The sequence below is a fragment of the Maylandia zebra genome, linkage group LG4, assembly GCF_041146795.1.
Source record: "Maylandia zebra isolate NMK-2024a linkage group LG4, Mzebra_GT3a, whole genome shotgun sequence".
Lineage (NCBI taxonomy): Eukaryota > Metazoa > Chordata > Actinopteri > Cichliformes > Cichlidae > Maylandia > Maylandia zebra.
The window spans coordinates 37,208,783-37,272,868 of NC_135170.1; the positions used below are offsets into that span (position 1 = coordinate 37,208,783).

At 44.4% G+C, this 64,086-nt stretch overlaps 1 protein-coding gene across 3 annotated transcripts; it reads right to left on the reverse strand.

The window, feature by feature from the left end:
• Window positions 1-433: 433 nt before the first annotated feature.
• Window positions 434-47,942, reverse strand: scn4ab (sodium channel, voltage-gated, type IV, alpha, b). Of its 3 annotated transcripts, XM_076883536.1 has the most exons (31): window positions 47,840-47,942; window positions 31,317-31,495; window positions 31,096-31,233; window positions 28,990-29,108; window positions 28,808-28,897; window positions 24,252-24,380; window positions 23,852-23,943; window positions 23,426-23,698; window positions 23,289-23,352; window positions 23,060-23,201; window positions 20,023-20,223; window positions 19,846-19,954; window positions 18,639-18,877; window positions 18,438-18,509; window positions 18,257-18,358; window positions 17,348-17,704; window positions 15,589-15,790; window positions 15,256-15,497; window positions 14,965-15,064; window positions 14,661-14,815; window positions 8,222-8,395; window positions 6,924-7,046; window positions 6,552-6,836; window positions 6,324-6,377; window positions 4,680-4,819; window positions 4,497-4,599; window positions 4,134-4,404; window positions 3,382-4,003; window positions 3,138-3,282; window positions 2,982-3,059; window positions 434-1,849 (listed from the first exon to the last, which is right to left on the reverse strand). In XM_076883536.1, exons 2-31 carry the CDS (start codon window positions 31,446-31,448, stop codon window positions 1,499-1,501), a joined length of 5,304 nt encoding a protein of 1,767 aa, XP_076739651.1. In that variant the 5' UTR covers window positions 31,449-31,495; window positions 47,840-47,942; the 3' UTR covers window positions 434-1,498. The 3 variants fall into 3 exon arrangements, with proteins under 3 accessions (XP_076739651.1, XP_076739652.1, XP_076739650.1); XM_076883537.1 differs by lacking the exons at window positions 31,096-31,233; window positions 31,317-31,495; window positions 47,840-47,942 and adding an exon at window positions 29,973-31,067; XM_076883535.1 differs by lacking the exons at window positions 31,096-31,233; window positions 31,317-31,495; window positions 47,840-47,942 and having other exon boundaries at window positions 28,990-31,067.
• Window positions 47,943-64,086: the final 16,144 nt, after the last annotated feature.

A 64,086-nucleotide genomic window follows, 5' to 3' on the forward strand; every position in this document is an offset into this window, starting at 1 on the left:
GAAGGGGCTGTAGCATAGTAAGTCCAGCAGGGGGCGACAGAGTAGAAACTTATTCTGTCAACAGTTTACTGCTCACATGATTAAAATAGATTTGAAGTCATTATCGGTAAGTGCAAACAGACTAACCTTAAATTAGTTTAATTAACAGTAAGTTGAAGACCCCGCCCCCAGGCAATGCTTTAAAGGTTCAGACTGGGTTCAAGTTCAGGGTCAAGGTCCTGGGAAGTCCTCACAAACACCAGAACACGTGTGTGTGTGTGTGTGTGTGTGTGTGTGTGTGTGTGTGTGTGTGTGTGTGTGATCCTTGGTCAGCTGTTGCTCTTCTTGTCTTTCTCTTTGAACTTTGGCCATTTAGACTCGACAGCAGCTGTCGCCTCTGAGCCAGACAGGAAGAGAAATCTGAAGGTGTGAATACTTAGCGTCCAGGTGGAAGTGCAGTTGCGAATCGGAAAACTTTATTGATATGTACAGACATAAACGTCATGACAACACTTACAGAAGCTTTGTTTTACTGCAGGTCACAACTATCCTCCATCCAACTGACCACTCAGATGGCTGAGACTCATCCACCACATGAAGCAAAAGTTTCTTAACAACAAGAAGACAGTTTGACAAAGTTCACCTGCAAGTGAAGTCTGTAAAAAAACAACATAAATGTATTTTGAGAAGAGACAAAGGTTTTAGGATCACTGAAACTCAGCAGAGTCCATAAAAAGAGAAAAAAGAAATTACTTCTCTTCTTCTTCAGTGAATAAACACTGTTTACATCACAAAAACAGCCTGTTCCTATTGGCTGTCCATTTTCAGTGTAACAGTTTTATTTCTTTTCATTTCCAGGTACATGGACATGTTTTATTAAAAAGGTGTGCAGCAGTCTTTGAGGGGTGTTTGCTTTTATGTCATTAGTGTGTCAGAAATGTTCACCAATCAGGAACAGTGTCAGCATACAGCAAACAAGCTGCCTCAGCCAGTAAAACAACACTTCCCGTTTTATCAACTCTGCAGAAGCTTTGATTTTGCGTAAAGAAAGCACCTGCAGCTGCATTCAACAAACTGGAAGTATTAAGAACTGGGAATACAAACAACTTGTAGGTTGAGTCTTTTGTTGATGAAATGTTAATTAAATAGGTAAACATGTGGTTATATTTGAACTACTTTAACCAGAACTTCTTCACCTGCTAACATGCTGTACTCTCATTGACTGTCAGCTCTTAGGTTCAGGTTAGTAGCACATGCCTGTTATGAATTAATGAGTACTGTCTCAGGCAGTTTCAGATACAATATCAAACACATCCATCATAACATTTGAGTCGATCGAGGTGACTCAGAAACAATCAATAATCAGGGTCACCTGCAAAGTTTGACGTCACACAGGGCATTAACAAAGGTGTTAACCTCTGAACACACCGGAAAAACAGAGTCTCTGCTGAGTTTGTAGAAAGAACGCCAGCTGCAGCTTCCACAGGTGAGAGGAGAAACTGGAGGAACAGGTGTGCTGTCACACGACAGATTCCCTCAGGTTCTCATCTTGAACAAACTCATGAGTGCTGCACGGCGGGGCGGCGCGGAGAACAAACTCGCTCTGAAGCTCTACCCGGGTGGGATGCACCTGACCTGAAGCCGTCTGCTCGTGGCTGCCGCTGTACGGCTGACTCAGTCCTTTAGAAAGAGTTGCTTCTGTCTCTGGTGGCTTGTCCTGTCGTCCGTCCAGCTTCTCTCCGTATTTGTAGGATACCCGTTTGACCTTGCCCCGCTGAAGGAGGTGCTTCCTGTACGCTCTCTGGATCACTGTCGCTGCTACCTCTTCCTGTTTCCTCCGCAGAGTACTGCTGATTGGTTCATATGACTCCTGTATGTCATAATGATCACAGCATCAGAGACAAATAATATTTCTGACAAGCTGTCAAAAATGTTTTTGACAGCTTGTCAGAAACTGAATATGAACAGATAAAAATGCTGCTCTGTTACAAAAACACTGAGCTTGATCTGCTGCATGTTCACCGACACATGAAGAGCCCACGAATCGCCTTCTAAAAATGTCTCTTCATTTCCCATCAGGACAGAAATGTGTTGTGGCCATTTTTGTTGAATTCTTGTGAATCATAATTTTTATCCATTATAACATACTTAAGCTATTTCGCTATTAAAGTCTGTAATTAAAAGTTTAATTTTGGAAAAGTTGTTTGGACCCTCGCATTAACTCAGAGCATGCTTGGTGGAAATGTTTTCCTTGTTGTCAGCTGGTAAGACGGGAGCGTTTTTAAAATGATTTTTTGACCACTCTGTGAACTTGTGGAATTAGATTAACTTTTGTTTATAAGATAACCTTTATTAGTCCCACACTTGGGAAATTTGTTTTGTTTTATAAGTTGTAAGAAATGATTTGGTTCATAATTTTGCAAGAAATAAACAGCATATATTTTTCAAAGAGTCACGTTGGAAGTGCGTTCTGAAACAAACCACCTGCTGCCACCTCAGGCCTTTTCTTGGATTATTCTGTTTGGAAGCTTAAAGGCCGTGACACAGAGGTTAACCATCTTAACCTCATTAGACACCAATCCTAACTCTAACTCTGGTTGCCAGAACATGTAAGTTTTGATTTTATGAGATTGTTTATCTGGGTCTTTGGTCTGACCAAAGAACATACTCATTCTGACTGACACATCAAACATACTTACGTTTTTTGCATTTTTTTTCTTTTCTCCAAAGATTTCTCCACAGATTCATTTGTCACTTGTCATTTACATATATATGAGAGCTTTGTGTGACCGTTAGACATCTCAACATGAAATAAAAATTTAGACAAGCTAAGCATGAAGCTAAGCTATAAACAGGTCTCAGATGTAATAACAGCTTCTACACAAATTCAAAGCAGTACTGAAAGGAAACCAATTACTGGTACTTAAATATGCCCATGTGCAAACTCTCCCAAGAACTGTACATGACACTGGTAAAGACTTTATGATAGAATAGAATAGAACCTTGGATGGGTTGTTGGCTGTGAACTTGTCTTCCATGTTGCCTTTTAGAGCATCCATGGCCCCGGAATCACCTAAAACCTATAAATGTAATATAATATAGTATAATATAATAAAGATCCAATAGAATAAGCTGTAAATGTGAGCAGGTGAGGTTACCTGTGCAGTGAGAGCAAGCAGTATGTCCAGACAGTGCAGCTTTTCTCCGGGTACCAAAGGCAGGTCCATTTGGATCAGGGTGGCAGCGTTGGGTTTGGGAATCCTCAGAGGATCCTGCAGAGCATCGCAGAAGTCTGACAGCTCACTGAGGAACACATTAGAATCCACAGAACTTAACTCTTACAGGTCTTTAGAGAACACCACATCTCAGATTAGAGCCAGACTAAAACACAGGTGGACTCACCTGTAATGTATGAACTGTGAGGCATCGGGGTCAAACTTTTCCCAGGTTTCATAAAACATCTCAAAGTCATCTTCACACAGTGGGTCGCTGCTCTCCTCTGTAGCTACATTGAAGTTCTCCAGGATGATGGCAATGTACATGTTAACCACCACCAAAAAGGACATGATGATGTACGTGGTGAAGAAAACGATGCCTAATGCTGGGCTGCCGCAGTTCCCTCTGACAGTCGTTCCTGGGTTTTCAAAGTCTGGGTCGCAGTCTGGGGGCGTGTTCATGATGGGATTTAGCAGTCCATCCCATCCTGCTGATGTGGTGATCATGAAGAGGCAGATCATGCTGTTTCCAAAGTTCTCAAAGTTAAATATGTCGTCAATCATCGCTTCCTTCTTCACGTAGGCAAAGTTAGACATACCAAAGATGGAGAAAATAAACATGATGAGGAAGAGAAGGAGACCAATGTTGAAGAGAGCAGGAAGGGACATCATCAAGGCAAAGAGCAGCGTCCGGATCCCTTTGGCTCCACGAATAAGACGAAGGATTCGGCCAATACGAGCCAATCGGATCACACGAAAGAGCGTAGGTGATACAAAGTACTTTTCTATGATGTCAGCAAGGAGAAGGCCTAAAGGAAGGAAGGAAGGAAAAAAGAAAGAAGGTGGAAAGGGAAAAGAAAGTATGAGATTCTTCTATTAACGTGTGAATTAAAAAACAAAAATATTAAATATTGTCAGTTTCCTCAAACATGGATTCACCTGCAATGGAAAGTATAACCACCACAAAATCAAAGATATTCCAGCCGACGGCAAAGTAGTGCTGCCGCAGAGCGATGATCTTTAGACCGCACTCTGTGGAGAAGATGATGATGAAAACAAGGTTGACCCAGTAAAGGATGATTTCTTTGTCCTTGCTCTGCTCATCTGTTTCCACCATCATAGTCACCATGTTGAGACAGATCAACACCATGATGAGAACGTCAAAAAAACGTTGGGTCACCAAGTCAAAGACCAGACCCTGAAACTTATTCTGGACACAAAAAATAAAGGAACCATTTAAATCTTGCTCCATCCCAAATGTTTAAATCCTGTTTTCTGCTCACAGGGAGTAATCAAACGGACCTCAGGCCGTGGGATAGGTTTCTGAGGTGTCTTAGAGCCCAGTTTCTTCATGGCGTTGTAATACTTCTTCTGCTCCTCTGTCATGAAAATATCACCTCCTCCCATGTAAAGAAAAAACAACACACAGTCAGCTGGCAAATAGAAATCCAGTAATAAATGATTGATGTCAGTGAGTAAAAACCTATCTTAGCTTTCTGCTGGTTGAAGTTGTCTATAATGACTCCGATGAAAAGGTTGAGGGTGAAGAATGAGCCAAAGATGATAAAGCAGACGAAGTACAGGTACATGTACAGGTTGTCCTCATACATTGGCTGGGATTCCACCTACACTCCCAAGAATGTAACCATGGTAACCAAGATAAAGGTTAGGGTGAGAATGAAAACTGTTGAGTGATGTCATTCTCTGGGGACACTATTTCAGGGGTTAGGGTGTTGCCATCAGTGTTGGGAAGGTTACTTTTTAAATGTATTCCACTATAGAATACATGCCCCAAGATGTATTTTGTAACGTATTCTGCTACTTTACTCAATGAGAATAACGTATTCTGAATACTTTGGATTACTTAATATATTATCATGCTTTTTACAACTACATGAATGTCCTATTGCTGTGTGATTTATTACTATTACTGAAGGTTACTCGTCACACCAACTAGATGTTTAAATCTTAATATAAATGAGTAACAGTAGGTGGACATTAGGTAAGGCTGCACTTTTTGCAGCGATCTCGTATAGAAAACTATTCCACGCGTATATAAAACAGGTCCGCGGCTCCGAACCGTAGTAAAGGGACCTCTGGCTAATACGTCGGGTTCGTGTCGGGCTCGTAGCTGAAAACTAGCTTTACTTTGTTGTCTAGGTCGACTTTGCTAGCAGAGACAGAGAGAGGCGTTGAAAGGCTGCTGCAGCAGAACTTATTGTTTCAGAGGAAAACACGAACACGGTGTACAGTCGAGTCTTAATAGCTTACTTACAGCTGGGCTCGTCAGGCTCTCTGTTTGGCTGCAGTGGTTATTATTATATTTACATGCTTCCAGCTCCCGTTTCTGCTTGATGACAGCTCGTACCTTTCCTTTTTCTCCCTCCTCGCGCTCACAGACACATAACGGGTATGGCAGTCCATTCTCCCTGCAGCACAGACTACACTGCCCATCAGGCTACATTCTTTAGGGCTATGACTGTAACACTCTGCTATTGCATTCATATTAAATCATTTTTTGAATAATACATTTTAAAATAATATTTCTTCACGTTATTATGCGGACCACAAGTAGAGGTGACATGGGCCGCGAGATAGAGACATAGACATTTGAGCCTCATAATGCGTGTTTTGTTTGGGTTTCCACCGGCGTGGAATTACCAAAAATAGAGAGAGCATAGCCAAACATATGAAACAGGAAAAGACCGCCATGTAATCCATTTATTTCAACAAAGTAACTGTATTCTGAATATCATCTTTTAAATGGTAACTGTAACAGAATACAGTTACTCATATTTTGTATTTTAAATACGTAACACCAGTACATGTAGTATTCCATTACTCCCCAACACTGGTTGCCATTAGATATCTGATTTCCTTTCCCGCCTAAAGGGCATTGTTTAGGAATCCAACAAAATGAAATAAGCTAAATTGTTGTGATGGCTTAAATGTTTTTCTTAGGTTTACCCGACTAACCACAATAACTCAGAAGCAACGAAACGTTCTGACATGAAAAATTCTCGTCCCTTTCCGTCAGACTTCATTTTTAAATACACAAATCTGCTCACAAGTAGGAGATCTGTGCATCGGTATCAGCACAGTCTCAGTAACCGTTTCAGTACAACTGACCTCTCTTGAGTCTACTGCTGCATACATGATATCCATCCAGCCTTTAAATGTGGCCTGAAAGACAAAAGTCCTGAACATCAGTTTCAGCTGTTCATCTACTGCAAGAATCAGCAGGTAAAGACCCACAAAACATCATGACAGCAATATCTGATCAGTGAGGTCAGTAGAATTATTCTGTATTGATCTATTGGGTTATTTCTCTGTGAAGTCACAGGTGTTCAGACTAACCACTTGCAGCAGAGACAGGTAGCCCATTCCAACATTGTCGTAGTTGATCTTCAGGTTCTTCCAGTGGACCTCAGTGAAGTTTTCCTGAATCAGAGCCAAACACTGGGTCTTGTTGTCAACCCTCTCAGGGAGAAACAACTCCTCCGATGTCTCATTGAAGCAGTAATAAAACTTTCCTGCAAACAGGTTCACGCCCATGATGCCGAAAATCAGCCAGAAGATCAGACACACAAGGAGGACGTTGAAGATTGATGGGACTGCTCCAACCAGAGCATTAACCACCACCTGCAGTGAGAAAGCAACCAGTCAAACACAAATTTACTAGCACCCTGAGACCCTCTTGACAGGGTTGTAGACATGTGCTAGCCCCACCTTCATCCCCTCAAAGCGGGAGAGGGCTCTCAGGGGCCTCAGAGCTCTTAGGGTCCGCAAGGACTTGATGGCTCCCAGCTCAGAGTATCCTAGGATATTTGCTGTTAGCGACACCAGAGACACCTGAAAGACAAATGACACTGGTGGTGAAGTCAGAGTACTAATGTCCTCCTAAAGTAGACTGTTACGCCACAGGGTGTGAGGACCCCAGAATAAACACTTTGTTCTGATTTAAAACAAGCTGTGCATGAACAGAAGTCTATATGAAATATTCAGATTTATTAGCAGTTTAGACATGAACCTGGAGGAATGGAAACCTGTCATTACTGTGGTGGAGTCTCCCTAATGAAGCTTATGCACAAGTTCAATAAGGAATATCTGTAGTCACATATCTGTCTGTTTTCCCGGCATTGCGGCTAATCTAGGCTTTCATTTACTCTCCCACACTGTGCAGCTGATTTTGACATCACTGCTCTAGTCCAGTCATCTTTTGTCCAACCTTCTTCAGGCCAATCAGCCTTTGCTGTGGGTACTATAAATCTCACTGTGTACCCACTCCATTGCAGACCCCTTGGTACAACCCTCCTCCTCCCCATCGACACCTCTCATGACTCAGCCTCCATTCAAGTCTCCATCTTCATTTCCACCACCAGCGTCAAGATTCCTAGGGGTCCAGCCCTAATCCCTATCACCAGTGGGATTCCGTTCTGCTGTGATGGGCCATTGTAGTCGAACCACCAAATACCTCAAACTGAATTCTGAACATCAATAAATTATGTTCAAATCCTTCTAATGATCTCTCCTTATTAAACTATATGCAAGTGTCTGGGGAGACACCAGGGAGCCATGGACATCCATGTTTGTGTCTGTAGAAACCCTCGTTTTGTTTAAAATATGTGGAGGTAAGGCAGAGGTCTTTAGCTCCACTCCAGTGGAGGGGTGGTGCCGCGGGCTCAAGGGGCAGTGCCAGGAAAGTTCCAGGTGGCGGAAATGAGCTTGATGAACTCTTTTCCTTTTTTTAGAGACATCGGGGACTGGCAGACAAGTGTGAAGTACATGAAGCATTGTGTGTTTAACTTAAGCTGCAAAAACACTAGGAACAGTGACTGAATGCTGTGTGGGTCAAACAGGCAGACTGTTGTTGATTCAGTGAAATTGAAGTAGAATTTTTAACCTCCCGTGTTCACATTCCTGTTTATAGAAATCTGGGATGTTTCATAATGTCTGTCAGTTGTATCATAGAAAAACAAAAGATAAACATCAACAGCATCTTTGGTAATCATCCATTCTGTTCTTACATCTACAATGAGGAAGTCAAGCCAGCACCAGGCGTTGGTGAAGTAGGTCTTGAATCCATAGGCGACCCACTTGAGAACCATCTCCACCACGAACACGTAGGTGAACACCTGATCCGCATACTCCAGGATCGTCTTTATGACCCGACGCTGCTCCATGTAGATATCTTCAAAAGCCTGTTTTCAAATCAGCTTTAGTCACCACATGGAAAGGAGTTCACTGTGTAGTGCATCTGCTTGTAGAGTGATATTTATTAAAATAAACCAAAACAGACATTTTCAACAAGATTAAAGTGCTTTCTACTAGAGATGGACCGATCCGATATTACGTATCGGTATCGGACCTAAATTACTGGATCGGATATCGGAGAAAAATAAAAAATGTAATCCGATCCATTAAATATCACGGAAGCACCTCACAAAACTTGCAACACGCCGTAACTCACCTCAGAACGTTAGCACGTCGGAGCAGTATGCATCACGTGATAGAGCGGCTGTGGCATGCGGGACCTGTCGGTGGTCTGGATAGCATTTGGAGCTTCGCTAGCAACCCGGCATTTCATCTCCGACAAAGTTATCCCCGAGAGAAGTAAAGCAAGTGTGTAAGTCCATCTCTGAATGTTTGTAAAGCATTCCTGCGTGAAGCTTAACGAGCGACTGCCTCTCGCTCTCCGGCTGCTACTTCAATCATGAAACTGCTTAATGATCAGCTGATCGGCTTTTCTGTCGCGAGTCCGTCTCTCTTGTTTGCTTTTGGCCCACTTTGCACCAGAAAGAGGAAACCAGCGACTGAACAACAGCAGCACGTTTAAGCTTGATCAGCTGTTGTTAGAATTTATTTATTATTACTTTCTACACCAGGATCTTTTTCTACATAGCTGACGGCTGGTAACTGTGCAGGGGCGGATCTAGCAAAGTTTAGCCAGGGGGGCCGATAGGGCATGAACAGGGAAAAGGGGGCACAAAGACATACTTTTCTTTCTTATTCTCATTTAAAATGTCTAGCTTTTAATAAATAATTATCTGACACCCAAAGTTTTAATCTGATGTAAAATGTATAGAAGTCCATTATTGTATATAGTAACTATTAAGTCTAATATATATACCCTAGTAAGCTATAGTACTTTTTCCTTTGGGAAGGTACCATCTGTGCAGTCTGCAATTTTGTTGAAGAAAGATGTTGAATCTATTTAATATTTCTTGAAAAATAATTGATTTCTGTGCATTTTTTTTCACACTGCATCAAATTAAGGTTGATTACATCGATTAAGCATCATGAGGTGGAGCGTGAGGGGTGGTTCCCTATTTTTTATTTATTTATTTTTGTTGTTGCTGGGAGTTGGAACCCTATTAGTTAGGTTGCTTAATATTTACGCTAAGTACTCTTTAAAATACCAGAATAGGGAGGATGGTGTAGGTTTAAGTTTATTAGATTGATCAGTATTGCTGAACTATGAAATTTTTTTTTTTGCATACAGGTATAACAGAATAGCTTTAGTGTAGTTGTTGTTTTAAACTTGAGTATGAACTTATACAAAATGCAGCAAGATATTTAAAAAACAGTTTTGTTGATTAAAAAACACTATATCTGTCAGGGTCCTGGGACTGGGCGACCCAGGATCCCTGAGCAGTTATGAATTATATTATTATTATTATATGTATTTTGGTGTTGCTGCTGCTCTTCTCCATGCTTGTAGATGTGAGTGTGTGTGTGTGTGTGTGTGTCTGCGGGTATGCTTGGAGGATGGAGCTCAGCCACCTGCAGGCCTGAGGGGTGTGGCCCTGCGGAAGGACTGGCCACACCCGAAGTCACACACCTGCTGCTGATCAGGCCTCGTCGGGGGAGCTACTTAGGAGAGAGTTGGAGCTCCCACCGACGCGGGATCATTTCCTTGAGACTGCACGTTAGTCGTCCCATTGAATTGAGTTAATGTGTGTAAGTGTATGCCCGCGGTTATTTGTGTCCTAACGGCTGCGTCTATTGTTTCCCGCAGGAGGAGCGTGGAAGGCACGAAGAGCAGCGAGCACCGGGGGGTGCTGACACGGGAGCGGAGAGCACAGAGACACGAACTATTCACGCAGAGACACGACACGGGAGTCTGGGAGAACACGGGGATTTATTGTTGTTTGTGTTCCACTCTGTAAATAAACACACTGTTTATACATAGAGCACTGCGCCTGGGTCCTCCTTTCCCCACATCCCCACGGTCTGCCAGCCAGACCGTGACAGAATGATCCCGCCACGCATGGACCCAGCGGTCTCTGAGGAGAGGCTCAGGCGGGAGGTTATGGACAGGGTTTACAGACTCTGTGAGTTATGGTGGGAGAAGCCCGCGGAAGGTTTGCGTCGCGCTGTGGAGAGGCGGCTGCAGGAGACGCTTCTTAGATTTCCCTGGCTGGTTGACGACCTTAATCCTGTCGTCTTGGACTTCTTACTTTCCACCCTCCACCTCCACTCTCCTCCTCAGGCTGCTCACCGGCCCGGACAGCTGGTGGATTCACAGCCTGAGACGCCGGCCCCGACGTCTACACGGAAACGATGTTCGCGCCGCCAGCGTTCCTCACCGCAGCCACATCCACGGTCATCTCAAGAGCCGGCTGTGGTGAGTAGTACGGACAATTTTCCATTTCCCTCACCATCTGTGTTTGTGTCTGCAGTGGACGAGCTGACAGCGCAGGTAACATCACCTCGGTCAGAGGTCTTCACACCACTCGCTGCTTCACCATCTGCGGTTGTGGCGCTGTCGTCATCTCATCCGCATGCAGTCATCCCTCAGCCATCTTCTCCACCAGCGGCAGCCTCCATTCCACTACCCACTCCAGCAGCCCTGTCCGGAGGGGGCGACCTCACACGCGTCCAACGCCTGATGGACTGGGTAACTCACACCACCAACACAAGGGCAAGAGTGGTGGGGTTAAACGCCATCGAGGCACTCCTGGAGGGAAACCCCTACCTCGGCCAGCTCAAGGGAGTTTCCGCCTGCCTTTGCACCCTGCGTAAAGCCCGGGGGGTAGTGCAAGCTCGGGAAACCTCAGACTTCGTCCAGCTGCAGCAGGAGCTCAGCATGCCCGAGCAGGAGCTCAGCGAGCCGGAGGAGCCCTCACCGTCAGCTGAGGCGCTCAGCGAGCCGGAGGAGCTCAGCATGCCCGAGCAGGAGCTCAGCGAGCCGGAGGAGCCCGCACCGCCAGCTGAGGAGCTCAGCGAGCCGGAGGAGCTCAGCATGCCCGAGCAGGAGCTCAGTGAGCCGGAGGAGCCCGCATCGCCAGCTGTGGAGCTCAGCATGCCCGAGCAGGAGCTCAGCGAGCCGGAGGAGCCCACACCGCCAGCTGAGGAGCTCAGCGAGCCGGAGGAGGAGCTCTCGCTGCCGGCCGAGGAGGAGCTCTCGCTGCCGGCCGAGGAGGTCAGCGGACCGGAGGGACCTCCACGTCTAGCGCGGCCTCCTCGCCGTCCACGTCCGGTGCGTCCACGTCAGCGATCGGCGCGTCATGGACCTGTTGCCACGCCTCGCTGTTGCTCACCGGAGCAGCGACGTTGCCATCGGACCCGTGGCAGGCCGCCAGAGGGGCAGCGCCGCCGCCACCGGACCCGTGGCAGGCCACCGGAACCGTTCCACCGCCACCGGACCCGTGGCAGGCCGCCGGAGGAACAGCGCCGCCGCCACCGGACCCGTGGCAGGCCACCAGAACCGTTCCGCCGCCACCGGACCCGTGGCAGGCCACCAGAACCGTTCTGCCGCCACCGGACCCGTGGCTGGCCGCCGGAGGAGCAGCGCCGCCGCCACCGGACCCGTGGCAGGCCCCCTGAACTGTTTTGCTGCTGCCGCCGGACCCGGGGCCGTCCGCCGGAGCTGCTACGTCGCCGCCGTTGGGCTCGAGGTAGGCCCCCTGAACTCTCTTGTTGTGTTGATGGGCCGCCTGTGACTGTTTGTGGCGTCTTTTCGTTTTCTTTTTGCACCGCTGCGGGATGCGCGGTCTGACTCTGAGACTGTGGACTGGGTCGGTTTGTTGTTTTGTTGTTTTTGCTTGTTTTGGTTCTGGCCCTCCGTCCTGGTTCCCCCAGCCGCCCGCCCTGGGTTGGTTGTGCTGTTTTTTGTTTTGGTTTTGGGGTCGTCGGGAGCCGACCCTTAGAGGGGGGGTACTGTCAGGGTCCTGGGACTGGGCGACCCAGGATCCCTGAGCAGTTATGAATTATATTATTATTATTATATGTATTTTGGTGTTGCTGCTGCTCTTCTCCATGCATGTAGATGTGAGTGTGTGTGTGTGTGTGTGTGTGTGTCTGCGGGTATGCTTGGAGGATGGAGCTCAGCCACCTGCAGGCCTGAGGGGTGTGGCCCTGCGGAAGGACTGGCCACACCCGAAGTCACACACCTGCTGCTGATCAGGCCTCGTCGGGGGAGCTACTTAGGAGAGAGTTGGAGCTCCCACCGACGCGGGATCATTTCCTTGAGACTCCACGTTAGTCGTCCCATTGAATTGAGTTAATGTGTGTAAGTGTATGCCCGCGGTTATTTGTGTCCTGACGGCTGCGTCTATTGTTTCCCGCAGGAGGAGCGTGGAAGGCACGAAGAGCAGCGAGCACCGGGGGGTGCTGACACGGGAGCGGAGAGCACAGAGACACGAACTATTCACGCAGAGACATGACACGGGAGTCTGGGAGAACACGGGGATTTATTGTTGTTTTTGTTCCACTCTGTAAATAAACACACTGTTTATACATAGAGCACCGCGCCTGGGTCCTCCTTTCCCCACATCCCCACGGTCTGCCAGCCAGACCGTGACAATATTGGATTCATATCGGTATCGGCAGATATCCAAATTTATGATATCGGTATCGGTATCGGACATAAAAAAGTCGTATCGTGCCATCTCTACTTTCTACACTTGATAGACACAAACAGTTTTATACTGCTTTAGTTTATTCCTCTGATAATTTTACCAAACTCATTTGCTAAAATACAAAAAAATGGCTCAACAGTAAAGGACTTGGTTCTTTTTGTCTTAAACGGTGAGTTATTTTTAAAAAAAGGCCTCCATTCTGATCACACCAAAGAGCTCACAGGTCACTTTGGATTGTATCTTGCAGGTATTTTAAGGTAGTTCCAGGTATTCCAGGCAAAGGTATTTTCAAGATTAAGATGGTATTTCTCTTCAGTTTCAGACATCAGCAAACTGATGGTGATGGCACCATCAGAACACTTGTTACAAACACTAAGAGTTTATCATGTCACTCACTCAGGCATTCAAACCTGACCTCTCGGTTAACCTGTCATTTAAATTCTGAGTTTATTTAAAGCCTAATCATCTCAAATGAAAAGGAGAATGGAAGTGCAGAATAATCCGTTTCTGAACAAGAAGTTCCAGTTGCACATTTTACATAGTGAAAAAGTAAAGTTTGAACCTTACCCATTTTTGTACACTGCTCATAAAAGTTAGAGGACCACTGTGAAAACACATTAGTCCTCAATTGGAAAAAAACCACACTGGATATCTGTACCGATAAGAGCTGGGTAATGTGTTAGAAGTGAAAGGATGCCACAATGTTTGATAGAAATTAAAATTATCAACCTACATCAAGCGTGTCGAACTCCAGGCCTCGAGGGCCGGTGTCCTGCAGGTTTTAGATCTCACCTTGGGTCAACACACCTGAATCACATGATTAGTTCATTACCAGGCCTCTGGAGAACTTCACGACATGCTGAGGAGGTCATTTAGCCATTTAAATCAGCAGTGTTCGATCAAGGACGCATCTACAACCTGCCATCCCAGACCTACCTACAGACAACATCCTGAAAATCTAACTAAAAAAAAGGATGCAGCAGGCTGGTCTATTTTGCTGAAATTTTATTGCAGCAACCAACAAATGGCACTCTGTAGTTTGTGTTGTATGCATGGGTGACAATGTCAGAGCCTCTTTCTGATAAGATGATGCTAATGGACAGTCTGAGGTGCCACCTGGTGGCGTTGGATGGATTGAAACATAACGTCCCGGTTGTGTTCTATCACATTTGGGTTAGGCAAGCGTGTGGGCCAGTCAATTGTTGATCCTCTAGTGTTCCAGGAACAGTAATTTCAATAATACGAAAGCAGCTTGAAACTGAGCTTCATAAAAGTTTAATTGACTTGATGCTGAATGCTGATTAAAAGGTGTTTCTTTGAGTTGTCGTGTGTTCATGTAGGGGTATTTGTTATATCTCACCTGTAAAACCTGAAGCAGACATATTAGTAGCCAACATGTGCTTGCCCACACTGTCTCCACAGGTTAGTAATCACTGTACAAATACGAACCAGTCATTTCTGACCTGCTCAGTCACATGATCAAAACAAACCAATCAGCACTGAGAAAACTGAGCAGCAATCAGAATTATGAGGATTAAAAAAACAAAAATATTACAAGCAGAACAAAACATAAAAAACTCAGAAGAAGAAATGAAGGTTTTACCAGAGCACCGCTGCTCAGCAGGATCATGAATATGATGAATGTCTCAAAGTAGTTGTTCTCTACAATAGTGAAACAAGTTCTCCTGAAATTAAACCAGACTTTCCCACGGCCCTGGGAAGTGTCTATGTCCAGGAGTGGACAGCCACTGTAAAACTCTGAAATATCAATTAACAAACAAATGCAGTGTTTGAATTGGCCAATGAAATCACAGCACACATTTAACTTTGCAGTCGGTCCACAAGGAACGCTTCACCTTATAATCACAAACGCTAATGTGTGTCTATGAACGCATGCATGTGCCTACTGTCGCTGCAGCAGTCCACAGGCGTGTTTGTTTCTTCATCTTCCTCCTTTGGGACTTCAGGACGAAAATCTGCAGTACTGCAGACTGATGACATATTGCCCTGAACAAAAAGAGAGCAGTTAAACTTTGATAAAGACAACACTAATACATAATTACTAAAACTAATCCAACACTAATGACATTAATACAGGAGCAGAGCCTAAATTACCTGTGTTTACCTATACTAGCTACTGCATCATGCTGCTGTGAAAAAAGGTCCATAGAATAGAAAGGAACAATAACAGGGATTACTTGTGAGTACTTCTCTTCTCCATCCAGGTCATCTTCCTCTTCCTCTTCATTTTCACATATGTCAAAGTAGGACTCAGCCTCGGCTATTGGGACCCGCAGGGATGCAATGGTATGGTAGTTACTGGTCAGGATGCCATGGTTAAAGCTAGAGGCTTTGTCATGGGGCTCTGGTTCATCTGAGGTCACAAAGGTCAAAGGTAATACCTCCTTCATCATTGTGTCGTCTTCCTCACAACTGACTGCTAAAGTAAATGGACATTAAATCCAATTTAAAGCTTTTTTTCTTTACACATAACACTAATAAACAATAAACATCTGAAACATGGCTTGTACCACTGGACTGGTCTTGGTTGACTTGTTTCTTATTTCTCACTAAAGCCCAGATGTGTTCCAGGATCCAGAACTTGGTCCAGGCCACAGCCTGGTTAATCCGGTTTATGGCGATTTGTAAATTGTTTTCTCCTTCATCTTCTGGAGCTGCTAGATTATCACCACTGAAAGAACTCAGCAACAAGGCCAGGAACAGATTCAGGACCTGCAACAAAAGGGAAAAGCTTTAGAAACAGATTCATGGCCTAAAATAAGAAGAAACTAATTTAGGAACACATTCAGAATGAAAAAATAACAGTTTTATCAGTGAATGCAAGACAGGCACTGCTTGCTCAGTAAAACCTATAAATCAATATCAATTAAACCAAAACATGAAAGCTGTCTCTCGCCTCACATCTCAGTGTTCTGTCACAAAGCTTCTCTCATTGCCTGTTTACGTCATCCTTTGATTTACTGGCATCTTGTGGGTGCATTTAGCTATCATCTCTGGAAGCAGATTTAAATCTACTTGGCCTGGGCTTGGCAAGCCTGTGGAGCTCCAAAGTCAGCTCAAATGAAGTTGGACTCTGGCAGTGTCTGATGCAAAAAACTTGAGTGTGGTGAGAGCATGGAACAGCACTTTTGGACAGCCTCAAAGCAATTGTGGCAAGCTAATGTACAACTCATAATTCCTATTTATGTGTTTTTGTGGATTTGGAGAAGGCATTTGACCACATCCCTTGAGTATCCTGTGATGGTGACCAGGAGAAAAATGGCATTGTTCCTCCTGAACCCAAAATTCAACAAATGAACAGACTCACTCTCCAGTATCCCGACATAGATACTGGAGAGTGAGTCCCAGGGGGTTGAGGAGTGTGATCCCCCTGTAGTTGGAGCACACCCTCTTTTCCCCCTTTTCACAAAGGGAAATGAGAGGCACTGTCCCAGGACTCTACTCAACATTGCAAAGGCGTGTCAACCAAGAGAGCCTCACAACATCCAGAGTCTTAAGGAACTTAGGGCAAATCTTGTCCACCCCAGGGGCATAGCCACGGACCAGTTGTGTGAGTCATCAGACGGTTTATCAGAGTCGCCATGAGGCCGTCAAAAAGTGCTGTTCCATGGTCTCACCAAACTCGTCCCACGCCCAAGTTTTTGCATCAGCCACTGTCAGAGCCCAATTCGTTTAGCCTGCCAGCACTTGTCAGCTGCCTCTGGAGTCCCACAGGCTAACCAAGCCCAATAAGACACCTCCTTTAGCCTGACAGCTCCCTTGATCTTCCGTGTTTCCCTTGCAGCCGTAGCCCCTTGCAGTAACCACAGCAATGGTGTGGAGGTGTGGAACATGATCTAATGGAACTCAATGTCACCAACCTCCATTAGAATGCCTTAAAAACTCCGCCAGAGGTGGGAGTTGAAGAGCTTTTGGATTTGGGCCTCTGTCAGACGTTCCTAGTGCACCCTCATGTTTGGGTACACCAGGTTTGTTTAGCATCTCACCACCAGTGCACCAATGTGCACCAATGTGCATGACAAATATCCTTGGGCAAGATACTAACCTCAGGTTAATTTCTGATGCATCAATGCATGTGAATGTTAGATAGAAAGAGCATGGAAAAAAAATCTGCTGTGAATGGTTGATGAGGCTTGTGTTAAAACAAAAACGCTGGGTTTATCGTCTTTGCTTGCCTTTCTGTAAATGTCACCATATACCTTTGACTTTCAAAACCTGAAACAATAAGAAACTGATTTGGGAAAAAGCACTTTCTAGTCAGATACTCACCACCAGGTTTCCAATAACCAGGACCATCATGAAGACAATCAGACACATGGTCTGATCCGACACCTCCATACAGTCCCACATGGTCTCGATCCACTCACCGCACAGCACCCTGAAGATGATGAGGAAGGAGTGGAAGAAGTCATGCATATGCCAGCGAGGAAGCTCACAGTCCTCTGCAATGCGACAGACGCAGTCTTTATAGTTCTTCCCAAACAGCTGCATGCCGACGACAGCAAAGATGAAGACAATGATGGCAAGAACCAGAGTCAGGTTCCCAAGAGCCCCCACCGAGTTCCCGATGATCTTTATCAGCATGTTCAGGGTTGGCCAGGACTTGGCCAGCTTAAATACTCGCATCTGTAAAGGTGAAGAGGCATGTGAGATAAGGGTGAGAAGACAGACTAGCACTAATATCTGGTCCATTAGTGCTCTGGTCCATTCGCACCAGAACCTCTCGCCATAAGAACAGTTTCTTCCCCTCTGCTGTTGGACACATGAACAATAACCATATGACTGTTCCCACCACTAACACATGACCCTACGCTGTGTTCACTGCATCATTCCATGTTTGGCACTGATCACCACCTGCACTCATGTATATATCTTTCAACGTAGCACTCTTAATTCTTATTCTCATGTATATATCTCATGTATATCTCATGCACATATCTTTCCACGTAGCACTTTTAATTCTTATCCCTACTTTTATTTTTTTCCATGTCTATTTAAGTGCTATTTATGACACTATGTTTGCACTGAAGCACCGCAGCAATTTCCTAATGTTGTAAACCTGCTCAACATTTGGCAATAAACCCCATTCTGATTCTGATTCTGATTCTAATATCATTTTTCATTCACTTTCTGAGTAAGTGATGATGGTAATGACAATGATGATGATGATGCACTGACCAGTCGGAATGAGCGTAACACTGATAGGCCCTGAACGTTAGCTAATCCCAGTTCAACCAGACTCATGGTGACAATGATGCTGTCAAAGATGTTCCAGCCCACCTACAGCCATGACAAAAAGTACAAAAATGTTACTATAGGAACAGTTGTGAATCATCAGTAAACAAACGCAAAGTCTGACCTGGAAGTAGTAATACGGGTCCATGGCCAGAAGCTTAAGGACCATTTCAGCTGTAAAGATACCTGTGAAGACCTGGGGGTTTAGAGGTGAGGGGTCAGACATCCAAATATGTTAAGATCTTTACTGTGTTTAACAGAGTGTAACATTCATGTGAGCTGAATGCATCTAATCAGGATCACATTGTATGACTCTATCACTGACCAGATTCCCAACACTCAGCAGCTCCTCAAACTCCTCTGTCATTGGATAATGCTCCATAGCCATGAAGACAGTGTTGAGGACGATGCAGATGGTGATGGTGAGGTCCACAAATGGATCCATAACAATGATGAAGAGCCACTGCTTGAGCCATCGCCAACAGCCACAACAGTTCCACTTCAGGAAGATGTCAGCGAACACATACCAACATGGAGGACACGGCCTCTGGTCATCCTCAAATTCTGAAAGTCACAGCTGATTGGTGAAGCATGAGCTTTATTGAGATTTTCTCTAAAGGTCCAGATGTGCACATATCACATACAAATGTCACAGACCAATTAAATGGGATTTATGCAGTGTTCATTGTAAGACAAAGAGCTTCACAGAGGTTATAAGTACAGTGAAGGCTTTCTGTTTGTGTTATGCTTTTTCCCTGCATACTGTCACAAGCCAGAGATCAGAAGTCAAGCGAGATTGTTTAAAAATTTAGACTGAATTTCTATCTCCAGCTGAAGAAGGTTAATTTTCATCTCCCTTGTTCTTGCTGTAGCTATTACTCATTACCACTATGGTTTAAATCTCTCCTCTGGAGTCTTTGTTTATTTCACCTTCTGCTGCATATCAGTAGCTCAAAGTTAAATTCAACCTTTGGTTTAACATGTCTCTGCTGTTTGTGGGAAATACATGAAAGCTGTAATTGATTTGAGCTCATTAATGTGCCTATAAACATTTTAGACCAAATGTATTTGAAAGCAGCTGAACAATTACTATAGACATTTATGAACATTGGAGATGATGCTATTTGGACACTGTAGGTTGGTATTTTCAGCTGCAGCAGCTGTGATTTAAGACAGATGGATGATTGAACCCTCATGTTTATCTGGGTTTATGCTAACTTGGGACTCACTGAGGATGAATTTCGTGCCTCCTTTCACTTTCAAGCCAAAGATCTTTCACGTATAAGGCCAGGTGTTAACCACTACACCACAGAGCCACTGAACACTGTTAGTATAGCACAGAGATTTTACCAGAGACTTCAAAATGCTTTTAAAGAGACTTTACATAGGGACCATTCAAATGAAAACGACCAGCTTCGTTTTTCCCGCAAGGTGCTCAACGTCTACCTCTGAACAGTTTGGCCTGGTTGGTCATAATGACAGGACATCCCACAGGCTCTGTGTTAGAGGTAACATGACACAGGTGTATGTACCTTCCATTGCATTGTGCTCTAGCTTGTGGCTGTTTAAATCTGTAGATGAATTTTTCTTCTGCAGTGTTGGGTCTGCATCCTCTAACAGCTCTGCCGTCCTGGTTGCCTGCTGTAATGAAACAAAGATTCAGCTGTGTTTAAATGATCCTGTGCAAGTTTTCATGCCAGTGATCAGACCTCCTCTTCTCTCCTCTTCAGCGCCTCCAGGATCTGAGCGTACTCCTCCTCCTTCTGTTTGGCTTCAGCGATGGTGGCTTGATTCTGCTCGGCGTACGCCATGGCGACCACAGCCAGGATGAGGTTAATGAGGTAAAATGACCCGAGGAAGATGACGACCACAAAGAAGATCATGTAGGTTTTACCGGCGGCTCGCAAAGTCTGCATAGAAACAAAAGAAGGACAGGTGGGCGGAACTGCTGTATGTGCTTTGGCTCTTGGTTTGTCTCATAATATATAAGATGTATGACTAGGGCTGCTCAATTAATCGAATTTTAATCACGATTACGATCTGGGCTTTCAACGATCATTAAAAATGACTGAGCCGATTATTAGCCCCTCCCTAATTTATCCGCGACACCTTAAAGGCCGGTCCGTGAAAATATTGTCGGGCATAAACCGGTCCGTGGCGCAAAAAAGGTTGGAGACCGCTGATTAAGAGGACCCGAGGGAAGCTCGGAAAGCTAAGCAGAAGTTATTTGGAGAGTGACTGCCGTTGGTTGAAAAGAGAGTTTAAAAAAAAAAACTTCAGTGGTGTTGCACACTATTTTATATTATTTTTTTAAAGTCATTGTTAACCCTTTAAAGCCGGTCAGAGCAGCACGCTCCGTTTTGCGTAACTATTTTTAAATCCCTGTAGAACCTGAACCGTGTAAGCTAGCGCAATAATTTGTTTTGCATATGAAACCGGAGGAGTTGTACTTACATCTGATGCCATCAGCTTGTCCTCGGTCACGGTTTCGTTCCACATATAGCTTTGCAAAAATTGCATAAAAAGCGCTTGCAGGAACAAAAACATAATATTCCAGAAACACGCTTTGCCGTTCCTATCAGCTGTTCGTAACACTTCCCACAGTGAAATGATGCACATGCTGTTTTCTTTGCAAATTTGCATCATAGGATTGTTTTTTGTTTTTCCTGCAATATATAAAAATTGCTGTATCTCCAAAATAAAACTATGAAGACACTCAAAATAAATTTCCTGTTGTTGTAAACTATTTTTTGCAACTTTATTGTATTTAAAGTTTTGAGGGATAAACCTCTTAAATTTCTCCAAGTAGAAATATATGTAAACAAAACAAAAGCGATTTTCAATTTTTTTTGTAGTTTATTGCACTTTTTTGCAATCTATGCAATTACTATGGACTTAATGCATACATATTATTAAAATATGGGCTATAACAGTTGTATTGATGTATAGCAACTTGAAATGCTCCCACAAATGGCACTACAGCATGTAAAAAAAATAATATAAGCTCTGGTGGACTTGGTTCTATAGTAGGTCTTAAAGGGTTAAATAAATATCGTCAAATAATCGTGATCTCAATTTCAGTGAAAATAATCGTGATTATCATTTTTGCCATAATCGAGCAGCCCTATGTATGACACTGTTGCCCTGTTTATGTTCTCATTTAATTCTGCACTCATTTATTTTGTGTTTATTTGGTAAAATGGTAAATGGCCCTTCTCTGTGCTGACGTCACACAGGTGTATTTGTTCTCTTTATGATGTTTATATCTACAGTTATGCTGTTTCAAGCTGTCAAATATTTCAAACGTCACACAAATATTTTTCATCCTAAATTCTGAGAAAGTTAGAAACCGAATGAAACGTAACATGGCAGTGCATCATGGGAAGTCAGGAAACAGACTGTATCTCAAAAATGGATGTAATGTCCAAATGCCATCCCTCAGTTCTCCATATGTTTCTTCCAAGGAGCCAGATTGTCTTGTAATTTAAAAAATTCTCTTGACCAATAGTTTTTCACGTTTTTTCAAGCTTTTTCAAAGTTCTTCTTTTTACATTGGATGTTTTTTCATCCATTTTCAATCCAGTCCTTGTCCCTGACCATTTTCAAATGAAATTTTTTTCTTGTGTGTATTGAGCCTCTGAACTCTGACCTATAAATCATTAACTCATACAAAGCTCTTTACTCAAGGGACAAACCAATGTTGTGGGAAACAGAGTGAAAAGCCTGAAGTATGCCAAATTACACAAGAACTGAAGTGAAAATCAGTCACGACAGGTCTGATGGAGCTACGTAATATTTTAAATCATCATCAGTAGAGTAGTCATCGGCCAGAAGTTTCCATCCACTCATCATGAGCATGAATCTCATAGTATTTTAGGGCTTTTGATGGTATGGGTGAACTGCAGTGAAGGATTGTATGTCACACATCATGAATCACTTTAAAAAACAAGAATTGGATGCAGAGGTTTGTGTACATACAGGCTGACACACACACACACACACACACACACACACACACACACACACAGACATTTAAATTTGATTGTATTCGATGGTTTGGGCCCCAGGAAGACATGAAACCACTGTTGTGGAGGCTAATGGGGTTCCTTACAAATGAATAAACCTACAATAAACACACACACACACACACACAGACACATTATATTGATAAAGAGAGCTGATTTCCCCCATACTGGCTTCTCTTCATTAGCTCCCTGTTTACCCTCTCAAGGCAGGCGTTGCCGATTTGCAACAGTTAAAAACTAACAACCTGATTACCCCACATACATATTTTATGAGTTTGTTTTACTCAGAAGTACCACTGCAGGACTTGGTTGTGCATTAGCAACAAAAAGTTTAATTTGAGCCTGAGAGGGTTACATTTATTATGAATTTAAAATCATGCTCCTCACATACAAGGTCTTAAACAATCAGGTCCCATCTTATCTTAAATGCCATAACAGCATCCTAATAGAGCATTTTGCTGCAGAGTGCTCTCTAATATTGTAGGGTGTCAATTTTCAAGTGACTTGAGATAATTGGTGTGAACTGCTTCTATCCAAACATCAGTTTTCATTAGGAAAGAGTTTAGTGAACTCAAAAGCCAGTTAAGTAGTCGGTTTACTTTCTCGCAGAGACCAAATGGCTCCTGATTGATTGGAAAGTATGCAGCTTTTTCTACATGGAGGATGTGTCCATTTTTACAGTTTGTGGAAACAGCCTATAGTGGACCAGCGAGTTACTGACCAGCTGGAACAGATTTTCCCAGAAGTCCTGAGTCATGAGTCTGAAAAGAGCCAGGAACGCCCAACCGAAAGTGTCGTAGCTGGTGTAGCCGTAGTTTGGGTTTCTCCCTGCCTTCATACAGACGTAACCATCCGGACAGACCCTGGACACATTGTTGTCATCATCTGTGCTCATGTTAACATTACTATTATTGCCATTTACTATTATTTGTATCATTATGTTGACATACCCAGCATCAGAGCTGTTTCCACACAGCAGAGCATCAGCATGACCAGGATAGTAGTAATGGTTCTCTGTGACAGACAGACTGGGGTTACAGCTATGTTCTTCAGAGAAGCTTAATCCTAACCCTTAAAGTATTCCTACCTGGGTTGTTGATGTACTCGTAGAAGTCAAAGTTACTGCTTCCCGTGTTGTTGCTGTAAGTGTCATTGCCATAGAAACTGGTGTTAAGATTACTGTCTGACGTGTGGTTGCTAAGAAATGGTGGTGGCATCAGGACACATTTTTGCCTCAGGTTTCCCATGAAGAGCTGAAGACCAATCAGAGCGAAGACACTGAGGCAGAAAACTGTCAGAATCATGACATCAGCAAGCTTCTTCACTGATTGGATGAGAGCTCCAACAATTGTTTTCAGACCTGCGGATTGGATGGGTGTTAAAGTCTAATCACAAACATCAAAGTCATCACTACAGGGAGACGAAAATCGCTGGTTTTTTGGTGGTTAAACACGTTTTTTGTTTTTTAGGTGCACTTAACATCCAAAATCCAGTCATGTACACACACACTGACCAGGGATGACGGTAATCGTTTTAAGAGCTCGAAGAACTCGGAATGTCCTCAATGCCGACACATTTCCCAAATCCACAAATTCCGTCAAATATCTGGAATAGACACATCATCAACACCTTCATCTCTTATCATCGTCACTATTTTCATAATTTTTTTCACCTTTGTAATCATTCTAATCATCGTCACTTGCATCATCTTCCTTTAATTACTAAATGTTGTTTGAAATTTAACTATGAAGATGGAATATAAATAGCTTCCATCTAAAATAAAATATTTTGCTTTTACAGTTAAAGCTGCTTCTGAGGCTTCTTTTTTTCATTTTGCCAAATAAAATGAAATAAAATTACATCTGAACCGTATGCTGTCTGATTAATACATCAAATGTATGATTGATTATTACGCCATGCTGATGACCATGAAGTCCAGCCAATTCCACGGGTCTCTGAGGAAGGTGAAGTCTCCGATGCAGAATCCTCGAGACAAAACTTTGATAGATGCTTCAAATGTGTAGATGCCTGTGAACACATATCTGTTCAACAAGGAAACAGAGAAAATAAAAAACATAAAACTCATATCAGCAGGGTATTATAGCAGCACAGCAAAATCCCCAACTGGACTTAACACTGGATTTCTGACCATTACATATGTCTGTGTAGGTATCGGTCATCCAGGTCATGGTGGAGTTTGGAAAGAAAGTGACAGTTTTGTGAGGACATTTCACCTCTCATCACCTGACCATCTCACTCAGCTGATCAGGTTGGCTTGTATAGCAGGTACTAGTGATATTGTGTACATGATGGATGCATCACGTCACCCACTTGTTTTCTTACTCTCATGTCTCCATCACTCTGGAACAAGGTAAACCTGTACTCATCAGACCAAGTGACCTTCAGCACCCAGTCCTTGTGCTTTGTAGCAAACTAAGAGTTGCCTTCACATATACGCATGCTCTTACTTTCACGATTAAACAGGATTTCCTCTGCTGAAGTTTTACAATATGATCAGGATTTTTTTCTTATCACATTTCATGGAGGGAAATGAGAGTTTACATATATTCTTCCAGCAGAAATCAGGTTGCAGAGTGAAACGAGGAAAGTAAAGGAGAGCTGTAACACTTAATTATGATTTAAATCAAAGAAACTTTGATTCAGTTAGTTTAATGTTTGATTATTGTTTTTATGTGTCATGTGACTTCAACATGGTACTGTAACCACGTGCCTGGGGCGAACTAAACAACCAAATGACCAAAGCTGCTGAGACTAAGAATCGCTGCTGGAATACAAGAAGTCAAAAGAGGGAACGTGGGTAGTCCAAGGGTTTTTTCCAAAACATTTCCCTCAGAGTGTCATGGTCGCTGTGTGGCAGGCAGGATGAGGACCCAAAATGCAAACTCACGGACTCAGGGGATAAACTCAAAATGCAGCTTTATTGCCGACAAAAGATAAAAGGAAAACTAAACTGGGAAAAACTAACATAAAGTTCACCAGGAAACACAGGGGGAATCACACACAGCATGAGGGAGAACGCGACGCCGAACAGAGGGAGAAGCAGACAGAAATACACAGAGGGTTAACGAGGAAAGTGGGAACACACGGGGAACACAGCTGACACAGATAACCATAACGAGACAGGGCGGGGTGAACATAACACTGACGGGAGACGGGCAGAGTCAAACAGGAAGTACAGAGGTTCAGACAGGAGGAGAGAGAGCACGGGGAAAACACAGACATAACGGGCTGGGGAAACATGGAACAACCACAAAGGGAGACGAGGGCTCATAAATACACAGAGGGCACACAGGGGGAGAGAGAGCACGGGGAGAACTTAGACATAACGGGCAGGGGAAACATGGAATAAAACATAAGGAGAGGCGAGGGCTCACAGATACACAGTCTCCAGACTCTGCTATTGAGCTAGCAGGCTATACCACACAGCGACATGACCGAACAGTGGACTCCGGTAAGCGCAAAGGAGGGGGGCTCTGTATGTATGTGAACAACAGCTGGTGTACCAACACAGTGATAATAGACCGTCACTGTTCACCGGACATTGAATATCTGACTGTTAAATGCAGGCCCATCTACCTACCTAGGGAGTTCACCGTTGTCATAATAACAGCTGTTTACATACCACCAGATGCTAATGCTAACTCTGCGATCGCACTCCTGCATACAAACATCAATAATAAACAGAGCACTTACCCTGACGCTGTACATATCGTAGCAGGGGACTTCAATCACGCAGACTTAAAAAGAGCAATCCCCAAATTCCACCAGCACGTCAAGTGTGCCACTAGGGGTGACAAGATTCTGGACAAAGTTTATTCCAACATCAAAATGGGCTACAGGGCCAGACCTTTGCCACATCTGGGTCAGTCTGACCACTTGTCACTGTTTCTAATCCCTGCATATGCCCCCCTCAAGAAAACTGCTCTTACCATCACAAAGAATATTACCATATGGCCAGAGGGTGCCTCTCAGCAACTGCAGGACTGTTTTGACAGGACTAACTGGGATATCTTTGAACATCAGGACTTGGAAATGTTCACAGACGGTGTCCTCTGCTATATAAAACACTGCATAGACACTGTTACAGCAGTCAAACGGATCCGGGCTTATCCCAACCAAAAGCCCTGGATGACCCGGGAGGTCAGGCAGCTGCTGAAGGAGAGGAACATTGCGTTCAGGTCTGGCAACAGGGATTACTACACCACAGCCCGATCCAACCTGAAGAGAGGCATCAGAGAGGCAAAGGGGGACTATAGGAGGAGGATCGAGGACCATTTGAAGAGTAATACCAGCCGGCAGGTGTGGCAAGGCATCCAGCACCTAACCAACTATAAGATCAATCTCGGAGCTGCGGACGGTGACCTGGAGCTGGCAGAGGAGCTGAATATCTTCTTTGCCCGCTTTGAGACCACGAGGTGAGGCGCATGCTGCAGGCTGTTAACCCGAGGAAGGCGGCGGGTCCTGATGGTGTGCCAGGTCGAATATTGAGGGATTGTGCAGAACAGCTGGCTGGGATCTTCACCAGGATTTTCAACAAATCCCTCGCACAGGCGACTGTCCCACTCTGCCTGAAGTCCTCCACCATAGTCCCCTTGCCTAAGAAGCCCCACATCACCGGCCTGAATGACTACAGACCGGTGGCACTCACCCCAGTGGTAATGAAATGCTTTGAGAAGCTGGTCCGCAGACACATCACAGCAGCCCTGCCCCGCAGCCTGGATCCACACCAGTTTGCCTACAGAGCAAACCGATCCACGGAAGACGCTGTAGCCACAGCACTCCATGCTGCATTAACTCACCTGGAAGAGCATGGTAGCTATGTGCGGATGCTCTTCGTGGATTACTGCTCAGCTTTTAACACCATCCTTCCACACAAACTGGTGGCCAAGCTACAAGACCTGGGGCTTCCATACAGCACCTGCATGTGGATCAATAGCTTCCTCTCGGGCCGTAGACAGAGAGTCAGAGTTGGCCATCACACATCCTCAGCCCTGAGTCTCAGCACTGGCTCACCCCAGGGCTGTGTGCTCAGTCCACTGCTCTACTCTCTCTACACACACGACTGCACTCCTCGCCACCACAGCAACATCTTTGTGAAATTTGCAGATGACACCACAGTGGTGGGGCTCATTTCCAAGGGAGACGAGTCTACGTACAGAGACGAGGTGGAGCAGCTGACGTCATGGTGTAAGGCCAATAACCTCCTCCTCAACACTTCAAAAACCAAACAACTCATAATAGATTTCAGAAGGAAAAAGGCAGAGATCCAACCACTATTCATAAATGGGGACTGTGTAGAAAGGGTGGCAAGCTTCCGCTTCCTGGGAGTCAATATAGAGGAGAACCTTTCCTGGAGTGTGAACACCTCCGAGCTGCTGAAAAAGGCCCAACAGAGACTGTACTTCCTGAGAATTCTCAGGAGGAATAACATCACACAGAGACTGCTGGTGTCCTTCTACAGAGCCACCATTGAGAGTGTTCTAACTTACTGCATATGCATCTGGTACACTAGCTGCACAGGGGCTCAGAGGAAAGCACCCCAAGGGATCATTAACACCGCCCAAAAGATCACTGGCTGCCCTCTCCCCACACTGGAAGTTCTACACAACGCCCACTGTTTTAAAAAGGCCCAAAACATCATAAAAGACACCTCACATCCTGGCCACTCCCTGTTCGAACTGTTGCCCTCAGGCAGACGGTACAGGGCAATCAGAGCAAGGACTAATAGACTCAAACACAGCTGTTATCCAACTGCAATAACACATCTGAATACTAAAAAAAAATGTCCATCACGCCACTCTTGTGTTAATCTATGCACGGTCTGAAGCATGTGTGTGGGAATGTATGTGAATGTTTTACTGTTATATCTTATTAGTATTTTAAGTATTCTATCTATTTTATTTATTGAATTTTATTGTTTTATTTATATTTTGATATTGCTAGGGATGATGCAATGATCGGGGACCATTCTTAATTTCGTTGTTCTCATGACAATGACAATAAAGTTTCTGATTCTCTGATTCTCACAGAGGGGCACACAGGGGGTAAAAGCCACGAAGGGAAAACACTTAGGGAACAACACAACAGGGCAACTCAGGAAACATAGCCTAAATAGGGAACAAAATACAAACATACAAGAAAACTAAGAATACTGGGCCAACATGGCCCAGGACCATGACACAGAGCACGTTTTCCAGCTGTTGCAGGATCTTTCTCTCAGCTTTCTGAGAATCTCTGTGCTCACTGATAAACATGTCACGTGGTGTCATAGAGACATCTGCAGAGACCCACCCACGATTATACTCCAGGGTCTCAGACAGCCACAAAACATGAAAAAACCCCCACACAATAACCTGAAACGTGATGTCACTTTAGAGAGAGAGAGAGAGAGAGAGAGAGAGAGAGAGAGAGAGTGTGTGTGTGTGTGTGCGCGCGTGCATGAACTCACTCGACTGTCTTGCTCCATGCTGGTGGGTCACTCATCGTCATAAACGCACAGTTGGTCAGAATCGTTACCATAATGAACAGACTGAATAAAGTTTTATTTGTAAGAAAAAAAATGTCATCCTGTTGTCATAAAGGCATACTGTGACATTATGCAGGTAGGGTGCAAACTATCGTAAAGGATATGAATGAATGAGGACCTTGATGGCTAAGATCCTGAGTGGGTTGAATGGACTCAGCAGGTAACAGGCGGGTTCAGCATTAAACCTGTAGATCACGTTTCCTTTACTGAGCACAATGAAGGTCTGCAGAGAGACAGACAGGTGAGACACAGGTGACAGGCAGACAGGTGGTATGGTGTTTCTCACCATCAGTATCAAATGATAACATGTAGACTGGTTGGGTAAAGTCCCACACAACCTCAAATATCCTCGAGAGGATAAAGAACTGGTCCATTGTTTCAACCATGACAAAAACTGCTCCTCCTGAATCCAGTGTTCTAGTAGCAAATGAACTCTTGTCTCTGGTACCCTGACATAAACAATTCCAGGAAAACTCAAGACGCTGTATAGGTGGAGCATCCACCCTCCAGTTCTCTTTCATAATGATGGGGACCACCTTCCCAGTCTGCCAATCCAGAGGAACCATCCCAGAGCTCCACATTGTGCTGCAGGTGTGTCAACTAGGAATGCCTTACTACTCAAGCTTTTCACAATGAGTACCACCTCATAAAATATATGGCTCTTGGAGTACTATCCTTATCAATTACATTAAAGTACAGTAGTATCGGCCTAATAAACACCAGATACAGTTTACACAGACAATTTTCTTATGAATGTTATTTATTTTAACTGTCATAAACAGGATGTGACGAGTGATAATAATAACAACTGTACTGCATTAAACCATTCACAGAGGGTGGAATATCCGATCATTAAGTGATGACCTGATGAATCCTGCTTCTGGGTCCAAACTACTCTGCATTTATTAAGGCTGTTGTGTTTTTAGCGTGTTCTCTTTGTATCTTGTTTTATTTAATCTAAAACAGTCAGTGATCACTGTCGGCCTCTCTCGGATTTTACCATTACTATTCATTTTTTAAGCTCAGTTTTTAAAACCTTACAATGTAACTACAGCCCAGCCCATGCAGCAGTATGTTAATGACTAACCTTCTATTGCAGTTGTTCTCCTGACTGAAAATTGGTCCATTAACAGCATCCTGCCATGTGATTACATTTGTTCCTAACCATCGGGAACCCTCTTTGTGTGGAAAAAAAATTGCATTCGTCCTCCAACTTCAGTCACTGCTGTTTGGTTTTCTGTCTTCATTTACGTTGACAGTGAGAGCACTGCTGGCTGCGAAGGTTTACCACTCACTTGCAGAAGAAGCAGATCACATTCTCCTGGCTACCAGGAGCTTCAGCATCCAGGCGATAGTTCCCGACTTACTGACGACATCTCCCGCGCCCCCACCAATTCTCCCGGGGGCCTCTGACTCATCGATGGTGGCTGGGAACGTGGCACCTTGGCACCGCAGAAAAGGGCTGTGTTTTTACCATTAGCGTGACTGCCCTACAACATCCAGGGCTTTTAGAAACTCATGGTGAACCTAATCCACCCTAGGAGCCAGGCCTCCAAGAAACTGCTTAACTGTGTCAGTGACTCACCTCTAGTAATAGGCTAACTAAGCCCAATTCCTTCCCTTGTTCTCAGACTCTGCTAGCTCTACAGAAGCTATGCCAATAGGATTCAGGATGCCCTCAAAGTATTCCTTTCTATGACCAAGTCAGCTGAAGTAAGCAACAACCCACCCTGCTATAAACAGTTTAATTCGAGCACCTCTTTCCCCTTGTGATATTTTGCTTCATCTATAGCCTGAGTTCCCCTTCGCCTGTCGGTACCTGTCAGCTGCCTGTGGAGTCCCACAGGCTAACCAAGCCCAATGGCCCAGTGGCTCTATTCCCCTCTGGTGTCCACAATGTTGATTAGGGATCATGAGAGGTATCAACTGCTTTGCAGCTGCATCTCCTTGCAGCAGCCTAATCAATGAAGGTGTAGAACATTTCCAGCACACCCCCTTGATATATTTGGGTGTGCCAGGTGTGTCTGGCATCTGCCCCTGCTACCTGATCCAACTCACCACCAATTGGTGATCAGTTGGCAGTTCAGCTCCTCTCTTCACCTGAGGGCTCAGAACATATGGCCGTAGATATGATAATACAATTACAGAAATGTGTTGTACACTTATGGACATCCTTATGTTCAAACATATATTTCTTTAAACAAAAACACCTTCTTCGACTGGTAGAAAGGATCCAACTCTTCCAGTGGGGTGTTGAGAAACTCAGGAGGTGGGTCTCCATATATAAGGGGAAGAGGTTTTCCGGCCTCCAGGTCACTGGCTGGTTTAGGAAGATCTTCCTCTGCAATCTGTGGCACAGCCAGAGTATGGATTATATGTTTTCAGAGTCCTGATTACTTATCCTTAGCTGATCAGTCAGTATATTATATACCTCAATGTTGTTCTCCTTTCTTATCTGACATTCCTTTTCTTCAGCTTCATGGCGCCGTTGGATTTCCTCCAGTGATGCTGGTGTGAATCGTTTAAAAATCTCTGAACCAATAGGGGGCAAAAGAGGTGCCATGTTGGCATCATGCAGAATCTCCTGAACTTCCCTAGTTCACCTGTCACCTGTAGGGAAAGAAAATGCAGGGGATTTAAGCCCTTCATTAGAAAGGAGCACCATGATGTCACGGTGAAACTAACTAAAAGCGAACTAAGTCAAACAAGAACCACAAGAAAAATGTGACTGTAAATAAAGTGTGAATAATTATGAGAATCAATCAGAAAGTTCACTGGTAATCTGAAATGACGTGACTATTAAAAATACGTTCTACCTTCCTGCCTGGAGCGCTTAAATGTTGTTCACAGCTCAACACTTTCTCTCATATTTTAGAGTCTTTACCTTGGGCCGGAGCTTCCTGCCGTCATGTGGTAGTTATAAGTAAAGCTAAATCAAAACTACAACATTAAATCAGAATGCAGTATCTCACTATACTTCACTTGAGCTTTCATGTTTTCAGTGTTGCTGGTGTTGACCCCACCCTTGCGTTACTATGGCACCAGCAGCTGTTGGGAGTCATCAATTTAACCCTTGGGTGTAAAATTACAGTGAGTACGATGACCTGGCTCATTCCAACACACACACACACACACACACACACACACACACACACACACACACACACACACACACACACACATCCTTTCAGTGTTTCTACATGATTTTCTTTCATACCCTCTTCACCTCTCATTGAACCCCTACATTGTTTTGTATTTTAGCTGGATATAAACTCATCCACCGTGACTCCGACATGTAGCATGTTATAAAAACTTCTTTCAGTGAATATAATCATCACTATTGATCACACTGATGATTGACTACATTTTACAGTAGACTCAGCAGAGAAACTGCATGTCTCCCAGCTCGTCTGTCAGCTCAGTGACTCTGCTGGTTCCCACAAATATTAGGCTACAGGAAGCTTAATAGAGACGCTCACACACACTTTGAATCAGTCCAAAGAATTCATTATTACCTCAAACACTAAGTAACACCTGTGTTAAAATGTTGTTTCATCACATGTAAGAATAACAGATTTAAAATAAATGTAATAACTTTCACTAACATCAATCAGAACAAACACATTTAAAGCTTTGTTAACATTCAGCTCAAAACATTAACTCTCATTAAAAGTGCCACTGCTGTGGAAACACAAAACACACACACACACATGCACATTCATGAACATACAAACACATGAAAGCACAATAGGTCAAATGTAACCACAGAAAATCTGATGATGGCACAAAACCAGGCTTACAGTGAGAGCTGCTGTAGCTGCGTCCTCTGATTTAACCTGAAAGTGTGTGTGTGTGCATTTATATGTCTTTGTTTGTCAATGTGTGCATGTGTTTGTGTGTTTGTGTGAATGTTTGTGTGTCCATCAGTGACATGTCATTCAGCCTCTTGTTCTGGTGATAGCCGGCGCCACACACAGACTGACAGACAGTAATGTTTTGATTCACCACAAGATGGCATCAGAGACCACTTTACATCACTTTACATTCACAGTGACCATTTTAAGTAAAAAACCCATTATGACTAATAGTAATAAACATAATTCATGATAGATTAAATCTGACGTCTGTCCAGACTTTGTTATTCTTTAGCTCCTGTCCCGTTGTTAGATTTAGCTGTGTGTATTCCCAGGTGTCTCTCCTTGGCCCTCATCAGCTCTTGTATTTATTCCCTCAGTTTGCCTTAGTCCATTGTCACATCATCTTGTTTCCTGCTTATCGTACCTCCTATTTTGTAATTTTCCAGAGTTCAAGTCGGTTTCCTAGCTGCCAGTGTGTCTGTTTTTTTGGCATGTTGGTTTTCCATCAATAAAAGATTATGTCATTTGAATGCCTGCCTAACTAAGAGGTCTTCATTAAACCTGACATCCAGAGAAGTTCTTAAGTCCCCACATGGTTTGATCGTGTTCTGGTCCTAATGGTGGCAGTGAAACCTCACTGTTAATGCATAAGGCCGGAATTCACAGCAGTATGAGGACCTGATTCGTGACGTCTAACACGGATCAAAAAAGTCTATTTATATGCAGATGACATTCTGATTTTGTGTTCACATCGACAACAAGCAGTTTTCCAGCACAAATCTTCAGCCTGTGAATCCAGAATATTTCATAAACTTCCCTGGAAAACATTCAGCTGCAGAAAAGGAAAAAGGAGATTTTATCAAGCTGACTGAGCTTCTTAAAGGCTTTCCTTTGTCCACAATCGAATCCCGTTTATCTGAAAAACTTTTTTTTTACACCTTTAAGGAAGGAAAGGAAAGTCTGAGTGACTCCGAGAACAAAATACATAAATCAGCTCACACTAACACTATCAGAGGGCACACACCCACAGATGCATTAAAAGCAGAAGGACTTTTCTCTATCGGTGTGACACAACATCATCACACCCTGCTGGAACAACAACACAGATAACTCTGCGTGTGTGTGTGTGTGTGTAACCATAGCCTGCAGAATGCTGTTGGATGTGCTCAGTAACGTTTGGTATTTCCTGTCTCCCTCTTGGCTCTGTTGGTCTTTGAGCAGGAAGTGAATGACAGACTACAGCTGCAGATGCCTCCTACAGGCAGGGGGTGCTGTTCCACATTTCATTTTAAAGAAACATTTATTCAGTTATTTGGGAACTTAAACATCATACCAACTTGAACATCATAACAACCTGTTCCCCAAAGAACAGTCTAAGGTGTGTGTGTGTCTTTAAGTCTTTGTAAATCGGTGAGCAATATTTAAACTATATCGACTTTAAACAGCACAGCGTGTGACCACAGAGCACCAATATGAAACAGCTGACTGTCATGTGACTAATGTAGGGCCTGTCATTCAGTCTGAATTTACCACAATTTGCAGCAATAATAACAAATACACACACACACAGAGGGTTTCCATACTGAGCTCGTCTTCAGATCACCTTCTGTTGGTGCTCACCTCACTCTTTCTACTGATCCAAAACATGGAGGACAGAAAGTGACCACATGACAGAAACAAAGACTGCAGTCGTGTCCTGAGACTTGGAGCTACCTGAACAATCTTCATGTGAGAGACAGATGGGAGCTCCGATATGTGAGCGAGCTGCCTTCTGTTGGAATGGAATCATTTCAGTGTCTCACTCACTGTTTTTCTATTGCACAGAGTTAGAAGACTGTGTGATGCATGAGTACAGAGCTAGCCTATGTCTGACATTGCACACTAACGTTGACTTTCCCGTTAGAGTTTCTGACTCTTACCTCCGTGACGTGGTTTGCTTTGTGCAGAACCGTCGCTCACTGTTTACCACAGCTGTTTGAAGTTTTTATATTATTAGTAATGTTTTGTCTTTCTGTGTGTCATGATTGGATGGCTGGAACCTCCTGAAGATCTGAACAGCAAAGCTCTGCAGTCATCTACTTAAATCAATTCAGAAGTGCTGATGGCTGTTTTTGAACTGTTTAACGTCACCCCAGCTGGTTTGTGGTTTGTTGCAGACAAATTTGTCTTGTCTGAATATTGTCAGTGTCAAATTTTGCTGTGTGAGTTTCTCTGATTGAGACGTTCCCAAGTTCACTGACAGCAAGTTCAGATTCTACAATTTCTCTCTGAAATCTCTGCGGACAAGAACCAAGCTGCAGAGTCGAGCAGCTGACAGACACCAGCACACACACACACAAACATGCAGATACACACACACACACACACACGCAAACATGGAGATACACACACACACACACACACACACACACACACACACACGTGCTTCTGTCTGTACGGATTCTGCGAGGATCACATTGCAAATCAGATGCCAAGAAACTTGTAACTATAAATCCTCCAACCTTCTGCCATCACGCATGTGTGCATGTGTGGGTGTTTCATTCAGTTATGCTTCTCTTCAACTCTGAAAACTACATTAAATAAAAACAGGTTATGCCGGCTTGTACACATACACGAGAGACACGAGAGTTCTTCCTTACTGATGTTTACTGTGCTTCTCTTAACATACACAGGTACACCGTAGAACTGGTGAATACAAATGTACAAGAAAACTATATTTCAGCATTAAAACATATTGCAATATAAAATTCACAAAATATAAACAAACATACCACTTTGGCCTGCAAGTAGACAAACCGGTGTAATTGGAACTTAGGACTTATTTCTTCTTTAACATTCACACGGCTAGACCGTCACCATGAGCAGCTTCTCTGACCTTACTTCCCAAAACAGGAAGTAACCTCTGCTCTTACCTTATACTTACAAAATTAACCAGTTATTTTCCATGTATCAAATTAACTGTACACCAATCCGGTATGCAAAAAAAAAAGGAAAATGTTTATGTTCAACATAAAAATAAAACATACAAAATAAAATGCGTTAATTACATTATCATTACAAGAGCTGGTCAAAATGTGGTCAAATACTAACATTTCACCAACTGTTACACAGGTTATAAATTAACACAACAAAGAGGCAGGTAAAAATGAATGGCAAAATACTCAAATAAGGAAAACAAAACAGGATGCCTCTGTATTTTCTCCCGGAGCTCAGGCTCTGGAAGACAAAGCAGGAAGATTTTAAGAGTTGGGATTAACAGAGGTTCTTATCAGTTTTGTTCCACTTATGGAGGATTGTATGTATCCTCATTTCCTGCCTCTAAATACAACCTGCTGTGTCCTGCACTAAACTATTCAGTGTGAACATATCAGTGTCAGGGTTCCTGGGTCGGTGACCCAGTGTTTTCAGTTTTGTTCATGTTCAGTTTATTTTTCCACTTCCATGTGCTCACTTCCTGCTTTTCCTGTGTCAGCTCGTCTTGTGTCATTAGCCAGATTATGTTCAGCTGTGTACTCACCGGTCTCTCATTATCATCCTCATCAGTCTGTGTATTTAAGCCCTCTGTTTCTACTCGTTCACGGTCATGTCATTGATGTTGTTCCTGTCGCGTGTTCAGTTCAGTCATCCAGCCAGTTAGTCTACCAGTCCGTTAAGTTCAGCCAGCCGTCCTATCATCTTTTGTCTCCATGTTCAATAAACCTCATTCTGCACCAAGAGTCCTGCGTGTGGGTCATCTCTTCCTCGCCTCCGCACACAACCTCTGACAATCAGGCTCTGTGAGATTAGGAAACTGAAGAAAATCTCAAAGATATGTTAGAAGAAATGTGCAAAAATAAGTTTATTACAGGAAAATTACCTCATGATATTTACCGAGCAAAGCCACTGACAGATGAGAAACCATGAAATCGTTGTTTTCCTTAATTTTATCCATGTATCTATTTAACTGTAAAGTGTTGTGTCATTCATTAGTTAACCTGGCATGCAATTTTTAATAATGCCGGTACACAAGGTGTCCCCGCAATTTAACACAATTTAAAACAACGTGTTATTTAATAGATGTCTGAAAAAATGTGTTTATTTCAGTTTTATTATTTCTTGATATTTTTTGCTTCTAAGACCAGCGTCTCCTGATCCTAGGCGACAGATAAGAGAGACCTTGATCAGGATTCACACTAAACAAAATAAGTTTAACTCTAGAAGACGTTTCTGAAACTAAGATTGTATCACTTAATGTTACTATTGGTGGCTTTAACTGATACATTTGATATGATGTTAGCCAATTTTCCCACTCTATCACACTGATGGTTTAAAGACTTTGCCCATTAAAAGGCTGCCATCTCCTGGTTAGTGTAACGTTAGCCCCATTTTCGTTGTGGTTTAGTCTGTGTCATTCACTCAGAAACACTCAGTTGTCTTTTATGTATTCAGCTTGTGAAGAAGACGCCATGATTAGTGGGCCTGAATGTATTCAGTGATTATCTGTTGAAAATGACAACAAATAACTTTTTAGTTGTCATCTTAAGGTCGTGCTTGTGGCACCATGTGGGGCAGTTTGCAGGTTAAGCTGCAGGATTTTGGAATCCTGTTTTCGGTGAATTCTGTTAACCCTTAAAGTAGAGCTTCCCAAAGTGTGGGGCCAACCCCCTACAGGGGGCGCAGAGCCATTGCAGGAGGGGCACTGTATGAAAAGGAAAATAAATAAATAAACGCTTGGACACTGCTAGCATAATGGACAGGTTTGTGACGGGGCTCCCCAGGGCTCTAGACTAACTTTTTGCCATGGGGGCACCGGTGCGCCTAACTTTAAAAAAATAGGCGCACCGGCACAAAAGTTAGGCGCACTCCAATTTTTCAACCGCATCACTTAACACCGCAGTTTTACATGTGCAGTTTTTTGGGGGGGAAATTGCAGTCCATACAGACAACATTCACTTCTGAATGATTAACAGTCTTGTGCTTAAAGTGCTTTGTCAATATTGTAGAAAATGTCAAACTTAATCATCATCTCGGCCTCCTCTGACGACCTTTTTGCTGCTGTCCGCTGCTGAAAGGCAGTGGTAGAGGGACACTTGGGCAGTGTATTTATTGCAGCATATAATGTGTTTTCTGGATACACTGTGCTTTTTCAGCATTCACAGATTGATGGCACTGTGTCAGAGCACTGGCTATGAATTTCAGACAGATCAGGCCTTAACATAACAAAAAAGTTATCAATACAGGGAGTGCAGAATTATTAGGCAAATGAGTATTTTGTCCACATCATCCTCTTCATGCATGTTGTCTCACTCCAAGCTGTATAGGCTCGAAAGCCTACTACCAATTAAGCATATTAGGTGATGTGCATCTCTGTAATGAGAAGGGGTGTGGTCTAATGACATCAACACCCTATATCAGGTGTGCATAATTATTAGGCAACGTCCTTTCCTTTGGCAAAATGGGTCAAAAGAAGGACTTGACAGGCTCAGAAAAGTCAAAAATAGTGAGATATCTTGCAGAGGGATGCAGCAGTCTCAAAATTGCAAAGCTTCTGAAGCGTGATCATCGAACAATCAAGCGTTTCTGTCATGGTCCTGTGGCCATGACTCAGTGACTTTGTGTTTATGTTCTTTATTGTTATTACTTTCATTATTATTTGTGGCTGTTTTGGGATGGTTTGTGTTTGGGATTTTAGATACTGGGTTCTGGGTTTGTGCTCCCTCTATTGGTCCCTGGTGTTAGTGTTCCCCTGTCTCGTCAGGTTAATCAGGTCCAGCTGTTTCCCCCACCTGTGTGTGATTTCCCAGTGTCTCTCTGTGTACTTATAGTGTGTGTTTTCCTCTGCTCCTCGTCGCGTCGTCTGTGTTCACACCCTGTGAAATTCCCTGCGTGCTCTCCCTGCTGTTTCTCACTTCGATGTTCAGGTTTGCCACTCCTTGGCTTAGTTTCTCCCAGTTTAGTTCATCCTTAGTTCTGTTTGCCATCTCCACTTTATGTTTGGTATTGTTAATAAATCACCCTCACGTCTGAATAAGTGCTGCATTTGAGTCCTCCTTTCCACCCTTCACACGGCCGCTGACCCGAGCCGTGACAGTTTCATTCAAAATAGTCAACAGGGTCGCAAGAAGCGTGTGGAAAAACCAAGGCGCAAAATAACTGCCCATGAACTGAGAAAAGTCAAGCGTGCAGCTGCCAAGATGCTACTTGCCACCAGAGCTGCAACATCACTGGAGTACCCAAAAGCACAAGGTGTGCAATACTCCGAGACATGGCCAAGGTAAGAAAGGCTGAAAGACGACCACCACTGAACAAGACACACAAGCTGAAACGTCAAGACTGGGCCAAGAAATATCTCAAGACTGGTTTTTCTAAGGTTTTATGGACTGATGAAATGAGAGTGAGTCTTGATGGGCCAGATGGATGGGCCCGTGGCTGGATTGGTAAAGGGCAGAGAGCTCCAGTCCGACTCAGATGCCAGCAAGGTGGAGTTGGAGTACTGGTTTGGGCTGGTATCATCAAAGATGAGCTTGTGGGGCCTTTTCGGGTTGAGGATGGAGTCAAGCTCAACTCCCAGTCCTACTGCCAGTTTCTGGAAGACACCTTCTTCAAGCAGTGGTACAGGAAGAAGTCTGCATCCTTCAAGAAAAACATGATTTTCATGCAGGACAATGCTCCATCACACGCGTCCAAGTACTCCACAGCGTGGCTGGCAAGAAAGGGTATAAAAGAAGAAAAACTAATGACATGGCCTCCTTGTTCACCTGATCTGAACCCCATTGTGGTCCATCATCAAATGTGAGATTTACAAGGAGGGAAAACAGTACACCTCTCTGAACAGTGTCTGGGAGGCTGTGGTTGCTGTTGCACGCAATGTTGATGGTGAACAGATCAAAACACTGACAGAATCCATGGATGGCAGGCTTTTGAATGTCCTTGCAAAGAAAGGTAGCTATATTGGTCGCTGATTTGTTTTTGTTTTGTTTTTGAATGTCAGAAATGTATATTTGTGAATGTGGAGATGTTATATTGGTGTCACTGGTAAAAATAAATAATTGAAATGGGTATATATTTGTTTTTTGTTAAGTTGCCTAATAATTATGCACAGTAATAGTCACCTGCACACACAGATATCCCCCTAAAATAGCTAAAACTAAAAACAAACTAAAAACGACTTCTAAAAACATTCAGCTTTGATATTAATGAGTTTTTTGGGTTCATTGAGAACATGTTTGTTGTTCAATAATAAAATTATTCCTCAAAAATACAACTTGCCTAATAATTCTGCACTCCCTGTAGTTCTTTTCATCTTTTCTTGTTACCCACAGCTACATCTACTTCTGTCAGGCCTAGGCTGCTCACTAGGGCTGGGTATCATCACTGATTTCTATAATCCATTCGATTCCGGTTCTCAACATCCTGATTCGATTCAATTTAGCCTCAGACAGTCAGAAATATTATAATTCTGATCATTCATCAGTACTGATACATGTGAGACTTCATCAGAATTGTGAACATCACTGCAGATGCCTTTGTGTCAAAGTAACTGAGAATAAAACACAAAAAAATTTAAAAAGTTAGAATTTCTTCAGTACTGAACAGCAGAAATTAGGCTTTCTTGTCCGAGGTCATTTAAGTGAAAAAAGGAAAAAGAAAAAGGCAGCGGCCGACAGCGCTGTAAACAACGGTACACTGATGGGTAATAAGCGAATGAATAATGCAAAAAACAGAGATTTGAGACGGGAAACTGTTTTTGAAGTACAGGGAGAGAGAGAGAGAGAGAGAGAGAGAGAGCTGTGCATGAAGTGTGATTTTTATCGTGGTGGAAGCAAAACAGCAAAACTCAGAGGGAATTCATGACGACATTTATCAAATATGAAGCGTAGTTTGCTGCTTCTTTTGCTGCTGGCTCGGTGAATTTTGGTTGGAGAGACAAAACCTGCAGCTCAGAATCAGCGCAAAAAGACGTAAATACAGAGCAGACCCGACGCATCAGAATCGCTAAGCTCCGACAGCGTGTCTGTCTGCGGGCCGTCGGGTGAGAAAGCTGAGAAAGACAAAGCTGATTCTTATGTGTCGGGTCCGCTCTGTATTTACGTCTTTGTGTGGAATCCGTGTACCTGCTCTCATTTGCTGTTTGGTGGTTGTTGAAAAGGTTTTTGAGCTTTAATCTGAGAATCTGGCGTTTCTGGCAAAACACAGTTATATTTAAAATTCAATTCAGGATTTAATGAATCGGTATCGCTTTATTCAAGCTACTTACCTCCCTCTTCCACCTGCACTTTCAACTGGACCATGGCCAATCAGAGAGGTCCCGCCCCTGACTATCTCTGATTGGTTTAGTCCATGATAGGGGCATAATGTGTGTCTGTTGTTGACCACACGGAGAGTTGCAGAGATTTATTTATTTATTTTTTTGTTACCCGAACAGTTGGTTGCACCGGTGCGACCAAATTTTTTTTTTAGTCGCACCACTGAAAAGTTTGGTCGCATTTGTGACCAAATTGGTTGCATTCTAGAGTCCTGGGGCTCCCACACAAACACAATACAGGAGATGAAGCATCGGTGAATATGTTTCCAAACCAACTTCATTCTAAGCCAAAGACTAGAAAATATGGTGAAGCATGTCTGCCCTTTGGCTTCACCTGCACAAATGCCAAGGTAGGTCTCCCTGCAGAATTGGTTTTCCTTGCGTCGGGAACACGCGCTGGGCTCTTCAAATCACGGACAAACAGAGTCCCACAGCTGTTTATGTTTTTGAACCCATTTTGCACAAAGAGGCACATTGATAGCAGTGTTGAATATTATTACACAGGAAAAAAACAACTACAACTAAAATAATCACACCGTGACGCCTCTGCCTTTCTAAATGTATATGTAAGCGTGTAAAACCTGCAGATTGTCAGATTAACAGTATTTTGTCTCTATCTGCCATTCTGCAATTCATCTCATGGTAAATGGCCTGTATTTTATATAGCGCTTTACTAGTCCCTAAGGACCCCAAAGAGCTTTACATATCCAGTCATCCACCCATTCACACACACATTCACACACTGGTGATGGCAAGCTACATTGTAGCCACAGCCACCCTGGGGCGCACTGACAGAGGCGAGGCTGCCGGACACTGGCGCCACCGGGCCCTCTGACCACCACCAGTAGGCAACGGGTGAAGTGTCTTGCGCAAGGATACAACGGGGCTCGAACCGGCAACCGTCCGATTACAAGGCGAACTCCCAACTCTTGAGCCACGATCGCCCCTGTAAACATGTAAACGATAACGTGGTGCACAGCGTGACGTGAAAAAAAGGCACATACCTTTGACGTTGCGTGACGAACTCTGTATTCCTCGTCCACACGTAAACGCAAAAAAGGAGTTTAAAAAAAAACTGTTTTCGGTGATTCGAAGCGCAGTTTACGTGTGGTTTACCCGTGTAGAATCAGAATCAGAATCAGAATGGGGTTTATTGCCAAATGTTGAGCAGGTTTACAACATTAGGAAATTGCTGCGGTGCTTCAGTGCAAACATAGTGTCATAAATAGCACTTAAATAGACATGGAAAAAAATAAAAGTAGGGATAAGAATTAAAAGTGCTACATGGGAAGATATGTGCATGAGATATACATGAGATATATACATGAGAATAAGAATTAAGAGTGCTACGTTGAAAGATATATACATGAGTGCAGGTGGTGATCAGTGCCAAACATGGAATGATGCAGTGAACACAGCGTAGGGTCATGTGTTAGTGGTGGGAACAGTCATATGGTTATTGTTCATGTGTCCAACAGCAGAGGGGAAGAAACTGTTCTTATGGCGAGAGGTTCTGGTGCGAATGGACCGGAGCCTCCTGCCTGAGGGGAGCAGGTCAAACAGACTGTGTCCAGGGTGAGAAGGGTCAGCTGAGATCCGAGCTGCACGCTGCAATGTCCTGGAGGTGTACAGGTCCTGCAGAGATGGGAGTCTGCAGCCAATCACCTTCTCAGCAGAGCGCACAACACGCTGCAGTCTCTGTTTGTCCCTGATAGTGGCTCCAGCGTACCACACGGTGATGGAGGAGGTGAGGATGGACTCGATGATTGCAGTGTAGAACTGCATCATCGTCCGTGTTGGCAGGTTGAATTTCTTCAGCTGCCTCAGGAAGTACATCCTCTGCTGGGCTTTCTTGATGACGGAGGTGATGGTGGGCTCCCACTTCAGGTCCTGGGTGATGGTGGTACCCAGGAAGCGGAATGAGTCCACAGAGGTGATGGGGGTGTCAGTCAGGATGATGGGGGGGAGTGGGGCTGTGTGCTTCCTGAAGTCCACAATAATCTCCACTGTCTTCTGGGCATTCAGCACCAGGTTGTTGTGGCTGCACCAGGACACCAGACGTTCAACCTCCCTCCTGTAGGCAGACTCGTCCCCGTCCGAGATGAGTCCAATAACGGTGGTGTCATCTGCAAACTTGATTAGCTTGACAGACTGGTGGGTGGAGGTGCAGCAGTTGGTGTACAGGGAGAAGAGCAGAAGAGAAAGAACACAGCCCTGAGGGGAGCCGGTGCTGATGGTCCGGGAGTCCGAGACATTCTTTCCCAGCCTCACATGCTGCTTCCTGTCCGTCAGGAAGTCAGTGATCCACCGGCAGATGGGATCAGGCACATTCATCTGGGAAAGCTTGCCTCGGAGATGGTCTGGAAGGATGGTGTTGAAGGCAGAGCTGAAGTCCACAAACAGGATCCTGGCGTAGGTTCCTGGGGAGTCCAGATGCTGCAGGATGAAGTGTAGGGCCATGTTGATGGCGTCGTCTACAGACCTGTTGGCTCTATATGCAAACTGCAGGGGGTCCAGGAGGGGGGCCGTGAGGGTCCTGAGATGGGAGAGAACTAGGCGCTCAAAAGACTTCATGACCACAGATGTCAGAGCCACGGGTCTGTAGTAATTTAGTCCAGTGATCCTAGGTTTCTTGGGGACAGGGATTATGGTGGAGGACTTGAAGCAGGAAGGCACATGACATGCCTGCAGTGAGGAGTTGAAAATGCCAGAAAACACTGGGGCCAGCTCGTTTGCACAGTGTCTGAGGGTGGCAGGAGACACACCGTCTGGGCCGGGAGCTTTTCGAGCATTCAGACTCTTAAACTGCTTCCTCACATCTGCTTCATGAATATGAAGAGTTGTGGTGGGAGGAGGTGGTGTGAAATCCTCTTTTGTGTGGGGTGAGGAGGGGGGTGTTGTAGGTGAACGGTTTGAAGGTGGTGATGGCTCTATGGAGGGGGGAGAGGTGGGGGAATTAGTGTCCAAAGTGTCTCTATTGTTGGGGCCGTTGGAGGTGTGAAGGCTGCCTGATGGCTCGTCAAAACGGCAGTAGAAGTCGTTTAGGTGTAGGTGTGGACGTAGCGTAAAAGAATTAGTAGTGTATTTTATTACTACCTGTAATTTATTGCAGTTTACTTGTATTTGCTTAATTGTTTACTAAATGTTTCAGGTGTTAAATAAACCGCAATGGAGTAACAAAATATGGGTGTGTGTGGTTGGAGGATGTGTTTGTGGTGGGGGGAGGGGGGGGGGGAGCAACATTTTTCTTGTAAAACTAAGGGGGGCCCAGCAAAAAACGTTTGGGAACCACTGCCTTAAAGTATGATACGATGGAATTATCAGTTATTTAAATAGCTAACATTAACTTGTTGGACGATTCATGCTTACCAGAGGTGACTAATGCTACTTTATTTGAGGTTGGATAAAGGTAAATTTACAGTTTACTAAAGTTAGTACTACTGTGAAACACACAGGTGAACTTGGCACCAGTTTCACTTGTAGAGTTTTTTTTCTGTAAATGAAACACTCTTTCTGGAACTAGTTCTCCTTATGCTAACATTTAGCATCAGCATTAGATAAAGTTTATTTGTCTACATTTTTCTGCTCATTGGCACTGCCTGGTGGTGAAACCTGTGTAACACACCGTGACATATTTATCAGGTTAAACATGTACAAGATATGAAAGACTGACAAGAAGACAAATTGTACTCTCTATGGAAATAACAGCATTAACCAAAGTTAAGTTCATGTAGCTAATCCTGACTGTAACTGAACTTGCCTGACATCTACTCAGGCAAGTTCAAGTGATGTGGTTACTGTCGTATCTGTGAGCAACTGAACTCTCCATGTGTGAAGAGGCCAAGCATGTAAAGGTGCAGAGGCTGACATAGGTTAAATTTGTACCCATCAGGCATGGAAGCTTTATCTTCCCAATCTCTGGCTGTAGTCCTTATTTCATATAAATGTCATTAATATGTAGGGTTAATCTTTAGATCAGATTTTCAATTGACCCTGGTGATGTTACTCCTCCCACAGTTACTGAGGAGATCCTTGCACCCTTTACTTGATCAACAAAAAAGGTAGCAAAAAGCTGAAGTGAGTCATGCAACATTGTTTGTTACGAAACTACTGTTAATAGTTACTTACGAATCCTTGAGGCCAAGTCCATAACATGTAACTGTTTCAATTAGATTGATTGTCATTTTAACTGACTTTTTTATTTTTGTTTGAATTTTATAGAATTTTATTTTATTTTTTATTTGTATTCTTTCACTTATTGTTGCATGTGTGTTGTTGCTGCCTGTGTTTGAGTCATTTCTGTAACTGTGAGACATCTGCTGCTGCCTATCTTGGCCAGGTCTCCCTTGAAAATGAGGTTTTTAATCTCAATGGGATCTTCCTGGTTAAATAAAGGTTAATAAATAAATAAATAATAACTGACAACCCACTGGAGGAGAAAAAGACATTCTAGTACTTCTAAATGAATACAACAAAGAACCAAAAACTAACAGCACCTTGTCAAAGTCATTCAACGCAAGATCAAGACATGAAACATGATGAACAAAGCTGAAAGTGCTACTGTCACATCTGCTGAGGCAGACGGAGATGAGAGATTGTGGTCCCAAATGCAGATGGAGACAGAGACGGAGAAGGCTTTAACAGAACACTGCACAACTACAATACAAAAACCTGAACCGCGAAACCTGGAACCTGGGAAACATAAGGGAGGTAAGCAGATGAGCCAACAACAGGAAAGACAAAGGACTAACCACACAGAGGAGAGCCAGATGGAATAAATCTGTACATGTAAATGTCTTTGACATATTGATTATGAAGAGCTTTGGAAAACACATCTGACAGGGTTATGTGTTGGGAATGAGAATGCTCTGGACTCTGACAGCCTCTGCTTTAGGATGTCATGGGTTTTCCTGGGGACCTGAACACTTGAATAAATTGTTGCATTCTTATTTACAAAGCCTGGGGCATTTATTGCTAAAGAATGTCACAGTAGCAGACCATCCATCCATCCATTCACTTCCACTTATCCTTTTCAGGGTAACGGGGGGCGCTGGAGCCTATCCCAGCTGTCATAGGGCGAGAGGCGGGGCACACCCTGGACAGGTCGCCAGTCTGTTGCACACAGAGACAGACAACCATTCGCGCTCGCATTCACTCCCGCATTCACACCTATACCTGCAGACCTAACCTACCCAACCCGGGCAGCAGCATAACTTATGTATGGAGTACAGGCCTGTGAGGCTAGAAGCTGCTAGCACACGTGATTAAACTATTGCACCTGTCGGTTCTCAAGAAAAGCTCGTTTTAGCAACCGGATATGTGATCATCAATTTAAACGAAATGTTTCCTGGTCAGAAGCTGCCACTTCATCTTATAGTAAACATAGCATCCTGATCTGACTCTAATAGTGCTAATGTGACCAGCTCAATGCCATTTCCTGTGGCAGACTCTTAACCTTTTGGTGTGACCCTCCTCTGTTAGTGCTCAGCTTTGCTGCAGCCACACAGGGCTATATTGGAAAGCAGCAGTTGTTGGTCCCAGCAGTTGTTAATATCTGATCCCTGATCAGCTTCTTCACTACAGTCAGCTGGCCTATAAATAATGTCTGCTGGCTTACCTTAAACTCTAAACCCAGTCAGTGCTTCGTCTTATAAAACCCAACCCTCTTTACAACTATTAAAGTCTGAGTCGCATTTAGGGTGGATAATGTAGCATAGTAATGCTAACCTCCATAATCACAAGGTGCTGCTGCAGTGTGCTGCATACACGAGATCAACGTCATCATCTGCCAGAAAGATGTTAAAGAAGGAGCACTCTGGTTTCTCCGACTTACACATTTGGCAGTAAATAAGAAGGCCAAAAAAAAATAAAAAAAAGTCTGACTCCACTGTCTCTGCGTCAGCCACTTCAGATACTCCTGCTTGTTTAAACTGTGAGCTATTATCATCTTACGCTATCATTCCCTGAAGCATGTTTCTTGACACGTCATAAAACCATGGCAACAAGACAAATTTATTTTGCCTTTTTATATTTCTAGCAGCAAAAGCATGAAGTGAAACAATCAGAGTTCATCCTCATAATTCGAGCTTACAGACACTCAGTTAGCAAACATGCCAAACCTGCAAGCACAGGCCACTCAACTGAACATTCCTGTGAGGCTTTCACACAAGTTTCAAGTAGAGAGACTGGTTACTATAGGGGAAATTCAAAAGTCCAAACCTGCCTGGAAAGATTAAATGATTCTGTGTTTTTGGTTTTTAAAGCGCCTTGAGGCGACTTATGTTGTGATTTGGCGCTATATAAATAAAATAAAATTGAATTGAATCTTTGCATAAAAGAAGAGCAGTTTGGTTAAAGTGAGTCTACTTTTGATTTACTTTGATATTTTTTTCATTTAAGCTAAAAAGTGTCTGATGATGTGCAGATATGATGACAGAGGGTATCAGGTTAACAGCAACGCAACAGGTGTAACACACACACACACACACACACACACACACACACACACACACAGTGTACTGAGAAGCAGGACAATAACGAGGATCGGTTGTTTCAAAGTGAAAACTAAAGCATGAAATCCTGCTCTTACATTTAAATCAGAATCCAAAGCACTTTGAATCTTTGGTGAAAATTGTAATTTTAGACATTTTTTGTAAATTTTAAAGTTTTCAGACTAACAGATGAAAACGTGTCTTTAATTATCACAAAAAACTGCTCCATAAACAAATGAAAAGGTCAACAACAAACCAATGTCTTGAGTCTATAAAATCTTAGGTTTCACTTCATGTCCAAAAGCATAAAGTTCAGACTCACCTGCTTCTGCTGTTTCTTCCACAATAAATCCAGTAAACATCAGTCACAGCACCATGCTGCCTGTCCGTATGTCTCTCTCCGTCTCAGGTCTTCTGGCCTCGCCTTACTCTACGTCTCTGGCTGAAACTTGAGAGGTCAGGTAGTGTGTCAGCACACTCTCACACACTCTCTCTCTCTCACTCTGTCACACACACACACACACACACACACACACACACACACGTTCAGCAGTTCCCATCAGAACTTTATGAAATCCTTTCTGACAACATAAAATTATCAACCCCTCATTTAAAATAATAAAAGAGACATTTAGTAAGATCAACAGATTAATTGGTCAAAAATATATTTGTTTTTAAAGATGCATGATATATGACATGCATTCCTATGTGAGACAACTGAGGAGCTTGAATCTAAAATGTCTCTTGAAAGCAGAATCTCACCAAGGCTAAGCTAGATTCAACGTAAGTTTTTGTCACAACAGTCATAAAAAGCTTTTATGCAGCCATGAGAGGAATTGAAAGTCCTGCAGCATACTTTTCCTCCACAGGCAGGCTGGAGGATTTTCCCATCAGACCTTGGCTTGAGCAGAATATCTCAGGAGATCAGATCATCTGTACTGCACAAACATGTCTGCCCCCTCCCTGAGCCTGGTTCTGTCTCAGGTTCTTCCTGTTTTTCCTTCCCACTGTAATCTTACGGGGTCATGAGATTTGGGGGATTTTCTCTGTATTATCGTAAGGTCTTTACCAGACAGTATAAGGCACCTTTAGGCAACACTTGTTGTATTATGGTGGTATATAAATAAAACGGAATTGAACTGAATGTTTTCCACTTAATAACACACTCCAACTTTAGTTTCCACTTGCAAGACTAAGCATTTGTCCCATCCAGTTAGAATATCAGGTACTTTAGTGGGAAACCAGTCATCCATATAGGATATATTCTTAAAACCAAACCTGTTAACTGACGGGAAAAGTGTTCTCTCGGAACAGTTGTAAGATCAGGAGGTTTTATGTTTGCGTGTCATTCTGTCTGTTAACACTATAACTCCAAACTTTTGAAACAAAGCATTTAGAGGTGTAGATTGGGGTCATGTTGATAATCAATTCAAATTTGGCAAATAAATTGACGGTTGCATTGGCGCCTTCAGCCATTCCACTGTCCAGCCATTCTCCATGGCATCCAAGTTTTTATTTTCTTATTTTTAGTTTTTCAAAATAAATTGTTTTATGTCAAATTAAAAAATTTTTTTTAAATTTCCAGTCATCTTTTTAACATATCATCTAACATGAAATGTATTTTTTTTTGTCATGTGAAGGCTGTGTGCAGGCAGAAGTGGTGGTAAGGAGGGCCCAATGTGCAGACTCTTGGAGGCAGAAAGTAAACTGAAACTCAGATTTATTGCTAGAAGGCAAACAGAGAACTGGCAAAACTGAGAATACAAAAACTAAACTGAAAACAACAATTTGGGGCAGGCCACACAGCATGAACGATGGAGATCATGACACAGACCAAAGAAAACACAGGGCTTAAATACACAGAGGGAGCAATCAGGGAATGAGAGTCAGGAGGGAAACACAGCTGGGACAAATCGGGGCTAACGATACAGGGGAAGCACATTGAACTTGAGACACGGACTTTCAAAGTGAAACAAGAACCACAGACTGAACTTACAGACACAGACAAGCAGGCAGCAACAGAGGGAACAGAGACGTGGGACCAGGGCAGACACAGACACTGACTGGACACAGAACAGAAGGAGTATGGAAACCAAAATTTAAGAACTACAAAAAAGTTCACCAAGAAGAACTGGGGAAAATAGAAATGCAAAACAGAAATGAAAACCTTCACAGTAATAAACTAAGATGAGCACACAAATAAAGGTACACAACTGAAAACGCTGGGTCAACAGCCCAGGTACCCTAACATCTTTATCCACTTCATGATTTATTTGTGGAAAACTATGATTTTTAGATTAACCATATATGATATAGCCATTTAAAACGATGTTGCAGAGGAATGGCTTATTTCAAGAGTTTCAGTCAGGTTTCAGAGCTCATCACAGCACAGAAACAGCTTTAGTGAAGGTTACAAATGATCTTCTTCTCTGACAGTGGACTCATCTCTGTGCTTGTCCTGCTAGACCTCAGTGCAGCGTTCGATACTGTCGACCATAATGTCCTATTAGAGCGATTAGAGCATGCTGTAGGTATTACAGGTACTGTGCTGCAGTGGTTTGTATCATATCTATCCAATAGACTCCAGTTTGTTCATAGGTTAATTATGGAGTTCCACAGGGTTCAGTGCTAGGGCCAATTCTGTTTACATTATACATGCTTCCCCTAGGCAGCATCATTAGAAGGCATAGCATACATTTTCACTGCTATGCTGATGACACCCAGCTCTAGCTATCCATGAAGCCAGATAACACACACCAATGAGTTAAAGGTGAGAGAAAAGAATCAGGCCACCAGCAAGCTGGTAGCCTGAGGTGCACGGGCCATCGATGGGGCCGGGTGGTGGTGTCCCTGCCCTGGTTCAAAAAATTGCCCTTATCTAGGGTTTTAGTGCACTTTTAGCATCAACTGGGCCGTTCGCGACGTTTCGGCATGTTTTTGCCTTCTTCAGGCCGACCCAGTGTGTCTTGTCTTTGTCTTTCTGTTTTCTGTTTGCCTCCCTTGGCCTTTTATACCTTTGTTAGCTCCTCCCACTTGTGTTTTTAGTTGAAAAATTGTTTCTTAGGTTTTGTAAAACATTCTTTTGCTTCTTACAGCTTTTCACTTCTTTTTCTCTGTTTGTTCTCTTTCATATCATTACGTTGTTCTCTTTGTTTTTTCTTAATTTTTCTCTATTTGTTTTTCTGCTTTCTTGTACGTGACTTCTTGTCTTTTTCTATTTGTCTTTCTTTATTCATCTCTTTGTTTCTCTTTATCTTTTTATGGCACCCCCTGTCTTTTTTGACATCCCGTCCTTCGTTCACTGTATTTGTGTTTATGGCACCCCCTTCCTTTAGGGTTAGGGGAAATCAAAGTTGGGAGCACGGTCCCCGCAGGTGCTGCGTTCACGGACCTCGGGAAGACAGACCGTTCAAATGTCATATTGAAAAAAACTTTTACCTATGAATACAGGTGTGAAACATGGCTGCAATAAGTCTTTAAAACACAGAGGGTAGATTGCATTCAGCCATAATAGTGTTGTACAGATCAACATTGTGGAGAGATTTTCTCACACAACAAAGTCCAGATCATGAGGCGTTTGCATACAAGCAGTCCATCCAGTACAGTGAAATGTCACAAGTAATATATACAGTGTACAATTGGTACAAGGCGATGTAATGGTCCATATTTGAGGTGATACAGTCACGTGTGTCTTTTTTCTCTTTTTGTAATAGAGCATCACAGTGAGGGGTCCCAGAATAACCCAAGCGGGTGGTCAGGCGGCACGGGTCGGTTAGGGGAAATCCAATGCACAGACCATACCTGCTCCCATCTCAGGGGGGTTAGGGTTAGGGTTAGGGTTAGGGGGTGGGGGGAAGACTAGGCCCGGCTATGCCGGAACCTAAGTGCACGGTCCATCACTGGGACTGGTATTGGTGCCCCCTGATCAAAAAATTACCCTTAAGCGGGTGTAGTGCACTGCGGTGGGCCTTCGCGACGTTTCGGCTTCTCTGAGCCTTCTTCAGGCTGGCCCACCCGCTTTTGAGTTCAGATTTGCCACTCTGGGCCTTTTATACTCTTCCTTTTTTTTCTTTTTCTGTTCTTATTAACTTTTTCTGTTTCTTAGTTTTTTTCTTGTTCTCAGCTTTGGCTGCTTTAGCTCTCCCTTTTTCTATCTTTTTCTGTTGTTCTTTATCTTTCTGTTTTTCTTTATCCTTCCCTTTGTATTTCTGTTATTCTTTATTCTTGTTCTTTATTCTTTCTGTGTTTCTTTATCTTTCTCTTTGTATTCTGTAGTTCTTTACTCTTTCTGTGTTTCTTTATTATTTCTCCTTATTTCTCTTGTATTCTTTTCTTTATTCTTTCTCATATTTCTTTAAATGGCACCCCCTTCTCTTTAGACATCCCGTCCGTGGTCTATATTTCTCTTTTATGGCACCCCCTTCCTGTAAATCCTTTCCTTGTGTACTCTGTTCTTTCTTTCTGAACTTTCTTGTCTTTTTCTCCTTTTAGTTAGGCTTTTAAAGTTCCCTTAGGGTCAGGGCTAGAGGGGGAGGGGGGAGGGGGGCAAAGGGGTTAGGGTAAGGATAAGGTAGTGGGTGGGGGGCTCCCCACAATGAGGGAGAGAGGAAATGGGCAGGGGCACCACCAATCCCAGGAGGCACAGGCTGGTTAGGGTGTGGGGAAGACTAGGCCCGGCTATGCCGGAACCTAAGTGCACGGTCCATCACTGGGACTGGTATTGGTGCCCCCTGATCAAAAAATTACCCTTAAGCGGGTGTAGTGCACTGCGGTGGGCCTTCGCGACGTTTCGGCTTCTCTGAGCCTTCTTCAGGCTGGCCCACCCGCTTTTGAGTTCAGATTTGCCACTCTGGGCCTTTTATACTCTTCCTTTAGGGTTAGGGGGTGGGGGGAAAGACTAGGCCCGGCTATGCCGGAACCTAAGTGCACGGTCCATCACTGGGACCGGTATTGGTGCCCCCTGTTCAAAAAATTACCCTTAAGCGGGTGTAGTGCACTGCGGTGGGCCTTCGCGACGTTTCGGCTCAATGTGGCCTTCCTCAGGCTGGCCCACCCGCTCTTTGTGTTTAATTCTGCCACTCTGGGCCTTTTATACTCTTGGTTTTTACTTCTGTTTTTCTTAACTTTTCTGTTTCTTAGTTTTTTCTGTTTCTCAGCTTTGGCTGCTTTAGCTCTCCCTTTTTCTATCTTTCTGTTATTCTTTATTCTTACGGGACTTTTCTGTCTTTCCGTTTTTCTTATTCTTTATTCTTACGGGACTTTCTGTCTTTCCGTGTACTTCTATTTTTCTTTATTCTTTCTTTATTCTTACGGGACTTTAGGGTTAGGGTTAGGGTTAGGGGGTTAGGGGTTAGGGTTAGGGTTAGGGTTAGGGGGGGGGTTAGGGTTAGGGTTAGGGGTTAGGGTTAGGGGTTAGGTTAGGGTTAGGGGTTAGGGTTAGGGTTAGGGGTTAGGGTTAGGGTTAGGGTTAGGGGTTAGGTTAAGGGGATTTAGCCAGAGCTTGACGGAATAAAATGGAATAACTGGGAAAGTAAGTGTCGTAGAGGGATGAAAGTGGTGTCTACGTGGGGATTTTCTGCCGCTCCGCACGCGCTGGTGAAGACCCCATGTCGATAGCACCAACGGTTCTGGACTTGGTGTAAATGGGTCCAAATTTGACGGAATAAAAAGGTCAAAGTGGCAGATAGGAGTGTCCGATCGGGCCGATTCCACCACCACTGTACTCAGCAGGCCCTGCCGGGTCGTTAGACACGCAGCATGGCAGGGATCGGTGACATAACATGTAGCAGTTTCCCTTCACAGAAGCGTCTGCAGCAGGTGGGTGGAGGAGGAGGCAGCAGAACCAGGCCTTTGGAGCACTGTGTCATCTCCTGGTCCTGATGCTTTGAATCTCCCTCTCTGTCTGTCTGTCTGTCTGTCTGTCTGTCACACACACACACACACACACACACACACACAGAAGCTGGTCAAGTGCTGTGCAACTGGGATTGCACCTGTCGTCCACAGGAGGGCGCCTAGCTGGGAAGTCCAGTACATTCCATATTAAAGTTGTTGCAAGTGCATTTTTTGTGTAAAAGACAGACACACACACACACACACACACACACACACACACACACACACACACACACACACAGTAAGGTCTGAAGTGCAAAATTTGAATTACATTCCTTTGTATCTCTCCCTCTCTCTCTCTCTCTCTCTCTCTCTCTCTCTGTCAACACACACACACACACACACACACACACACACACACACACACACACACACACACACACACAGTAAGGTCTGAAGTGCAAAATTTGAATTACATTCCTTTGTATCTCTCCCTCTCTCTCTCTCTCTCTCTCTGTCTCTCTCTCTCTCTGTCAACACACACACACACACACTCACACACACCAAAGCACACAGACAGAAGCTGGTCACAACTGCTGTGCAGCTGGGATTGAACCAGGGGGGCTCCCTCTGCTGGCTCAATGCGGTACAAAGTGTCAGAAGCTGTTAGATATCTGCTTTTGACAATCAATTGCACCTGTCATCCACAGGAGGGCGCCTAGCTGGGAAGTCCAGTACATTCCATATTAAAGTTGTTGCAAGTGCATTTTTTGTGTAAAAGACAGACACACACACACACACACACACACACACACACACACACACACACACTGTAAGGTCTGAAGTGCAAAATTTGAATTACATTCCTTTGTATCTCTCCCTCTCTCTCTCTCTCTCTCTCTCTCTGTCTCTCTCTCTCTCTCTCTCTCTCTGTCAACACACACACACACACACACACACACACACACACACACACACACACACACACTGTAAGGTCTGAAGTGCAAAATTTGAATTACATTCCTTTGTATCTCTCCCTCTCTCTCTCTCTCTCTGTCTCTCTCTCTCTGTCAACACACACACACACACACACACACGCACACACACACGCTCAATGGAGTATAAAATAAAGACCGGGGCAGTTCTCTCACTGGAGTCTCTTAGAGTGGAGGCTGCCCTTGCTAGCAAGAAGTTCTGTGTGTTTCTCTTCTCTGAGTCTTTACTGAAGAAGTGTTTTATAACATTTTCCTTAACAACTGACATGTGTTTTTTGTGTAAAAGAGAGAGAGACACACACACACACACACACACACACACACACACACACACTCACACTCAGCGGCTCAGAGATGAGGGAAAAACAACAGAAATCAGGATAGATTTTAATGTCAGGAGATGCCCTGTGATGCTGGGGCCATTGTGTAAGATTGGAATGTGTACCAGTGGCTGGTGGGTGGTCCTTGAAGGTCCCGGGAGGAGGCGGCGAGGAGGCAGCGGGTGGCTGGGCTTGAGCTGTGGATCAGGGACGTCATTAATTCTGCCTGGTGCTGCGTGTGCCCTGTGCAGCTTGGATGTCTGCCGCTGACGCTCTGTGGTTCCTGTTCTGCTGATCTCCTGGTCCACACACGGCTTCAGGGTGCACTGTACAAGCGGAGAAGAAATGCATCATTGGTTACCAAAATAAAACAGTGTCTTTCTGCCTGTGTCATTCTGTTTGGTTTCTTTGAGCGTTTGTTTCTTAAATACACAGCAAGTGTCACTCTCTCTCTCTGTCACACACACACACACACACACACACACACCAAAGCAAACACACCAAAGCGCACACACACACACACACACAGACACTGTGAGGTCTGCAGTTCAAAATTTGAATCTCAGAGCTTGGTGTTTTTGTCTCCCTCCAGTGGACAAATGCAGGTATGATTAGGGTTGGTTAGGTTAAGGGGATTTAGCCAGAGCTTGACGGAATAAAATGGAATAACTGGGAAAGTAAGTGTCGTAGAGGGATGAAAGTGGTGTCTACGTGGGGATTTTCTGCCGCTCCGCACGCGCTGGTGAAGACCCCATGTCGATAGCACCAACGGTTCTGGACTTGGTGTAAATGGGTCCAAATTTGACGGAATAAAAAGGTCAAAGTGGCAGATAGGAGTGTCCGATCGGGCCGATTCCACCACCACTGTACTCAGCAGGCCCTGCCGGGTCGTTAGACACGCAGCATGGCAGGGATCGGTGACATAACATGTAGCAGTTTCCCTTCACAGAAGCGTCTGCAGCAGGTGGGTGGAGGAGGAGGCAGCAGAACCAGGCCTTTGGAGCACTGTGTCATCTCCTGGTCCTGATGCTTTGAATCTCCCTCTCTGTCTGTCTGTCTGTCTGTCTGTCTGTCACACACACACACACACACACACACACACACAGAAGCTGGTCAAGTGCTGTGCAACTGGGATTGCACCTGTCGTCCACAGGAGGGCGCCTAGCTGGGAAGTCCAGTACATTCCATATTAAAGTTGTTGCAAGTGCATTTTTTGTGTAAAAGACAGACACACACACACACACACACACACACACACACACACACACACACACACACACAGTAAGGTCTGAAGTGCAAAATTTGAATTACATTCCTTTGTATCTCTCCCTCTCTCTCTCTCTCTCTCTCTCTCTCTCTCTGTCAACACACACACACACACACACACACACACACACACACACACACACACACACACACACACACAGTAAGGTCTGAAGTGCAAAATTTGAATTACATTCCTTTGTATCTCTCCCTCTCTCTCTCTCTCTCTCTCTGTCTCTCTCTCTCTCTGTCAACACACACACACACACACTCACACACACCAAAGCACACAGACAGAAGCTGGTCACAACTGCTGTGCAGCTGGGATTGAACCAGGGGGGCTCCCTCTGCTGGCTCAATGCGGTACAAAGTGTCAGAAGCTGTTAGATATCTGCTTTTGACAATCAATTGCACCTGTCATCCACAGGAGGGCGCCTAGCTGGGAAGTCCAGTACATTCCATATTAAAGTTGTTGCAAGTGCATTTTTTGTGTAAAAGACAGACACACACACACACACACACACACACACACACACACACACTGTAAGGTCTGAAGTGCAAAATTTGAATTACATTCCTTTGTATCTCTCCCTCTCTCTCTCTCTCTCTCTCTCTCTGTCTCTCTCTCTCTCTCTCTCTCTCTGTCAACACACACACACACACACACACACACACACACACACACACACACACACACACTGTAAGGTCTGAAGTGCAAAATTTGAATTACATTCCTTTGTATCTCTCCCTCTCTCTCTCTCTCTCTGTCTCTCTCTCTCTGTCAACACACACACACACACACACACACGCACACACACACGCTCAATGGAGTATAAAATAAAGACCGGGGCAGTTCTCTCACTGGAGTCTCTTAGAGTGGAGGCTGCCCTTGCTAGCAAGAAGTTCTGTGTGTTTCTCTTCTCTGAGTCTTTACTGAAGAAGTGTTTTATAACATTTTCCTTAACAACTGACATGTGTTTTTTGTGTAAAAGAGAGAGAGACACACACACACACACACACACACACACACACACACACACACACTCACACTCAGCGGCTCAGAGATGAGGGAAAAACAACAGAAATCAGGATAGATTTTAATGTCAGGAGATGCCCTGTGATGCTGGGGCCATTGTGTAAGATTGGAATGTGTACCAGTGGCTGGTGGGTGGTCCTTGAAGGTCCCGGGAGGAGGCGGCGAGGAGGCAGCGGGTGGCTGGGCTTGAGCTGTGGATCAGGGACGTCATTAATTCTGCCTGGTGCTGCGTGTGCCCTGTGCAGCTTGGATGTCTGCCGCTGACGCTCTGTGGTTCCTGTTCTGCTGATCTCCTGGTCCACACACGGCTTCAGGGTGCACTGTACAAGCGGAGAAGAAATGCATCATTGGTTACCAAAATAAAACAGTGTCTTTCTGCCTGTGTCATTCTGTTTGGTTTCTTTGAGCGTTTGTTTCTTAAATACACAGCAAGTGTCACTCTCTCTCTCTGTCACACACACACACACACACACACACACACCAAAGCAAACACACCAAAGCGCACACACACACACACACACAGACACTGTGAGGTCTGCAGTTCAAAATTTGAATCTCAGAGCTTGGTGTTTTTGTCTCCCTCCAGTGGACAAATGCAGGTATGATTAGGGTTGGTTAGGTTAAGGGGATTTAGCCAGAGCTTGACGGAATAAAATGGAATAACTGGGAAAGTAAGTGTCGTAGAGGGATGAAAGTGGTGTCTACGTGGGGATTTTCTGCCGCTCCGCACGCGCTGGTGAAGACCCCATGTCGATAGCACCAACGGTTCTGGACTTGGTGTAAATGGGTCCAAATTTGACGGAATAAAAAGGTCAAAGTGGCAGATAGGAGTGTCCGATCGGGCCGATTCCACCACCACTGTACTCAGCAGGCCCTGCCGGGTCGTTAGACACGCAGCATGGCAGGGATCGGTGACATAACATGTAGCAGTTTCCCTTCACAGAAGCGTCTGCAGCAGGTGGGTGGAGGAGGAGGCAGCAGAACCAGGCCTTTGGAGCACTGTGTCATCTCCTGGTCCTGATGCTTTGAATCTCCCTCTCTGTCTGTCTGTCTGTCTGTCTGTCTGTCACACACACACACACACACACACACACACACAGAAGCTGGTCAAGTGCTGTGCAACTGGGATTGCACCTGTCGTCCACAGGAGGGCGCCTAGCTGGGAAGTCCAGTACATTCCATATTAAAGTTGTTGCAAGTGCATTTTTTGTGTAAAAGACAGACACACACACACACACACACACACACACACACACACACACACACACACACACACACAGTAAGGTCTGAAGTGCAAAATTTGAATTACATTCCTTTGTATCTCTCCCTCTCTCTCTCTCTCTCTCTCTCTCTCTCTCTGTCAACACACACACACACACACACACACACACACACACACACACACACACACACACACACACACACAGTAAGGTCTGAAGTGCAAAATTTGAATTACATTCCTTTGTATCTCTCCCTCTCTCTCTCTCTCTCTCTCTGTCTCTCTCTCTCTCTGTCAACACACACACACACACACTCACACACACCAAAGCACACAGACAGAAGCTGGTCACAACTGCTGTGCAGCTGGGATTGAACCAGGGGGGCTCCCTCTGCTGGCTCAATGCGGTACAAAGTGTCAGAAGCTGTTAGATATCTGCTTTTGACAATCAATTGCACCTGTCATCCACAGGAGGGCGCCTAGCTGGGAAGTCCAGTACATTCCATATTAAAGTTGTTGCAAGTGCATTTTTTGTGTAAAAGACAGACACACACACACACACACACACACACACACACACACACACACACACTGTAAGGTCTGAAGTGCAAAATTTGAATTACATTCCTTTGTATCTCTCCCTCTCTCTCTCTCTCTCTCTCTCTCTGTCTCTCTCTCTCTCTCTCTCTCTCTGTCAACACACACACACACACACACACACACACACACACACACACACACACACACACTGTAAGGTCTGAAGTGCAAAATTTGAATTACATTCCTTTGTATCTCTCCCTCTCTCTCTCTCTCTCTGTCTCTCTCTCTCTGTCAACACACACACACACACACACACGCTCAATGGAGTATAAAATAAAGACCGGGGCAGTTCTCTCACTGGAGTCTCTTAGAGTGGAGGCTGCCCTTGCTAGCAAGAAGTTCTGTGTGTTTCTCTTCTCTGAGTCTTTACTGAAGAAGTGTTTTATAACATTTTCCTTAACAACTGACATGTGTTTTTTGTGTAAAAGAGAGAGAGACACACACACACACACACACACACACACACACACACACACACACTCACACTCAGCGGCTCAGAGATGAGGGAAAAACAACAGAAATCAGGATAGATTTTAATGTCAGGAGATGCCCTGTGATGCTGGGGCCATTGTGTAAGATTGGAATGTGTACCAGTGGCTGGTGGGTGGTCCTTGAAGGTCCCGGGAGGAGGCGGCGAGGAGGCAGCGGGTGGCTGGGCTTGAGCTGTGGATCAGGGACGTCATTAATTCTGCCTGGTGCTGCGTGTGCCCTGTGCAGCTTGGATGTCTGCCGCTGACGCTCTGTGGTTCCTGTTCTGCTGATCTCCTGGTCCACACACGGCTTCAGGGTGCACTGTACAAGCGGAGAAGAAATGCATCATTGGTTACCAAAATAAAACAGTGTCTTTCTGCCTGTGTCATTCTGTTTGGTTTCTTTGAGCGTTTGTTTCTTAAATACACAGCAAGTGTCACTCTCTCTCTCTGTCACACACACACACACACACACACACACACCAAAGCAAACACACCAAAGCGCACACACACACACACACACAGACACTGTGAGGTCTGCAGTTCAAAATTTGAATCTCAGAGCTTGGTGTTTTTGTCTCCCTCCAGTGGACAAATGCAGGTATGATTAGGGTTGGTTAGGTTAAGGGGATTTAGCCAGAGCTTGACGGAATAAAATGGAATAACTGGGAAAGTAAGTGTCGTAGAGGGATGAAAGTGGTGTCTACGTGGGGATTTTCTGCCGCTCCGCACGCGCTGGTGAAGACCCCATGTCGATAGCACCAACGGTTCTGGACTTGGTGTAAATGGGTCCAAATTTGACGGAATAAAAAGGTCAAAGTGGCAGATAGGAGTGTCCGATCGGGCCGATTCCACCACCACTGTACTCAGCAGGCCCTGCCGGGTCGTTAGACACGCAGCATGGCAGGGATCGGTGACATAACATGTAGCAGTTTCCCTTCACAGAAGCGTCTGCAGCAGGTGGGTGGAGGAGGAGGCAGCAGAACCAGGCCTTTGGAGCACTGTGTCATCTCCTGGTCCTGATGCTTTGAATCTCCCTCTCTGTCTGTCTGTCTGTCTGTCTGTCTGTCACACACACACACACACACACACACACACACAGAAGCTGGTCAAGTGCTGTGCAACTGGGATTGCACCTGTCGTCCACAGGAGGGCGCCTAGCTGGGAAGTCCAGTACATTCCATATTAAAGTTGTTGCAAGTGCATTTTTTGTGTAAAAGACAGACACACACACACACACACACACACACACACACACACACACACACACACACACACACACACACACTGTAAGGTCTGAAGTGCAAAATTTGAATTACATTCCTTTGTATCTCTCCCTCTCTCTCTCTCTCTCTCTCTCTCTCTCTCTGTCAACACACACACACACACACACACACACACACACACACACACACACACACACACACACACACACAGTAAGGTCTGAAGTGCAAAATTTGAATTACATTCCTTTGTATCTCTCCCTCTCTCTCTCTCTCTCTCTCTCTGTCTCTCTCTCTCTCTGTCAACACACACACACACACACTCACACACACCAAAGCACACAGACAGAAGCTGGTCACAACTGCTGTGCAGCTGGGATTGAACCAGGGGGGCTCCCTCTGCTGGCTCAATGCGGTACAAAGTGTCAGAAGCTGTTAGATATCTGCTTTTGACAATCAATTGCACCTGTCATCCACAGGAGGGCGCCTAGCTGGGAAGTCCAGTACATTCCATATTAAAGTTGTTGCAAGTGCATTTTTTGTGTAAAAGACAGACACACACACACACACACACACACACACACACACACACACACACACACTGTAAGGTCTGAAGTGCAAAATTTGAATTACATTCCTTTGTATCTCTCCCTCTCTCTCTCTCTCTCTCTCTCTCTGTCTCTCTCTCTCTCTCTCTCTCTCTGTCAACACACACACACACACACACACACACACACACACACAGTAAGGTCTGAAGTGCAAAATTTGAATTACATTCCTTTGTATCTCTCCCTCTCTCTCTCTCTCTCTCTCTGTCTCTCTGTCAACACACACACACACACACACACGCACACACACACGCTCAATGGAGTATAAAATAAAGACCGGGGCAGTTCTCTCACTGGAGTCTCTTAGAGTGGAGGCTGCCCTTGCTAGCAAGAAGTTCTGTGTGTTTCTCTTCTCTGAGTCTTTACTGAAGAAGTGTTTTATAACATTTTCCTTAACAACTGACATGTGTTTTTTGTGTAAAAGAGAGAGAGACACACACACACACACACACACACACACACACACACACACACACACACACTCACACTCAGCGGCTCAGAGATGAGGGAAAAACAACAGAAATCAGGATAGATTTTAATGTCAGGAGATGCCCTGTGATGCTGGGGCCATTGTGTAAGATTGGAATGTGTACCAGTGGCTGGTGGGTGGTCCTTGAAGGTCCCAGGAGGAGGCGGCGAGGAGGCAGCGGGTGGCTGGGCTTGAGCTGTGGATCAGGGACGTCATTAATTCTGCCTGGTGCTGCGTGTGCCCTGTGCAGCTTGGATGTCTGCCGCTGACGCTCTGTGGTTCCTGTTCTGCTGATCTCCTGGTCCACACACGGCTTCAGGGTGCACTGTACAAGCGGAGAAGAAATGCATCATTGGTTACCAAAATAAAACAGTGTCTTTCTGCCTGTGTCATTCTGTTTGGTTTCTTTGAGCGTTTGTTTCTTAAATACACAGCAAGTGTCACTCTCTCTCTCTGTCACACACACACACACACACACACACACACACACCAAAGCAAACACACCAAAGCGCACACACACACACACACACAGACACTGTGAGGTCTGCAGTTCAAAATTTGAATCTCAGAGCTTGGTGTTTTTGTCTCCCTCCAGTGGACAAATGCAGGTATGATTAGGGTTGGTTAGGTTAAGGGGATTTAGCCAGAGCTTGACGGAATAAAATGGAATAACTGGGAAAGTAAGTGTCGTAGAGGGATGAAAGTGGTGTCTACGTGGGGATTTTCTGCCGCTCCGCACGCGCTGGTGAAGACCCCATGTCGATAGCACCAACGGTTCTGGACTTGGTGTAAATGGGTCCAAATTTGACGGAATAAAAAGGTCAAAGTGGCAGATAGGAGTGTCCGATCGGGCCGATTCCACCACCACTGTACTCAGCAGGCCCTGCCGGGTCGTTAGACACGCAGCATGGCAGGGATCGGTGACATAACATGTAGCAGTTTCCCTTCACAGAAGCGTCTGCAGCAGGTGGGTGGAGGAGGAGGCAGCAGAACCAGGCCTTTGGAGCACTGTGTCATCTCCTGGTCCTGATGCTTTGAATCTCCCTCTCTGTCTGTCTGTCTGTCACACACACACACACACACACACACACACACACACACACACACACACACACACAGAAGCTGGTCAAGTGCTGTGCAACTGGGATTGCACCTGTCGTCCACAGGAGGGCGCCTAGCTGGGAAGTCCAGTACATTCCATATTAAAGTTGTTGCAAGTGCATTTTTTGTGTAAAAGACAGACACACACACACACACACACACACACACACACACACACACACAGTAAGGTCTGAAGTGCAAAATTTGAATTACATTCCTTTGTATCTCTCCCTCTCTCTCTCTCTCTCTCTCTCTCTCTCTGTCAACACACACACACACACACACACACACACACACACAGTAAGGTCTGAAGTGCAAAATTTGAATTACATTCCTTTGTATCTCTCCCTCTCTCTCTCTCTCTCTCTCTGTCTCTCTCTCTCTCTGTCAACACACACACACACACACACTCACACACACCAAAGCACACAGACAGAAGCTGGTCACAACTGCTGTGCAACTGGGATTGAACCAGGGGGGCTCCCTCTGCTGGCTCAATGCGGTACAAAGTGTCAGAAGCTGTTAGATATCTGCTTTTGACAATCAATTGCACCTGTCATCCACAGGAGGGCGCCTAGCCGGGAAGTCCAGTACATTCCATATTAAAGTTGTTGCAAGTGCATTTTTTGTGTAAAAGACAGACACACACACACACACACACACACACACACACACACACACACACACACACACACACTGTAAGGTCTGAAGTGCAAAATTTGAATTACATTCCTTTGTATCTCTCCCTCTCTCTCTCTCTCTCTCTCTCTCTCTCTCTCTGTCAACACACACACACACACACACACACACACACAGTAAGGTCTGAAGTGCAAAATTTGAATTACATTCCTTTGTATCTCTCCCTCTCTCTCTCTCTCTCTCTCTGTCTCTCTCTCTCTCTGTCAACACACACACACACACTCACACACACCAAAGCACACAGACAGAAGCTGGTCACAACTGCTGTGCAACTGGGATTGAACCAGGGGGGCTCCCTCTGCTGGCTCAATGCGGTACAAAGTGTCAGAAGCTGTTAGATATCTGCTTTTGACAATCAATTGCACCTGTCATCCACAGGAGGGCGCCTAGCCGGGAAGTCCAGTACATTCCATATTAAAGTTGTTGCAAGTGCATTTTTTGTGTAAAAGACAGACACACACACACACACACACACACACACACACACACACACACACACACTGTAAGGTCTGAAGTGCAAAATTTGAATTACATTCCTTTGTATCTCTCCCTCTCTCTCTCTCTCTCTCTCTCTCTGTCTCTCTCTCTCTCTCTCTCTCTCTCTGTCAACACACACACACACACACACACACACACACACACACACACACACACACACACACACAGTAAGGTCTGAAGTGCAAAATTTGAATTACATTCCTTTGTATCTCTCCCTCTCTCTCTCTCTCTCT

Excerpts from the sequence above, each read along its gene's own strand:
- scn4ab (XM_076883535.1), bottom strand. The coding sequence starts at position 29,384 with ATGCTCCACCTATACAGCGTCTTGAGTTTTCCTGGAATTGTTTATGTC. Across the intron at positions 23,353-23,425 it reads CGAGTACATCAACAACCCAG|AGAACCATTACTACTATCCT; the intron begins GTAGGAATACTT and ends TGTCTGTCACAG. Across the intron at positions 19,955-20,022 it reads TGAAGAGGAGAGAAGAGGAG|CAGGCAACCAGGACGGCAGA; the intron begins GTCTGATCACTG and ends GTTTCATTACAG.